Source organism: Camelus dromedarius, chromosome 24 (genome assembly GCF_036321535.1).
Source record: "Camelus dromedarius isolate mCamDro1 chromosome 24, mCamDro1.pat, whole genome shotgun sequence".
Taxonomy (NCBI): Eukaryota; Metazoa; Chordata; class Mammalia; order Artiodactyla; family Camelidae; genus Camelus; species Camelus dromedarius.
The window spans coordinates 3,515,582-3,587,386 of record NC_087459.1 but is presented as its reverse complement, the minus strand read 5'-3'; the positions used below and the strand labels follow the sequence as shown (position 1 = coordinate 3,587,386).

The following is a 71,805-nucleotide window of genomic DNA, read 5'->3' as shown; positions in this document are numbered from 1 at the left end:
CATCATTCCATCCCACGTATTCTGGTTTCCAGTTTGAAGTCTTTTGATAAAGGTAACAAACTTTGATGAAATAAGGTTTTATTACCGAGTGGAACCGTAGCTATCTAAAATATGGAAACAATATTCCTCTTTAAAAAATACGTCTGACCAACTTCATGGTCAAAAGGAAATTAAAAGTGTCCTGTCATTTTTCCCCCTCCCTTGTTTGCATAATCTGTACAGTGATCCACTGTGATTACCTCCCAAATAATGTTTAATTATCTTTACAGCCGTAAGGTCCACAGCTGTTAAAAACAAACACATTGTTGTATTGATGGGTCTGTTCTGTAACCTGATTGTGGTGGTGGTTACACGAATCTAGACGCATGTAATAAAATTTCATAGGATTACACACACACACACACACACAGTGCCTGTGAAGACCGTGAAAGTGAGTGAGGTTTGTAGTTCAGGAGCAGCATTGCACCAGTGTTAATTTCCTGATTTTGATAATGGGCTCTATTTATTTATGTAAGATGTTATGATTAGGGGAAGCTGGGTGAAAGGTGAATGAGGGCTCTCTGTACTATTTTTGCAACCTCTTGTACGTCTAAAATTATTTCAAGATGAAGGCGTTATTGAAAATGGGGGGAAGGGAAAGAGCTACTTTGGGCGTGGGAGTTTTGAAATAGAACAGGGCAGTGCAGGTTGGGGGTCATAGCTCAGCGGCAGAGCGCGTGCTCAGCACGAATGAAGTCCTCGGTTCAATCCCCAGTGCCTCCGCTAAGGGGAAAAAAATTAAAACGAACAAACAAACACAAAGAACAAACAGCAACCATTTGATGGCTTCCTTTTGCCTTCAGGATTAAGTTCAAAGCCCTTAGGAAGGCATTCAAGGCCTTTCCTGACTCGACTCTGACTACTTTCCCCAGATCCTTTAGAGTTTGGAACTCATAATCAAAGTGTGTGGTTGGGAGATGCCTTAGAAACCCCAGGGGATGAAAAGCCAGTTCAGTGCCTCCAAGACAACATGAGTGCTGGGCTGAGTCAGGGCCTGGGTCGCGCAGACCACCCGCCAGACCCAGGCTTCCTTGCAGTTCAAATGTTTTATAACCTCACTTTGTGGAAAGAAAATTCATGGACAGAGTCGCCTTTTTCCACACATAACTTACAAAATGAATAAAATGCCCCACCTGTATTTTAGAAAGGAAAACTAGAAAGTCATTTATAATAAAATTCACATGCACATCTCTAAGTAAACGCTTAGGCCCAGCTACTTTAGGAGACTTGAAGGACCAGGCAGATGCTGAAAATGCAAACTGATGGGATGTGTTGTGTAGCCGCTCAGCTGTCACGTCGGGGGATGTGAATTTTCCAGATGTGAGATGACTCTTGGTAAAATTCCAAATCAAACAAAGCATGATCTTCCCAGGATTTACATGGTAGCTAAAGTTTTGGAACATTCCGTGGATAACAAAATAGTATAAAAGTCACTTTTGTGACTATTCATAAAACAGAGAGGTAGGTTCTGAGCTTATGGGTTTTTGGTTTGTTTGCTTTACCACCTTTGTGAATGTTCAGTGGAAGATTCGAAAGTCACAGAGGGGACACGGGACGTTGCTTCATTTTGCAGCTCTGTCCCATGCGTTGCAGAAGAGTTAGCAGACCTGGCCACTGTGCACCCGATGCCAGTAGCTCCCCAATAACTGTGGAAACAAAAAGAACCCCTCAAATTTCCCAAATGTTTCCCAAACAGGGATAGTGTCCTGTTGAGAGCTCGTGTTCTAGGGCCGTACTGCCCGATACGGGAGCTGCCCACCTCGTGCGGTTAGTACCGGGCCTTAAAAATAGGTGGGGTCCCCAAACTGAGATGTGCTGATGGTATAAAACATTCCTAGGATTTCAAGACTCGATATGAAAAAAAGAACATAAAATATCTCATTAGTAACTAAAAAAAATAACTAATAACTAAAAAAAATACTGAGTAGATATTAAAATGATACACTTTTGGATGTGTTGGGTTAGATATAATAGAAACATTAATTTTGGATATATTGGCTTAGATAAAATAGAAACATTAATTTCACATCTTTCTTCTTACTTCTTAAAAACACGGCTGCTAGAAAACTGACACCTTCACGTGTGCTGAGTGTCCTGTGTCTATCGGGCAGTGCCCATCTGGGCATGGGCTGTGGGTGTGGAGAGTGGGTGTGCAGGAGGGTGTGGGGTGGGACGCGTGAGGCAGGAGGAAGAGGTTTTGTCCCATCCTGAGGCCCAAGGTTAATTGTACTTATAACCACAACTCTTTTTTTTTTTTTATTTAGGTGAAATCCACATAACATAAAATTAACCATTTAAAAATGAACAACAATTCAGTGGCCTTTAATGCGTTCACAATGTTGTGTAACCACTACCTCTATCTAGTTCCAAAACATTTTAACCACCCCAAAAGGGGACTTTTACCCATTCAGTAGTTTCTCCTTGTCCCCTACTGACCCTTCCCCTCCCCCAACTTCCAGCAGCACCATCTTTATGGATTTACGTGTTCTGAATATTTTATATAAATAAAATCGTACAATTTGTGACCTGTGTGTCAGGCTTATATCATTTCACATAAAGGTTTTGAGGTTCATCCACATGGCAGCATGTGTCAGAACTGCATTCATTTTTTTTGGTAGAATAATTGAAAAATTCATTGTGGGGGAGTCTATTCATCTGTGGACGGATATGTAGGCTGTTTTCATCTTTTGGTGATTGTGAAAAATGATGCTAAAACATGCAGGTACACATATTTGTTTGAGGACCAGTTTTCAGTGATTTGAGGCATAGACCTAGGAGTGGGATTCCTAGGCCACATGGTACTTTTTCTTAACCTTTTGCGGAACCACCAGACTGATTCCACCGCAGCTGCACCATTTTACATTCCTGCCAGCAGTGCATGAAGTCTCCGATTTCTCCACAGCCTCACCAACACCTGCTTTTCCTTTTTAAAAAAATTTTATTAGCCACCCTGGTGGGTGGCATCTCAATGTAGTTTTGGTTTGCAGTTGCCTGATGGCAGACAATATGGAGCATCTAACTAGAGCTTTTGGACAACAAAGTTTAACAAGTCTTTTCAGGAAACAGGCCTTTGTCTTCCACAAAGGGACACAGGACTCCCCAAGGTGCCTGGGAGGCACTGAATGTTTGTGTCCTTTCCCAAATTCTTATGTTGAAATCCTACCCAGAAATGTGATGGGGCATTTGGGAGGTGATTATGTCATAAGGGTGGAGCCCTCATGAGTGGGATTAGTGCCCTCATTACAGACCCCACAGAGAGATCTCTATTCCTGCTGTATGGAGACACAGGAGACAGCTGTCTGCAAACCAGGAAGCAGGCCCTCACCAGATAGCAGATCTGCTGATCCCTTGATCTTGGACTTCTAGTCTCCAGGGCTGTGAGAGACAAATGATTGTTGTTTAAACTCCCAGTTTACAGTATTTTTGTTGTAGGATCTGGGACAGACTAAAACAGTGCATATAGTTCCCATTCTGTCCCATGTCTCGTTTTCTCGCTTAGGTAGGGAGAGGTCTGCCATTGGCTGTGGTTCTCCCCACCCAGGACTGAGGCTCAGCTCTTCCCGGTCATGCTGCCGGCCCTGGCCCAGAGCCTGAAGTCTCCGAGGATTTGTTTTCTCTGCAGAGACAGGTTGGGAGACACATTTGCAAAAGGGAGAAGACAGGAAGGAGTGATGGGAGACTGGGGTCGCCAAGGTCCCAAGGCCCCCTCAGTTCCTCCAGAAAACTGACTCAGTGAAGGAAGCAAGACTGTGTTTCAGAGCTGCCTGGAGAACGATTTGCAGCTCTTGGAAGGCATCTGTAATGTCCCATTTCCATTGATGGGGATGGTGATGATGACAAAAGATCCTCGGTGTAATTAGCCACAGAGAGCCGACCTCCTTCCCGTGGAGAACGCCTCCCTCTCAGAAGACAGGCTGACCTGTGGTGGGGCCAGGGTGTCCACAGCTGCTTGGCAGGACCACACCGTAAACACACATTTTCAGAGCAAAAACAGGGAGCCGGGGCGGTAAGCAGGGTCTGTGCACAAAGAGGGGCCTGAAATCCAGGTGGGTGGGTGGGTATGGAGAGGTATTCACTGCACCCCAAGAACAGTGGGCCCCCACGAAGGGGCATCTGAGGAGGGTCGGATGTATGTGTGTTAAAAAGGACGCTGGCTGTAGTATGGAAAGCAGACGGCAGGGGGCGGGAGGAAGACAGCAGAGGTCATGTCTGAGAAGAAAACCAGCATGCCTGGGGACACCCCTGAACAAGTGCTGGTCCTGCCCTGGATGCCTCCACAGGCACAAAGCCAGTACAAGATGTGGCCGTGGCCCCCACGGACTTTACACCACGTCTGGCCAGGAGGCACACGCTTACTGTTCCAGTGCTGAGTGAGTAGAGGGCGAGTGAGTTTCTGCAGAAGCTCCTTATTGTGGTATGAATAAATAAACAGCCAAACAGCAAGGCAAACCCTGTCTGAGGATGCGCTTTAACCCCCAAGGCTGGTTAACTGAATGCAATACCCAGCCACAGGCTTTTGCCACCCAAATACCACATGTAGAGGGTTCCCCTGAAGGCAGCATGTGCTCAGTAAGGTCATGACCATTCACTCCTGTCAATTCCTCTTTCTGAGCTTTGGTTTCTTCATCTGGTAAAGAGGACCAGAAGATGATCTCCATTACAGCGATGAGGATTAACTGAGATAATGCAAGTGAAGTGCTCAGCACAGGGCACTCAGTGAATGTTAATGACCATCGTTGCTGCTATTACTTTTTTCTTGGCATGTCATTATTGTTCTTATTCAGCCACAAAGCTGACTCTCCCATAAGACTATGAATTCCCCGAGGGCAATGTCTATATCTTAGTCATCTTTGCATTTACCAAAACCTAAATACTCCCGGGGTTGGAGAGAGCTGTGCCCCTGTCCACAGTGCTGAATCTTCAAGGCCTGGGTATTCCTTGTGATGATTCCTCTCTGACCCATTCACTCTGTTCTCTACCGAGATGCCCTCTGAAGTTGTGCAATACAGTGGTCCAGGCGTCAGCCCTCATCTGATCTCTGGATATGTTAACTGAATATGGCAGGTAGTAAAGGGGTTCATTCCACCTGAACTCACTGTCAAAAGACACACCCAGTACCTGCATTCATTTTTGTAGAACACATATATTGTGTTCAGATTATCAAATATGTTAACAGAAATACATGAAAGGATATAGACCAAACATAATGGTCTTTATCACATCACAGTGGGATTAGTGACTGTGAGGAGATTGCTTTTATTTAAACTTATACTCTTTGGTAATTTTACCATCATTGTTGTTTTAACAATAACACCTACACTATTTTTGTCAAATTAACTTAAAAATAATGTTTAACCAGAAAACAAAGTTAGCCAGGAGAAACTGGAGAAAGAGGGTCTGGGACATCTTTTTGGAACTTCAGGGTCCAAAGGCAAAAAGATCCGCTTCATAAACAAGTATCATGCATTTATATCTGTGTCACAGTTCCAGAACATTCAGAAGACAATGGGTTTTGGAGTTTTGTCATAGATATGTATCAAAGCATCCCAAGAGGGAAAGAAAGTTAGAAACCAGCAAATCTAGCCCCTTCATTTTACAGATGAGGAAACAGACTCAGAGGGTGGAAGGGAAGAAGCCAACATCACCTACTGATCAGAGGCAGCTCTGGGATTAGAACTTGTGGAAACGTCCTGGCTCCCCTCCTGTGTATCAGCTTCCTCGGGCTGCCATACGAGGTACCACAAATTGAATGGCTTAAAACCATAGGAATTTATTCTCTTGTGGTTTTGGAGGACAGAAGTGTGAAATCAAGGTGTTGAGGTCATGCTCTTTCTGAAGGCTCTTGGGAAGGATCCTTCCTTGCCTTCTGGGGTTGCCCGGAAGTTCTTTATCCTTGCAGTGCTTGGAGTTCTTTATCTTGCAGATGCTTCACTCTAATTCCTGCTCCGTTGTCACGTGGCCTTTTCCCTGGGTGTGTCTGTGCCTCTTTTTATAAGGATATCTGTAATTTTATAAGGATTTTAGAAGGATATGCATACCTAATTCAGGATGACTTCATCTTCATTTACATCTTAATTACACCTGTAAAGATCTAGTTTCCAAATAAGGTCATGTTCACAGGTACCAGGAGTCAAGATTTGAACATATCTTTTGGTGAGGGCACAATTCAATCCGCAATACCCCGTTTATGACATACCGAGGTGCCTCGACGTTCAATTGTAACTGTTATTAGCAACAACTTCTCATTCCCACTGACCACCTGCCACATCACAGGCACTGTGCTAAGTACTTTCCAGACACTATTTCACGTGATTCTCTCTCTACACGGTAGACACTATTATCCCCATTTTATTGATGAGGAAACTGAGGCCCAGAGAGGTGAAGCAACCTGCCTGCTATCTCATGCAGTTAGTGTGGCAGATGGTAATTTCCAAAAGGGGTCACAGCAATTATCTCCAGTCCCATATGCCTTTCCAGAATCTTGTTGCTCTCCATCAAGACACAGACTCTACTTCTTCTCTATCTGGACGTGGGCAGGACCTCTTGACTGTCTTAAGGAAGAGGATGTGGGGGAAGTGACTCTAGGTCAGGAACAGTGACCTAACTTCCAGCAACCTCTCTTTGAGGAGGCTTGGCCCTGCACCCAGAACCATGCTGTCGGAAAGCCCAAGCGACCACACGGAGAGGCCCAGCCTCCAAGCAGCGTGAACCTCCACATGTGTGAGGGAGGGAGCCTTCAGACCATTCAGCCGCTGGCCTCTGAGTCTTCCAGCACCAGATAAGGGTGAGCGGAGACAAGCCACCACAGCTGACCTGCTCTGCCTGAGTTCCTGACTCACAGCCTCTGTAAGCGCTGTCAGTGGTTGTTTCAGGGTACTAAATTTGGGAGGTACTTTGTGTTGCTGTCACAGCAACCAACTGGACCAGCTCGTAAGTGAGGGAGTCAGGGTTTGACACTGGGAGCCCCAAGCTCTTCTCACTCTTCCTCTGTCCTTCCCCACTCCCCTCCATCTGGTGAAATGCTAGCCTGGCCCGTGTTACCAGCAGCTCGCAGCCTCCTCTCTCCCAGCCTGGGGACCTCTGACTAATCTCAAGAGCAGTCATTTTTATTTGGAAAACAAAAATTAGAATTCAGAGACAATTGTTCGCAGAATGTGTAAAAGCCTCTCTCAGTGACAGCTGTGGTTCTTTCCACAAAGGAGAGCCACCAGCCCGCTTAGCGCCCCTGCCACCCTTCCCCCGCCCCCACCACCCTTCCCCCGCCCCCACCATACAAGGAAACCAGAGTCAAACAAAAAGTAATGAGCACGTCTGTTCCTTCCTGCCTCCTGTGCTGTTTGCTCAGATCGCAAAGGCTTCTCTTTTTCTTCTTTTTTTAAAAAATAAAGTCGCCAAGGATCCAAGGGCCAGGTTTTGTCTTTTCTGTACCATCCTTGACTCCCTCCAAAACAGCTGGGCTCATGCCTTCCATTGGGTTTCACATTAAAAACAAGAAAAATGCACTTCACTTCGCCTGGGCGGGCCTAGAAGCCCATCTATGGCTTGAGAGTCATGTTTTGTTGCAGAAAAGCATGTGATAGCTCAGGGTTATAGCTCAGAGTTACAGCTCAGTTGTGACAGCAATCTGGATCTGGGTGAGAGACCAAGCAGCACTTGGAGAGTTGGAGAACTCAGGTTTCTTACTCCAGCAGGCCCATAGGAGTTAACACTCCAAGCTGTGGACCTTGTCTGTAGGTTTACACAGACTTTTATAGGCTACCGGTCTAGCCTTTGTAACATTTTGTAACACTATATGCAAATAAGGTATAACAAAGGTGACTAATCAGGAACAAGCTTTGTAGAAATGGACCAATCAGTAGTGAGAGAAATGGACCAATCAGTAGTGAGGGAAATGGACCAATCAGGAGTGAGGGAAATGGACCAGTCAGGAGTGAGAGAAGTAACCAATCAGGAGTGAGCTCCATGCAAATGAAGCACTACAAATGGACCAATCAGGAGTTAGCTCAGGGAACCAATAGAAGTTTAGGGGTAAGTTCCACTTTCCTAGAAGTAAGTCCTTCAGAGGCAAAAAGTCAGATAAAGCCGCTGGGCCAGGGAAGGGGATGGTGCTGGCAGGAGAGTAGTCGCCCTGCCTGGGGGTCCTGCCTGTCTTTTTTATGGGGCTTCCCACCTCAGTTTGACTGAATGTGAGTCTGTGTTCTTCCTTCCAGTCATGTGGATCAATCAGGACCCACCGCAAGGTGAAAAGAGGAAAAAAGAAAAAAAAAGAAAAAAGAAACCCCCAAACCCAATAATCTCAACCTAAGCTGTCTAAACATAATACTAATTAAGACAAGAAAATGTATTCCCTTCCGTAACCGGGAAGTTCAGGCGTGGTTTGGCTTTGGATGAGACTGGATGCAGGGACTCAGATAATAATAACACCCAGACCCAGAATCTCTGACTTTCCGTGGCTTTGCCTGTTCTGTGATGTCTTTATTTTCCAGCTTCTCTTGGGGTTCCCTGGCAACTTCAGGTCCTCTATGTCACCAAACCAAATGTAGAGGAAGGCAGAGTTTCTCTGTCCAGAGATGGGGCCTTGTTTTCTCTGGCTGGCCCTTCTTGGGTCATGAGCTCTGCCCTGAACTAATCACCATGGCCTGGGGAATGGACCCATTGGCTCCCTGTGGGTCAAAGGCTGTGAATTTGACTACACAGAAGATTGGCGAAAAGGGGGACATGGGGACTGTTATCACAGGGAAGAGGAGAGGATTTGGACAGCTGGAACATAAATGGCCGTGACAGGATGGAATTGGGGTGCACTGAGAAAGAAATGTTAGCTATCCACAGTCCTATCGACTCTAATGGGGCATTCCCAGAAGGTAATATAGAAATGATCAATCTACACATTTGGAAAGATATTGAGCTCACTGGTCATCTGGGAAATGCAAAGTAAAACATCCAACGAGATACAACTTTCCCACCTCCCCCATTCAGTGACAAAATAAACGAAAGCTATATCCATCCAGTGTTGGCAATGGTGTGGGGACCAGGTGCTCACACACTGATGACAAGGTTTAAACAGGGGCACCCTTTTAGGAAGACAATCTGGATCATGATATATATTGAGGATTTAAATCCTCACTTCTAGAAATCCCTAGAAATAGCTATGAATGCTCAAAGACAGATGTTCAAGCGATGATGGCCAAAGGATTGTTTGTAAAAATGAAGGAGTGGAAACACCCTAACAGTCCGTCAATAAGGAATTAATAAATAGATTACAGCATCTTCTACTGTGGAATACCATGCAGGGCTATGCCACTATTAAAGTGAGAGAAGTAGACTTGTGTGAATTGACATGAGATGCTCTCAAAAATGTACCAAATGTGAAAAACAAGATGCAAAACATGCACAAGGTATGACTCAGCTTATGGAAAAAAGAAAATATAACAGAGACAACAGAGTGCAATGGTTACCTGTATAGATTCTGGGGCCAGGCGGCCTGGGTTTGAATTCTGACTCCTCCTCTCTGAAGCTGTGTGACTTTTGGGGAAGTTACTTCACCTCTCTGGGCCTGAGATTCCCCACTCTGTAAAAGACAGATAATAACAGAATTTGCCTCATGTGGTTGTTGTGAACATTAAATATATTCATCTATGTAAATTGCTTGGAGCAGTCCCTGACATGTGGTAAGCGCCCAGTTAATGTTAGCTATTAGCCCTATTTACATAAATGCAAAGAAAAGACACTGTAAGGGTGTGCTTCAGACTGTTGATAGTGGAAGCTGATGAAGAAGGACTTTACAGTTTGCTCTACATAGATCTGGAATGTTAGAATCTTTTTTTTTTTTTTTTGAGTTTTTAAAAAATATTTTTTCCCCTTAGTGGAGGCACTGGGATTGAACCCAGGACCTTGTGAATGCCAAGCATGCACTCTACCACTAATCTCTACCCCTACCCCTGGAGTGTTAGAATCTTTCACAGCAAAAATATCTTCATGGATTACTAGGGTGATTGTTTTATTATCCCCCACCCTAAAAATCTCCCACCATGATGGAGATTAACATTCTTCCTTTGATGGAATGTTCTAATTCTGTGTGGGACAGGGCAGGGTTTAGCATGATCCAATCCCCACTCGTGTACAGCTGGAGAAGGGGAAGCTGCCAGAGGTTAAGCCACTCGTCCAGTCTCAGCCTTTGACGCACTGGCCAGCCTAGGGCCCACACCCAGAACCTTGTTTGCCTCCAACCCCACCCCACAGCCATCCCTGCCCTGGGGTTCAGTCCTCAGCACTCCATTTCTGTTATGATGCCTTTAGAGCACTATTCCTCCTTTAGGCTGTGCAGATGCCTTCCAATCCAGAAGTCCTGTTCCACCCTCTTTTTAAAAAAAAACAACTTTGTTGTGGTATAATTTCCATTCAGTAAACCACACATATTTCAGATGAGTTTTGCTGAGTTTTGAAAATGTATACACCAGTGAAACCACTGTCATAATCAAGATACCTAACATTTCCATCACTTCCCAAGAGGTGCAAATTCAGAACTCCCAATTTATCCCTTCCTAACCCCTTTACCTGCTGGTAGCCATAAGTCTGTTCTCTATGTCTGTGAGTCTGTTTCTGTTTTGTAAATAAGTTTGTCTGTGCCTTTTTAAAAATATTCCACATATAAGCGATATCATATGGTATTATTCTTTCTCTTTCTGGTTTACTTCCTTTAGAATGACAATGTACAGGTCCACCCATGTTGCTGCAAATGGAATTACTTTATTCTTTTTTATGGCTGAGTAGTATTCCAGTGTGTGTGTGTGTGTGTGTGTGTGTGTGTGTGTATGTGTGTGTGTGTGTTTATCTTCTTTATCCAGTCATCTGTCGATGGACACTTAGGTTGTTTCCATGTCTTGGCTATTGTAAATAGTGCTACTGTGATTACTGGGGTGCATGTGTCTTTTTGTATTATATTTTTATCCAGATATATGCCCATCCTCTTGCCAACACTTAGAAACAGATAATATTCTTACCAGATGTGGAAATTGAAGAACAGAGTGGTCAAGTAGGTGTGCCCAAGGTCACACAACTAATAAATGACAGAGCTGGGCTTCAAACCCATCTCTTTCTGACTTTAAAGCTTGTTTTCTTTTTTTAAAATTAGGTTAAATGAGTGTTTTAAATAAGTCAGGTGTGTAAGGGGTTACAGCTGGTGCCATCCATCCAAGAAAACCTTGTGGCAGGAGCCTCTTCAAAGTCTCACCATGGCCAGCATTCAAACCTCGCCATGGCTGGACAGGAACTGCTGGCCTGGGCTCACATCTGTGGTTTCATCTGGGTCAGACAGTCCCAGCCAAGAGGGCAGAGGCAAGATGAGAAGGAAGGCCTGGACTATGCTAAGCCCCTGGCCTCATCCCCGCAAGGAGGCTGGGGGGGCCCAGCGCTGGAGGTGTGAATGAGTCAGCACAGAGGGAAGCAGAAACCGTGGCTCAGCTCCGGGTCGTGATTTCCTTCTTTGCCGAAGAGAAGAGTCATGGCCTTGACGTCTTTAATTTTCAGACTTCTAAGTCATCCCAGCAGGTCACAGGAAGCTGATGAAGGACAGCTCTCTGCCGCTTGGGCTGTGCCCCCAGATGGCCTTCAACGCAAATTCGGTCTCTGCTGCTTATTAGTCATGGAACTATGGCAAATCACTCAGCCCGCATTTCTCCATCTGTAGACTGGAGATACTGATGACTATCTTGCTAGGTTCCTTCTGTATTTATTGAGCACCTACTGTGTGCCAGGAACAGGGGCTATGGTAATAAACAAAATAGACAAACGTCCTGCCCTGTGAAGCTTACATTTTAGTGAGAAAAAACAATGAACAAATATGTATATCTAATCATAATGTCAGCTGGTGATAAGCCTGAGGAAGAAAAATTAAACAAATGAGGCGAGAGGGTCAAGAGGGTTGATGGAGAGTTCCTATAAAGTGTCCAGCATGTGGTCTGCACATAGTAGGGCTTCAGTAAAGAAATACGAATTCCCCTCCTTGCAGTGTTAGGAAGGAAGGACCGCATGGTTTTCAGGACTAAAAAGGCTTCCCCTCGCTGGACGAGATGCCAGGTGACGATTTCCATACAAGGTTCCAGGACTAGGCCGAGGATTCCCAGCCCCAGGGCAGCAGCAGAGGGGCAATCATGCTCAGTGTGTCCGTGTGTGTGTGTGTGTGTTTAATATATATTCATATAATTGAAGTACAGTTGGTTTACAATGTTGTGTTAATCTCTGCTGTACAGCATAGAGATTCAGTTATACACTTAATATATTTTTAATTGAAATTCAAATAATATAAAATTAACCACTTAAAAATGAACAATTCAGTGACTTTTAGTATATTCACAATATTGTATCACCATCACCTCTATCTAGTCCCAAGACGTTTTTCAGCAACCCAAAGAATCCTGTACCCACTAAGCCCTCACTTCCCAACCCTCCTCCTTCCAAATTCCTGAAAACCACTGGTCTGCCTTCTGTCTCTATGGATTTACCACTTCCGGATATTTCCTATAAAAGGAAGCAGACAATGTGTGACCTTTTGTGTCTGGCTTCTTTCACTTATTGTAATGTTTTTGAGGTTCATCCGCACGGTGGCATGTGTCAGAACTTCATCCCTTTTTATGGTGAAATACCACGCCATCATAAAGATAGACCACATGCGTTTATCCTTTCATCAGGTGAAGTGTGAAGTCACATCCCTTGCCCCATCTCAGCCCTGGGAGCTGATTCCAGGAAGCCCTGCGAGGGAGTGAAATGAGTCAGGGAAGAGAGAAAAACCAGTAAAGGCTGTGTTAATGGGCAGGGTATCTTGTTGGGCAACAGGGGCTGTTTCACTCTCCCCAGAAAGCCTGTGTGGGGTGCAGGTCAGCGTGGCCCCAAAGGAGGGCGGAGAGTCTGAGATATTTATTCACTGATGTCTGTCCTTCCTGGTTGAGGGTAGCCTGCCCACATTTAACTCTGCCCACATTTCCAGGGTGAGTCTGTGTTTGGTTGAGCCGGAGAGCTCCCCCAGGCGGAGAAGAGGAGAGATGCAGATCCCGGAGCTGGGAAACGCTCAGTGTAGGTGAGCTCAGGTGAGCTAGAGAATGTAAGGAAGGAACATCCGACAGCCTCTGGGACCCTTCCAGGTGTGTGATGCTTGATTCATGCGAACACGTATATGCCTTACAAATATTACTTCACTAATTCCTCATGACAGCCCCATGAAGCAAGTATTTTTCTTATCCCCATTTTACAGATGGAGAAACTGAGGCACAGGAGAATGGCAAATAAGCTTGCACAAGATCGACTACCCACCAAGTCATAGCAGGGCAGGATTCAAACCCAGAAAATCCATGCTTGTTATGACCACTTACTACTCTTGCTCACTCTGTTTTATTTCCTTTCATGCCTTCCGTACATACTAAGCACCAACTTGACCTGGCTGCTCTCAGCTTGGGGATCACCTCCTCTGAGAAGCCTTCCATGACCATGCATCAAAAGTAGATCCCTCCTGCTGCAATCCATGGCAGAATTCTATTAGCATTCCTCATAGAACTTAACAGTTTGTAATTATTTTGTTTGTTGCTTTGCTTTTTTATCGTCGGTCTCCATCACTAGACCATCAGCTTCATGAGGGCAGGGGCCCATCTGTCTTGTTCACTATTGCATGCCCAGTTCCTAGCCCCGGGCTTGGCTCAGAGTAGGAGGTCAATAAATGCTAAGGATCTCTGGAGCACAGCTGAATAATTAAATACATGAACCCAACATACAAAACATACTGATGTCATATTTCTATAGTCCCGACATATACAAATTATACTGTTTTCCAAATATTAATTAATGAAGCCTTTGGAATTTCCCAGAGGGGTTGGCCAAGGGTACTTCCATGTGGATGATCCAAGACGCAAATAGAGCGAAATGATTTATTCCGGGTCACTGATGACTCAGTATCTGGGAATAGAAACATACTCCAAAACCTTTGCTCTAATTAGTCAAGGTAATTATTAGGCACAATAATTAGGCATGAGTGTCCTTAGCCAGGCTGTTTTGTAGCCTCTGGAATTTAAGACCAGTACTAATTTTGCTTTAATGACAAGATTTGTTGTGGCTTGCCACGCCTGAAGCATTTTTGCTTTTTCTGGGTGATCAAAATGTTTCTCCCCCAGTATAATCTTTTCAATAATAGATGCTTTGACTCACTCACTGTCATATTCTGGAATCATCCCTCAAATTATTTCCCTCTGATATAGTTTTTGTTTCTGTGGGGTTCTTTTTTCTTTTGGTTTTCGGGTATTTTTAGAGGTCAATTCTGGTCCCCTTAGGAACCCCTCTCCTGGCTAATTTATTTATTGAATCGGTATTTACTGCGCCCCCTACCGGGAACAGGGCTCTCTGACCACGCCAAGGACTTCAGGGAGGGAAACACAATTCCCGCCCTGAAAGAAAAACTCTGCGTGCTCCTGGCAGTGTGAGAAGGGTTTGCAACATCAGTTACTTCTTTATCTTCCTATAGACTCCTAGTCATAGGCAGCATTTCCTGAGGTCTTCCTCTCTGGGAAGATGGCATTGGCATTGCTCATTTACTCCTCAAAACAGACTTATGAGTAAAGTACTATTATTAGTGCTATTTTTATCACCCCCCCCCCATTTTACAGATGAGGAAACTGAGGCACAGAGCTTAAGTGACTTGCCCCAAATCATGGAGCTGGTGGGTCAACGATGGTAGCAGGATCTGAACCAGGGAGTTGATACTAGAACCTACAATCTTACCCACCAGACGAGACTCACAATACTAGAATTTTTGATTGTTCAGGAAAACTCCCAAGTTCTCTAATGTTGCACATCTTTCTACATATTCACTCAATCAACATTTGCCAGTTACTCTCTGTCAGCAAGGCCCCAGTGAGGCAATGAGCATCGGGATGGAGGTGAACCAGCGCAAACTGCCCTAGAGTCAGGGCAGTTTGGGTGAAGGACCAGGACTTTGCAGCCAGACGCTGGACTCCAATCCTGGCTTGGTCAGTAATGAAGCTTGACAGATTTAGCAAATAAAAATACAGGTCACCCAGTTAAATTTGAATTTCAGATAAACAGCGAATATTTAAAAATATATAACTATGTTCCATGCCAGGTTTTGTTGTATTTTACTTGGCAACCTTACAGGTAATTGCTGTGTGACAGTGGGGCATCACTCAACCTCTCTGATCTCAGATTCCTTGTGTTCAAACTGAGGATATTGATCCCCATTTCACAAGGTTGCTTTGAGGAGTAGCAGTGCATGTTTATATAAAGCACTTGGAATGCTTTGGCTTCTCGTAACTGGTCCATTTCCACAAGCAGCCGACTCTGAACTGTTCCACGCAGTAGCTGGGGTAGAGGAGAATTTTAGAATTATCTCATACCACAGTCTACTGAAAACCCTTTGAGGTTCCCATGACTCCTAGACTAAAACTCATAGGCATCTGGAGGTTTCTTAAGTCCCTCAGGCTGTAGATGGTGTCCAGGGCGGAGACATTTCTCAGGAGCCCACTTCAGTGACTAACCCCACCTAGACTGCTCTTCTTCCAACCCATCTTCTCTACCCAAAGCCAAGTTCCAGGTACAGTAAGCTCTCAACATGAAGGAGGAGGGAAAATGCATGGGGATTTGAGGCTTGAGATGTTGCAATAATTCAGTGGGATACCACCAGATACACTGTGAATCCAGACACCTCTCTCCAGCCTCCTCCATCCTCTCCATCACCACTGCCCTAGTTCAGGCACCACCACTTCCTGGCTGCCTAATTTCAAGAAACTTCTTGAGGGTCTCCCAGCTTCCACGTTCAAACTAACAAGAGCAAAATTTTTATTATGGAAAATTTCAAAAAATAGACAAAAGAAGAGACTAGAGTAATGAACAAAATTTTAATAATGCCCAGCTCATCAGTTTATGACCAAATCCAGTTTCACCCACTTGCCAGCCCCTGGAATTTTTAATTCCTCTTCCCCAGGTTTGTTCCTTTATTTTGAAAATTTCAGCCTCAGGGACAGGATAATCTGACTTTTCATCCATTTCCCTGCAAACATACTGTTAATTGTGGCATAAACTCCATCCCAAGACTTCTTCAGGGATTCATTTTTGAATCCAAAGTTTTGATACTCAAATTAGAGACCCTACCAGAAAAAAAAAAAAAAAAGGCTTTCTTTTGCAAATCTTGCAAATCAAAAGTCTTGGCTTTCAAGATGATAGTCTCTGCCATGAATTTCAAAAGCCTGTTTAGGAACTCATAAAAGCCAAGAATGTGGCTCTTTGGCACTTTCTTTTACTGAATTTGTTTGGGTCAAGCTTCTCCAAGGGGTATGTATCCAGAATAATTCAGGCTTAAGCCTCAATACTTGGTTTTGTGGAGAGAAAGATCGCAGGATTTCTTTTGAAAAGGGAACAAACGTAGCATTGCTGCATGTGCAAAAAATGTTACCCATGGTTATTCTTATTGTTGGTAAAATAATAATTTTAGTGAACTTAAATGATTTCTCAGAATGTTCACAGAGGTGACGTCCACTACCCTGTTTTCCCGTAACGTTTTAAGCTCTTCAAGTATATTTCCTCCTTTTTTGGGGGTGGGGGGGGGCTTTCTAAATTGGTGTCTTTATTGAAGAACATGTTAATTCTAGAAGGGAAAATTATTTAACACAACACAGTTTTCCGTGAGCTACCATTTCCAGCCAAATGTCTTCTCAGAGAAGTGCTGAGCTTTCTTGCCCCTGGGCAAAGAACAGGTCCTCAGGGCTGAAGCTCTTGTCTGAACAGACCCAGGCAGGTCTCTCAAGGACCCTGATGTGTTTTGAGGGAAGTACATTTACTCTTAATATAAACTTTCACAAGATCCTGGCTCCCAAGCTTGGGGGTGGTCCCTTTGTATTTAATATGTCGATATTCTTGGTGTTTCTGCAAGAGCAGCTTCTCAGAGCTGGGCAGCAGTGCGCCCTTGCAAAACAGTGTCCTGAATGTCACCTAAAGTCCTATGTCATTTGAAAGATACCCTTGCTCAGCCTTGCATCATCTGATTTCCTTGGTCATGAGCAGTGGTGTTAATGTTGAAGTTAGCCACCTGTTTAAAAAAAAAAAAAAAGGTAAGATTTTTCTTTTCAGGCAAATCCACTGAAATCTCCCAATATTTTTCAATACTCAAAGCCTTCCAGAATCAGGACTTGCCTGGACAGGATAATTCAGGTCCGGACATGCTGCAGACAAACTGAAGGGAAGGAAAGAGGGTTCACAGTGAGCAGCATTTACTGAGAATAGAATCACTGGTGTTTATACTCTACTCAGCCAACGCCTTCCCTGGTGACCCGACCAGGCCAACAGTGGATTCAGTTACCAAATGGACAGTTTTCCTGCAGACAAAATCAGAAACGACTGAATCCTTAAGGCCAGAGGCAAGAACCCTTGTAGTTTTTTTTTTTAAAGTGGCCCAAATGATCACCCTTGGGTATGCCTTGATTGCTTTTTTTTTTTTTTAACAAACTTTTAATTTTACAACTGTTTTAGGTTTACAGAAAAGTTGCAAATATAGTCCAGAGATTTTCCATATACCCCACACCTACTTTCTCCTCTGATTTTCCTGTGTTATAATCTCTTACATTATTACTATAGATTTGTCACAATTAATGAACCCATTATATTATTATCATTCACTAAAATCTATATTGTGTTCCGATTTCCTTAGTTGTTACCAAATGCATTTTTTCTGTCCCAGAATTCAGGACACCACATTGTGACATGGAGCCATCCTGTCTCCCTAGACTCTTCTTGGTTGTGACAGTTGCTCAGACTTTTTTGTATTTTTTTCAATTGAGATGTAATTCACATACTACAATATCCATTCTTTCAAAGTGCACAATTCAGTGGGTTTTCGTATATTCAAAAATTGTGCAATCATGACTACCAATTCCACAATGTTTTCTTCACCTCTGTAAGAAACCATATAGCCACGTGGCGCTGGTTCCCTGTTGCCCCAGGCTCCAGCTCCCAGCAACCATTGATCTACTGTCTGCCTCTCTAGATTTGCCTATTTCGGAAATTTCATATAAATGGAATCATACAACATGTGATCTTTGGTGTCTGGCTTCTTTTGCTAAGCACGATGTCTTCAAGGTTCCTCCATGTTGTAGCAGGTATATAGCGCTTTGCTCCTTTTTTATGACTGAATAATATTCCATTGAACAGATATAGCATATTTTGTTTATCTATGTATCAATGGTGGACATGCTCATTTTGACTGTTACGACTTTCCTTATAGTTTCAAGGAGGACCACTTAGGTGTTTTGTAGAATGTCCTTTGTGTATTTCTCTCTCTCTTTTTTAATAAGTATTCTTAATTTTTTATTAATTTTCTGATGATACATGGTAGTTTTTTTTAATTGAAGTATAGTTGATTTACAATGTTGTGTTAGTTTCTGGTGTACAGCATAGTGATTCAGTAATAATATATATATTCCTTTTCATTATAGGTTATTACAAGATATTGAATATAGTTCTCTGTGCTCTACAGTAGGATCTTGTTTATCTGATGTGTTTCTCATCATGAGGCTACCTGGTGGATTTTGTGGAGGAACACCATGGAGGTAAAATACCCTTCTTATCTCCTAAATGGAGGGTGCATGCTTCCAGGATGATTTCTCACTCTATTTTTTAAAAAATTTTTGGGGGTGGGGAATTAGGTTTACTTATTTATTTATCTAAATAGAGGTACTGGGGACTGAACCCAGGGCCTTGCACGTACTAGGCAGGAACTTTACCACTGAGCTATACCTTCCCACTCTCACTCTTGATGAGAATTTTGATCACCTGGCAGAGGTAGCGTCTGTCAGATTTCCACACTGTGAAATGCCCTAATTTTAACAGACTGTTGCATCAGTTTGCATTTCACTTTGGCTGTGTGGTTACAATTCTAATGTTCATTTTTGCTGCACAGATCTATTCAAAGGAAGGCTAGTTTTAATTTACTTGATTCGAATTCACGCATTAAACAAACACTTTTTTTTCAGGTAGAAGAGATTTACTTACATTAAAATATCACACTGAAGTGATCTGCAGAGATTTTTAAGCAAACATTTAATATCCAGTGTTGGTGGGGATGGAGAGTAAAAGGCATCTCTTAGCCTGCCTGGAGCAAGGGTGGAGATGGGGAGGAAATTAAGCATTTCACACCCAAAGCCTTAAAATGTGCCACCTGAATTCATCAATTCTATGTTTAAAAATTTATATGGAGAAAATAGATATGTATGCAAAGATTTGACCAAAATAAAACAAAAAACTCCAACCCAACTCAGTATAGTATGACTTGCAGGAACCAAAAATGGAAAACAACCTACATGCCCCTAATAGGACATTAGCTTTAAAACTGATGACACAGCCCCACAATCCAATGCCAACCAACCATTTAAAAGGATGTAAAGGTGTGAGAAGCTAACTAAAATGTATGGCAGGGCAAAAAAGAAGATGAAAACCGGTGTGTATATGAAAATTCCAAGTTTGTAAAACAAATGTATATATGTACATGCATAGAAAAAATAAAGGAAGGATAAATATGTTTCATCTATCCTTCTATAATTTTTTGATTGTTTCTTTCCATTTATTTGTATTTTTACATTTCCCTGCAATGAATGTTTTGATTTTGTGATAAGAAAAATTGGTTTTAATTTTAAAAGTTATTTTATTTATTTATTTATTTTTTAACGAAGTACAGTTGGTTTACAATGTTGTGTTAGTTTCTGGTGTACAGCACAGTGATTTAGTTATACATATATATATATATTCCTTTTCCTATTCTTTTTCATTGTAGGCTATTATAAGATACTGAATATAGTTCCCTGTGCTAGACAGTAGGACCTTGTTGTTCATCTATTTTATATACAGTAGTTAGTATCTGCAAATTCTGAACTCTCAATTTTTCCCTCCCCACCTTCCTCTCTGGTAACCATAAGTTTGTTTTCTATGTCTGTGGAACTATTTCTGTTTTGTAAATAAGTTCATTTGTATCATTTTTTGATTCCACATATAAGCGATATCATATGGTGCTTTTCTTTCTCTGACTTCACTCAGTATGACAATCTCCAGGTTTATCTATGTTGCTGCAAATGGCATTATTTTATTCTTTTTATGGCTGAGTAGTACTCTATTGTAAATATATACCCCAACTTCTTTATCCAGCCATCTGCTGTTGGAGATTTAGGTTGCTTCCATGTCTTGGCTATTGTAAACAGTGCTGCTGTGAACACTGGGGTGCGTGTATCTTTAAAAGTTATTTTTGATTTACTACATGAAATGACATGATTCCTATGTACATAGCCATCAAGGTGAACTTTAGAAAGAAACCTGACAAATAATTATGTCATCACATGAGGCCAGTCCCAGCTCTCCTGCTTATTTTCTGTATCAGCCAGGGTCCCTGCACCAGAGAAGTGGCCACTCAAATTGGGTGATTTGAGGAGAAGCAGTACAGGGGATCATGTTGAACTCTGGGTCCAGTGACAGCTGAGTTACCACTCCTGTGCTGGAAAAGGTGAGGAGAGGGAGTGGTCACCAGCAGTCAGACTGGGTAGCCCTAGGGAGATGGCCTGAGTCCGGGCAGAGCAACCTGCTGCAAGCACATGGGTAAGAAGCTGGGGGAGTAAGTACCCTGAATCTTCCCCTTCTCCCTTTGCTCTCTTCCCGGCCTTCCATTGGCTGGACTACCAGAGATGAGAGGGCATCGCTGTCCGTGGCCACGGGCCACACGGGTCAGCCTCCTGGGCTTGGGCACAGAGAGAAGATGCAGAGTGAACCTGGGGGAGGCAGGTGGCCCGTGGACAGTCAGCACAACGGCCACGTGGGCCTGGGTGAGTTGCTTAACCTCTACAGTCTAGTAAGAAGTATACTTGGTCTTCATCCCTGGTTCCTGGCACTGAGCTTCTAAAACCCTTGGAATCTCCTGAATGACAGGAGTGTTTTCTGTTATTCACAAGGAGCCCCTTTCCATCTCGTCTGACTTCATGCTTTGAGGTGCTTTACGGTGGGGGGCCCCTAGACAGATTCAGGATGGGGCTGGTCACCAGAAGGATCACGTGATTGGAGGTGGCGAGGGCTGGAGATTTCAGCTCTGTACAAACTCTTGAACAGCAAGAGCTGATGAGCTTTGGGGGTTGGAAAACACAGCCAGGTGCTGGGCGGATGGGCAAGGCCAGGGAGGGCCTGCCCCCTGCGCTCGCCTCCCGCCACGCCTTGCCCTGTGTAGCTCTTCCATTTGGCTGTTCCTGAGTTGTATCCTTCACAATCAACCAGTAACTGAAACTAAACCATTTTCCTCAGTTCTGTGAGCCCTTCTAGCAAATCACGGAACCTAAGGAGGGGGTCGTCAGAACCCCCGACTTAGAGCTGTTCAGTTAGCAGGACGGGACTGTTACGTCACAGCCCAGAGTGAAACACTGTGGCTTCTGCCTTGGGCTCCCCCTCTCTCTCAGCTGAGAGAAAACAGCTGCCAGGTCCTGAGCTGCCCCACGGAGACTTAATTAACATAACTATCACCTTTCCCAAAGGTATTTCCTTTCCCAAAGGGGATTACCGTGGGATCCCCTTAATAATCCCTCCCTCTCGTCCCTCCCTGCCCTCCCCCACATCCCCAGCAACCTTCGATCTGTTTTCTGTGACTATAGATTAGTTTGCATTTTAAATAATTTTATGCCAAGGAAATGAATCAAAAAGCACATACTCTTTCTTTGTCTGTCTTTCACTCAACACCATTATGTTGAGATTCATCCATTGTACCGTGTGCACCATCCTTCCTATCGCTGTGCGGTGGTCCACTGTATGGGTGTGCCACAGCCCGTGTATCTTTCATGTGTTGATCGATGTTCAAGTTGCTTCCAACTCTTGGCTGTTAAAAAATAGAGCCGATATGAACATTTGTGTATAAATGTGGATGTAGGCTTTCTTTTCTCTTTGATAAATATCTAGGAGAAGAATGGCTGGATCTTATCATAAGTGTATACTGAATTTTAAAAGAAACTCTTCAATTATTTTTCAAAGGGACTGCACCATTTTGCATTACAACCGTGGCACTAATTCACTAAATGCCAGAGGCTCCCATCATTGTGATAACCCAGCCCCCTTTCCAAATTCCCCCGGGGATGGGGCAGTACTGCCAGTACTGAGACTCCCTGGACCAGAGGCTACATTCTGAACTGAATTCATGGTACCCTGAGGACCAAGATGATAACAAGAGGGAGAGATAACTGCAAGCAGTACATCTTGGCTTGGCCTCGCCTTTTGTGGTTTTTCAGTATCTGAAAAGACCAAAATGCTCTTTATTTAAAGAACTAAGGTTTACAGGCAGCGGTGAAACCCAAGCGGTGGTTAGAGCCTCGGGTCAGATGACCCCATTTGCTTTCTATTCTTAATTTTATCTTTGGCCCTGGAGCCTCCCAGAGCCTCCCTGGGGTAAAAATAAGTGGTGTTTGGTAATCCTGAGCTGAAAGGTGGTACTTAAGTCAAAAGTACACCTGAACTCAGCTAATTTGCACTAATCACCTACAGCAGCCTCGGATCAGCCAGAGGGGAAAGCAGTAGCATGATGCAACCACAGACGTGCAACACAAGTGCCTCCCACCTCCAGCACTATTTTGATTTCTAAAGCCGTCATCCCCAGCCCCCTATCAAATTGAAGTGTGTGTGAGAATCCCCTGAGGGCTCGTCACAATACAGACTGCCTGGTCCCACCCCTAGCCATTCAGATTTCTTTTATCTGGAGAGGTGCCTGAGAGTTTTCATTCCTAGCAAGTTCCCAGGGGGGTGTTCCTGCTGCTGGTCCGGGGTCACACTCGGAGACCTGCTTCCCTCTTGGAACCCTTTATTTCTCAGTGGGAAGTCCACCCGTGGCTGTGATTTTCTACCAACGTGACTTTTCTCCCCAGGGGAAAAAATCTGGAGACATTTTTGGTTGTCATAACTGGTGTGGGGGGCACTGCTCCTGGCAGCTAGTGGGCAGAAACCAGGGATGCTACTCGACATCCTACAATGCACAGGATGGCTCTAATGAGTAGGAATTAATTAGAGCGGGGAGGGCAGTGCTCAGTGGTAGAGTGCACACTTAGCATGCACGAGGTCCTGAGTTCAATCCCCAGTATCTCCATTAAAAATCAATCAATCAATCAATAAACCTAATTACCTTCCCCCCAAAAAACCCCAAAACAAAAGCAAATTAAAAAAAGAAATCAATTACAAATAATTATTTGACCTAAAATGTAAATAGTGCCAAGGTTGAGAAACACTTAACTATAGGAGAAAGCTTAAATAAATTAGCATATTCCCACAAGGAATAAATATTATGCAGCCAGGAAGTAGAACGCTCCTTAGACCTTTTTATAACTTAGGGAATTGTTCATGATATGATGTAAAAAAAAAAAAAAAAAGGATAAAAGGAGTATATTCAATGTATCAGCTGTTTTATTTAATTTTCTACATACTTTATCACTACCTAGCATTATCTTGTTTGTTTATATGTTTACTTATACCTCAGCTGTCTTCATTTACGAGGATGTAAACTCCCGGTAGTCTTTAGAAGAGCGTTAACTAGTTGATGGGCATGTGAATTGGGTGAGTGTAAATAAAATCAGTGGTGTGCTGGTAAATGTTTAACAACTAAATCTCAGAAAAGAAAATCTCTGATTTGTAACATGTGCAAATTTCCACGGTGGCTGATTTCAAGCTACCTCGAGATGTCACTGGAGGAGGTGGGTACACAACTGGCTGGCCAAGCCCAGAGAAGCCAGCTCCAGGCCTTCACTGGAAAGAATGATTTCCTCTAAAAGGCTGGGAGGAAAAATGCTAAAACGGTAGAGCAGTGGGATGGTGCATACATGAGAAAGCATGAAGCTCTACCTTAACAAGAAACAAATTAGAAGGAGTGGCTCCTGGCTTACTCCACGTCCTCCAAGGAAGAGCAGAATAACCAGGCCATTAATATGATACCGCTCTCACTTTCTGGACTCAGTCCAACTTTCAAATTCCTAACTGAGAGCATCAGTTGAAGAAATGTCATGTCAGTTGTGGCAGGAGCCCATACAACTTAAAGACAAAAAGACAGACAGCCCAATCCAAAACGAGGCTGAAAACCTAAACAAGCAATTCTCCAGTGAAGACATACAAAAGGCCAACAGGCACATGAAAGAAGGCTCAATATCACTAATTATCTGAGAAATGCAAATCAAAGCTACAATAATGTACTGCCTCACAGCAGTCAGGGTGGCCGTCATTCAAAAGTCCACAAACCATAAATGCTGGCGAGGGTGTGGAGAAAAGGGAACCCTTCTGCACTGTTGGTGGGAATGTAGTTGGGTGCAGCCATTATGGAAAACAGTATGGAGAGCCCTCAAAAAACTAAAAATAGATTTACCCTTTGATCCAGCAATCCTACTCCTGGGCATATATCCAGAGGAAACTAATTTGAGAAGACACAGGTACCCCAATGTTCATACCAGCACTAGATACAATAGCCAAGACATAGAAACAACCTAAATGTCCATTGACAGATGACTGGATTAGGATGTGGTATATTTATACAACAGAATACTACTCAGCCATGAAAAAGAATATGAGCTTGTGTAAAAGGATGCAGGCAGGCTCAGAGACTCTGGGCTGAGTCCTAAGGCGGGGAAGTATAGCCTCCTTTATGAACTCCAGGGACGCTGGCCCAGTATACACTCTGGAGAGCGCAGAGACACAACACATGTGGTCCTGTTACATACGCAGGTGTGTGGCTGGGCATCCCCTCAGCTCCTCATTTCTCAGAGGACCAGTTCTGCCCCGTAACCCCAACTCTGAAGCTGAAATGGTTGTTCCACCTGGGGAAGACGACTGTAGGGTATTGACATTGCCACCAACATGTATAAGTCCTGGGATGCCTTCAAGTGCATAAGAGTGAGGGCGTTTTTGACCCTCAGCCAGGGCTGCTGCCTACCTGGCTACGAGAATGTACTTAGAACTGTTTTAAAAAATCATTTGAAACATTCAAGAGAATTGAAAACATAAGTTCACCCAAAAACTTGTACACAAGTATCCATAGTAGCATTATTCATAATAGCCCCAAAGTGGAAACAACTCAAACGCCTATCAGCAGATGAATGGATAAACAATCTGTGGTCCATCCAAACAATGGAATATTATTCAGCCATAAAAAGGATGAAGCACTGATACCTGCTACAGTGAGGATGAACCTTGAAAACCTTATGGTAAATGAATGAAACCAGACACAAAAGGCCACATGTTGTATGATCCTTTTTCTATGAAATGTCCAGAATAGGAAATCCATAGACAGAAGGTAGATTAGTGGTGGCCAGGGGCTGGGGGAGGGGGGAATGGGGAGTGAGTGCTAATGGGCATGGGGTGTCTTATAAGGGTCATGAAAATGTCCTGGAATTAGACAGTGGTGATGGTTGTACTACATAGTGAATATACTAAACCTACTGAACCATACACTTTAAAATGGTGAATTTTATGGTCTGTGAGTTATATCTCAACTAGTAAAAAACTAATTTTTGGAAGGTGCTCTTTGTCTTTGTTTGCACATAGGCTAGAAATGTATGGGCTGGCGATGGTCCCCAAAAGGAGGCTTCTAGGGTTGCACCTTGGTGAACTGGGGATGGGGCACTGGGCAGGCAGTTCCCAGAAAAGACAACAAAGTTCTATCCTGGATAGTGGTAGCGCCACTCTGAGTGGCAGATCCTGATGGCACCCTTTTCTATCTCCTTGGCTGCCACCTGGACTATGACATCATCTCTCTGCTAGCGCCTGTGACTCTTTAGTAAGGCCTTGCTCTGGAAAAGTGGGCTAAACCCAGTGAGTAGCATTATTACCATCCATCCGACCTTGACCAGTGACGGCCAGGACCCCAGCTTCCTCACTCCTGGAGGTCCCCAGCTGGACTGCACCCCAGTTGCCCATGGCAGTAACCTACTCATGAACACACCCCACATTGGCTCCTCCCTTTCTCTGCCTTCCTTCCCTGCCTTAGGGTCCCCCTGACCAAATCAACAACTTGCCCTCTCATCTTTCTGTCAGGTTCTGCTTCTGGGAGAACTCAACTAGGTAATGGTCTCTTCTTATATTTTTGAAAACATTTTCATAGTAGACACAGTATCTTTCGCATCAGAAAAATTAACTTTTTTTTCAAGTCTTGAGATATCTGAGAGCAACGACCTCACCTCTGGAAGAACATTCTGGCTGAAGGAGAGGTTGAAGGTATTTATCAAGTGTGCCATGCACTGTTCTAGATCCTGGAGATGTAGAGATGAACTGGACAGCAGGCAGACATGGCCTCTGTTGTCCCAGAACATTCTAGTGGGGATGAAAGAATGCATATGCCTTGTTCATCCCGAGATTGATAAGCACCTTGAGGAGAGATCTAAGTGAAGTGGTCAAAGTGATGGTGTGGGGTGGTAGGGATTGGGGAGCTCCGTTTTGTACTGGCTGGTCAGGGAAGGCTGCTTGAAGGAAGTGGCATTTGAACTGAGATCTGAATGACAAGAAGGAGTCTGAAAGCCAGGAGGTGCCTTCCTACTGAAGATGCAGTCTGTGGACCAGCGGCAGCAGCATCACCTGCGAGCCTGTTAGAAATACAGACCCTGTATTTGCATGGGATCACTAGGTGATTCATGTGAGAATCATGCGGTTAGTGGATTGCATACGAGGGCCTGCATTACTGTCGTTTCAGGACGCAGGCTGTGGTCAGACAGGGCGACTCTAGATTGTGTAGACATCTTGCCTTAAGTGAGAAGTTGGTTCTCTTATGACACCCACATTGGCAAGCAGACCTGAGCCTTTGTTTTTGTCTTGAGAGGTGGGTCACAGTCTTCGGGAAAATGAAGGAATCATTTAGCAGCCAGAAGCAAGAGACCTGAGAAACACAGTCTATTATGAGGCATTTTTCAAGGGAACATCACTGTTATGTTGAAGTGTGCCTCCAATCCAGGCCTGGGTACCACCCACAAAGTTGTGGCTAGTCAGGAAGGCCACAGGCAGCCTTTCTGAAAATGCATTTAATTGCCTCTGATTTACCCCTTGGATAGCAATCAGAATGAGAGAGATCACATTCTTAACATGACTATTGATAACTGGCAGCAATGTGCAGCTACAGATCCAGGCTGAGGACCAGTCATAGAAGGACCATGGTGTTATAATGGGAAAAAGTTGCATCAACAGTGGGTAAAGCAAAGCGAAAGCACAGACATCCTCAAATATCACATTTATTTACCACTTTGAAAGTTAGCAGGAGCTTTACATACTGTAATGAATAACGGATTGTGTTCAGCTGTTAGTACCCGATTACAGTTGCTTATATAAACTATAGGGTCTTTTTCTTTACTTAAAAAAACACAAAAGTTTGAAGTTAGCCCAGGGACATCCACAAATTCATCAGCAACTTCCTCCTTTCTGCTCCACCATCCTTGACATATAGCTTCCTTCCTTAAGGTTACCTCATGGTCAAAGATGGCTGCCACAGCCCTTGCAATCTCATTTGTGTTCCAGGTAGAAGGAAGGAGGAAGTAGCAAGAGGGCAAGCTGAGTCAGTTCCCTTTAAATAGCCTTCCTGGAAACCCCACCCAATGACTTCCTCTTGTTATTTCATCATCCTCTCCTAGTTGCAAAGGGTGCTGGGAAATGTAGTTCTTAAGATGGGCACATTGCCCCCTTGAATAAGTTAGGCTCTGTTAGCAAAGAATGACCATGGAATGGTAATTGTGAAGGGCACTAGCAGGCTCTGTTATGTATATTTCATTATATACTCAGTTTTGAGAGATCCTTAGGAAAATCCACCATTTCCCCCGTGAGGTCTGAGATTCTGTGTTACTTTTATGTAAAAGTTTTTCTGTCTCATAGGTAACAGACTAACAGCACGATTTTTTATTGTTTTTAAGGCAAGTAGAATTTACTTGCCCTCGGTTAGCTATATTTCATAACAAGGGGAGGAGAACATATAAAGCTTCCAATTTCTGTTAAAAATCTTTCTTTAAAATTTAACTTTGTTTCTTATCTGTTATAATTTAAAACAAGAGTTTACCTTCAGTTTACCATACCAAAATGAGGTAAGTGGGTTGTGACTGGATTCAATCTTGAGCTCACCATTTCTGCTCTTGAAAAGGTATTAAAAAGCGGGGATCAGAACACATTCCCCCCACCCCACTACTGGTGGTCACCTAGTTGTTCCTGTGCAAGATGACTGTGAAATGTGAGCTGTGGGCCTTCTGGGACACCCTCATCTCCAGGAAAGCCCTGCCACCTTTGGAGTCTAGGATGGTATGAATGATCAAAGAATCCCACCTTCAGTAGAGAGCTGAATGCTGCATGGGTGAAATCTAGTTGTGGTTTTAAAATCTGTTCCCTACATCTGTGAGACACTCCTCTCTTCAAAAGGTGGGGCTTAATTCCTCTCCTCTTGAATGTGCCCCAGACTTTGCGTCTTGCTCCTAAGGAATAGAATGTAGAAGAAGGATGCTCTATGACTTCTGAGTCTAGGTCATAAAAAGGATCACGTCCACCTGGTATTCTCAGCTGGCTCACTCTAGGCGAAGCCAGCTGCCATGTCTTGAGAACACTAAAGCAGCCTTCGGAGAGCCTGAGGCTCCTCACCTGAGGGTTCACTTCACCATCCTGGCTCACTGGAAGATCAGACTGTGGACTAAGAATATGTGATTCTCAACTAGATGTTTGGATTCATTCCCCTTCTAAGTCATCCCCTTCTTGCTGTCTTTGCTTCAGCAAGAAGGATGGGGATTCTGGGGACAGAGTGTTTGAGCTTCAATCCTGGTTCTCCTACCTACAAGCCATGTGGTTTTATACAAGTTATTTAACCTCTCTAAGCCTCAATCTCCTCATCTGTAAAAGGGGACCACTGATAGATATGAATCAGGGTTTCTCAACCTCAGCACTACTGACATTCGGGCCAAATAATTCTTTGTTGTGGGGCTGTCCTGTGCATTGTAGGCTGTTTAGCAGCATCCCTGGCCTCTACCCACTAGATGCCAGTAACAACATCTCCCTTCCTCCAGTTACGACAACCAAAATGTCTCTAGACATTACCAAATGTCCCCTGAGGGGCAGTATCACCCCCAGCTGAGAACCACTGACCTACACCACTCAGTTCTGTGCATGGTGCTTAGTCAATACTCAAGAAATGACTGTCATTTTGGGAGCTGGGTATAGGTCAGTGGTAGAGTGCATGCCAAGATCCTGAGTCAATCTCCAGTAACTCCATTAAAAAAAAAAAAAAAAGATTGCCATGATTATTTTTCTCTCTTCAGACTGCAACAATATTAGATTTCAGCAATGTTTTTACTAGGTGTTTTTTCTTCTTTTTTTAAAGATGCTATTTGCATTTTTGTGACAAAATTAAAATTTTAATGTATGCAAAATGGTTAATTTCACATTACGTGAAATTTTAGCTCACTTTAAAAAGGTATATGAGCATAAGCTACAAAAGAAAGAACATAAATTGCACTATATCAAAATTTAAAACTTTTGTGCCACCAAGGACACTATCGATTAAGTGAAAAGACAATTTCTAGGACGGGCAAAAATATTTGCAAATCATCTATCTGGATAAGGGATTGGTATCTGGAATATATAAAGAAATCTGACAACCCAATAATAAAAATCAACCCAATTGAAAAATGAGCAAAGGACTTGAACAGATGTTTCTCCAAAGAAGATAAACAAATGACCAATAAGCACATGCAAAGATGTGGGTTGTCAAAGATGAAGCAGCGTGTAACTTTTGAAGCCAGGTCAGGAGGCGGCAAAATGGGCAAGCTGTGTTCTTTCCTCTGCTAAAACCTGCATGTGCCGAACAGGACTTCTCATAGTCCCTGCAACAGAAGCGAAATGCAGGAGTCAATGCACTTAATGTGTCAACACTGGTCCTAAACTTGAATGGATAATATATCAAAACACACAAAGTCATTGCTCTTATTCAGACATGCTTGCTGATTTGTATGCTGCTAAATGTGCAATAAAGGATGTTTTATTTTATCTTGTTATTAGTGTTGCCTTTTTGTGCTTAGGATGTTATTTGACTTATTCATGTCTTTTGACGTGTGTCCTTGTGTCTAACTTTGACCTTTCCGGCAGTAATTAACCCATGAGACCACTTTTGCTTCCTACTGTGATGAATGCGGGCATTCTATATTGTGAGAAGCTATTGGTATCCTTTAGTCTCTTGACATTTCTGATCAGTAGTCAAATACGTGAGGAAACACACGGGCTGCCTTTTCAGTTTTAATTCGATCACAATCTTGGAGTGTGGAAAACCTCTGTAAGCCTGACGCAAAACTCAGAAACTATAAAAGATTTGCCTATTTAAAAAAAAATTGCAAGGCAAGAAAAACAGAAAAAGCATAAACAAAATTAAAAAAAAAACACTGACAAGCTGGGGAACTGGGCTAATCAAAGTACAACTACAAAGGAATACTCTTTTTTCACTTATTTGATCAGCAAAGTACAAAGTTTTTTTATAATACTATCGACAGGACTATGTACCACTGGAAGCAGTACCAAGTCCTGCCTTTCCGAAGGGCATTTTTGAAACTTCTTATAAAGTATTTAATTCATATACCTTTGACCCCAAAATACCATTTCTGAAGATATATATTTACACACATATATGTTACATACACGGGAGAATGTTCCCTGCAGCACATATATGCAAAGATGTTCATTACAGCATTGTTTCTTATAGCCAGAGACTGGTCACAAACTAAATTTCCAACTCTAGAAAACCTGTTAAAAACTTTATAATCAGTCCATACACTGAAATGCTTCACATTATTTTAAAAGAATTTATGTCCTGACATGGAAAGATGTCCAAATTATGTTAAGAAAAAAAAGTCTGTGTCATAGTATACACCAAATGAATCACCTTTTTTTACCTTAAGGGGGGGATATATATGCATATAGCTACATGTATACCTTGTATGACATACACAGGGACAGTTTTTAGAGGTTGTTATTTCTTGGGAATAGGACTGAGGAGGATCTATAATGAGGGAAGTAGAATAACTTTCACTTTATATTCATATAATTGGACTTCCTAAAATTGAAATGTAGGGTACCTATAATAGTAATAGTATAGTAATAATTATAACTAATAATAATACTAGTAATAATATAATAGTAATAGTAGAACTAGGGAAAATAGAAAAATATAGTGCTTTCACCCAATGTTTCTATTTTGTGAAATTTATACAAAGGAAGTTAATTGCATGAATGTGCAAATATAAATGCACAAGGATGCTGAATAAATGTATTATATTAAAACACTGAAAATCTAAATGCCCTTTAGCAGAGAACTTAAATGCATTATGATCTGCCCATACCATGGGATGCCATATGACTATTAATAAGAGGGAATGAGACTACTATATTATTGACATGGAGAAGAGGTCCAGGATAGATGACAAAATGGAAAACAAAAGATCGATTTCATAACAAGCTGTGCAATAGAACTTTTATGTTAAAAAGTGTTTTCATAGATAATGAAAAGCCGGGAAGGATGTTAAAATTGAAAGTATACATTAACCCACATTTTCTTGAGTCATCAAGCTCTAGTTACTTTAAATGGATGTGAAGTTTCCAGAGCTTAGCTGAGAGATGTCATATTCACTGTGGCTCATACAGCCTCCTAGACTGGAGGCTGGAGGCTCACCCAGGAGCACTTTCCCAGACCCCTTAAGTACTAGCCTTTATTGAGTGATTTTGTGTGCCATTCAGTTCTTTTCTCACTTATTATCATTTAATCCTGAGAGTGAACCCTAGGACTTCTGACATCATCTCCATTTATCCTGCTCAGAGAGACTTAGTAATTTGCCCGAGGACATACAGCTAGAAAGTACCTGTCCAATTATTTAGAAAGCCAAACTAGATGGCATGAGCTCATCATCCTCAGAAAGGAAATGTTCAAGTCAAACCAGATCATTCCTAGTTCCTTCAGCCATTTCCACTTCTGTGCCTTTGAATCTATGGGTCCCTTCACTCTGAGGGGCCTCTCCCTTCCGGGAGCCTTGCCTGTGCTTCAGGGCCTAGGGAAAATGCTTCCTCCTCCAGGAAGCCCTCCCTGATTCTCACCACTGGGAAACAGCCTTTGGCACACGCTGGATTTCACAGTGGCCACTTGTGAGCCTCACTCCACAGCTTTTGCAGGTCGGCTGTGAGCACTTACCAGGTGTGGATGTGTTATACTGTTGCTTAGGTTTTTTAAAAGACAATTTAGAATGGAAAAAAAAAAAAAAAAGAATCATCTAACAGTAGCCTGGTCTCCAGTCATTTCTTGTGTGTGTGTGTGATTTAAAACCTTGATAGGTCCCAGAAAAATCTCACTTATCACAGAAAACGTCAAGACTCAAATTATTGTGCTGTAAAAATAAGTGAAGAATTTTTCCTATTGAAAAAAAATTTTGTTTATATTATAGAATCAATAAATTGTTTTTGTAGTGCCTGTATCTGTGTGCCTTTAATACTGAGTAGACAAAGTGCCCTGCCTGCTGCCGGCTCCCACTCCGGTTGGCCTAATGAACTTGGGGTTCTTCTATTACCCCTACTTTTCCATGGCATGTCCTTTCTGCCATGGCCTCCATCCCCCTTTCTTCCTACTTTTTTTTTTTAAGATTCTACCAGGAACAAGACTGCCCAAATCCCTGTCCTCCAAGAACGTACTTCTTGGTGAGAGGAGACATAAATCATTTCAGATAGTGATACAAGCTTGAAAAAATAAAACCAATCAATACAGAGTGTGGAGGGTGGTACTTTAACAGGGCTGGTCTGAGAAGGGGGTCTCTGCTTCTGGGCCATTTGAGCAGAGCCCTGAAGAATGGTGACAAGGAAGAGAAGATTCCAGAGAGAGGGAACTGCAAGGGCAAAGGCCCTGAAGCAGAAAAGAACTTGGTGTCTCAAAGAAGGCCAGTGTGGCTGGGCAGAACAAGCAAGCAGGGTGGCCTTCAGATGAACACAGAACAGGCAGGGCCAGATCTTGCAGGAATTAGTAGCCCGCAGTGAGGAGGTCAGATTTAATTCCAAAGGTGATGGCTTTGGAGCCAAGTTGCTCTGCAGAAGCTCGCTCTGGCAGGGCGGACTTCTCCAAGCCCCACAGTGAGTGGCTCAAGCCCCCGCCGCCAGCGTGTGAGTCTACACAGGCAGTTCTGCCTCTGTGCGGTCATCACCCCTTTACGTGGCTGCTTCCTCCCCAGACCTTGAACCCCGGCGTATGCCCCCGGCCGGGTGACCGCAGCCCGCAGCTCGGCGCCCGGCTCACAGCAGGCGCGCAGCCCGGATTCGCCGAGGGTGACAAGGCGATTGCACACGGCGGGTTAACGAGAAGTTGGCGCAGAACTCTCTCCCTGGAAGCCGGGCCTCCCACTTGGAGCGGCCACGCGGATTCCGGCCGGAGGAGGCGGGGGCTGGCGCGTGACGAAGGCGGCCGCACGTGGCCCAGGAGTGTGCTTTTTGGGACAGGTGCGGGGGCCGTCAAGTTCGCGAAAGTGTAGACAAGGCCCGGCCTCGGCACCCGCTCTCCTGCCTGGGTTTATTCTCGGCTTCGCGGTCCGCCTGGGTGGCCGCTGCAGTTTGTCAAGAAGCGGTGTCTCCCAAGGACGCCTGAACGCCTGCAGGGGACGGGCGGGAGCGCCCCCGCCACGCGTGACGCGTACGGAGCCGCGTGCGCACTGGCCGCCGAGCAGGCTGGAGGAGGGGCCCGCTGGCCTAGCAACTTGGAAGTTTTTCTTTGGACTCTAAGGCTCAACTTGCCCATCTAAGAAATGGGTCTCTGAAATAAACAGATGGGAGAAGCATTTTGCAAACTTGGACTCAAGCTGGGTGTTTAATTCACTTTCCCCACTTCTCTCCTACCTTTGGAAGCCCACGGGGCTGGAGTAGCAGGCTGCCACCCACCACACCCCTCCGTCCCGGTTGCTGAACTCGATTTTGCGTCCCCTGGGGCTGTAAGCGCCGGAAAAGCCCCCGCGGGGTGCGGTCTCTAGACCGGGTCACGTGACTCCCGCCCATCGCCCCGCAGCTCGGGGCCGCAAGCAAGTGCGCAGGCGCATTTCTTTGTCTTTTTTTTTTTTCCCTCGGCTGGCCCGGGCGCAACGACTGTCAGCTCCTCCCCCTCCTTCCCCGTCTTCATCCTTCCTGACATTCACTCCCTTTCCCCCGCCCATTGGTTACGTCAGGTGGACAGGCCGACGAACCAATCACAGCGCTGTGTCCAGAGGCCCGCAAGCGGAACCTGCCGGGTCGGGCCAATGGGGGCCCTCGAAGCGGGCGCTCCCCAACCGGGCAGGGAAGCCGGGGCCGAGTGGGCGGTGCTTCCCCAGTCAGCATGTGGGCGGGGGAGGGCGGGGACCAGCAGCCGCAGAGGCGTCGACGGCGGCGGCGGCGGCGACGTTCCTCAGTCGTTGGGGTGGGCTCGTCGGCGCAGGCCGGGCTTCGCGGAGAGCTCGGCAGTCTGTGGTGGCGGCCTTAGGGAGGCCGCGGCGGCATGGCGGGGCGGTAGACGAGTTCAGGCCGGCGAGGCGAGGGGCGGCGGCGTTCATTCGGTCCGCGGCGACCTTCGGCGGGGCTCGGGGGTGGGGAGGCCCGGGGCGGGGGTCGTTCCGGGCAGCTCGGGGCCGCGGGACGGGGCTCGCAGGCCGTCGGGGTGCAGGAGGTCTGGGCCACCGCGAGGAGCCGTCGCCGGCCGCTGGGCCCCGCCTCTAGGCCGCTCGACGACGACGCTCCCGCGGGTGCCCCGCCTGAGGAGGACGCGGCGGCGGCGGCGGCGAGGCCGCGGAAGGCCGCGGAGGATGGAGGAGCGGAAGGAGGAGGGCGAGGCCGAGATCCAGGAGCACGGGCCCGAGCACTGGTTCTCCAAGTGGGAGCGGCAGTGCCTGGCCGAGGCTGAACAGGACGAGCAGCTGCCCCCGGAGCTGCAGGAGGAGGCGGCGGCCGCCGCGCAGCCCGAGCACAAGCAGCAGAAGCTGTGGCACCTCTTCCAGAACTCGGCCACCGCCGTGGCCCAGCTCTACAAAGGTGAGGGCCGCCGCCGCCGCCATTTTGCGCTGCCGCCCCCGCTGCCGCCTGGGGCCCAGCCGTCGGCTGAGAGCCCCGGGGGCTGCTGGCTGGGGGCGGCTGGCGGGGCCCGGCCGCCGCGCCGTAGCCCCGCCGCCCCCTCCCCACAAGATGGCGCCGCGGGAGGCAGGCCCTCGGGAGGCGCCCGGGGGCCCGCGCGGGGGGCGCTCTCGTTTGGGGCCGCTTGGGGGGCCCGCCCGCTCCTGCAGCCGGGCGGCGGGGCGCCCCGGGCCCGGGAGGGTAGGGGAGGGGCCCCCGGTCACAAAATGGCGAAGGGAGGCGGCCGGCTGGCCCTATTGTGCCGAAGCCGGCCTCGGGGCGGGGACTGCGAGAAGGCGCCTCCCTCCGCCGCGGCTCGGCCCCCGGCTGCTCTCTCGACCCCCGCGAGTCACCGGGCCACCCCGCCGCGACCCCCTTCCTGCCGTCCTCCTACCCAGTGCGGGATCCCGAAACCCTTGAACAAAATGGCGAAACCTAATATGGCCGTTCCGGAGTGATTGACGCCCAAGTAACATTTCTTTTTCTTTCTCTCCCTGTTTTTGTGTGTTTCTTTTTTCTCCCCCCCCCCCGCCCCCTTTTGTCGTTTTTCAGACCGAGTGTGTCAGCAGCCAGGACTTTCTCTCTGGGTCCCCTTCCAAAACGCAGCCACCGCCGTCACCAATCTCTACAAAGGTAAAGATAACCTTGCTGCATTGCCGACTAAGGGGAAGGGCAGCCTGCGTCAGGGTGTAAGCCCGGCGTTCCGAGTGCATCGGCCACCTTTGCTTGGACCCAGGTCGCCGTAGTGTTTCCTTTTCCTGAATCCAGCCGCTAACTGAATACCTCGCAACTTGAGAATTCCGGGTGTTATAAAACTAGATAACTGATGTTTAGCTGGAGGTGTTTGATCCCTTCATCTGTCGGCGACATTTGACAATGTCTGGGGCTCTTTTGAGTGAGAGGAGGCTGCTGAATATTCTGAGGTGCCCTAGACAGCCTCCCCACACCCATGTCTCAAACGTCAGTAGTGCCGAGGTTCAGAGGCCCAGATCAGGGAGACGATGAAATGTGCTTCTCTGGCACCCAGGGAAAAGAATAGTTTGTATCTCTAGTCGGAGAGGTAGGAGGTGCTTCTGGAAAAGCGCCTCATAGAAAAGATTTTCTGGAATTAGGCATTTTCGAGCGTCATAGTGGCTTAGCATTTAAGTGCGTCGCAAACTAGCTAATTGGAATAGTCTGCGCATATTAACATGCTGCTACTTCGCAACTCCGTCGGACACAAGCCTTCAAAGCTACCTTACGCATCTGTACATTGTTGGTAGGAAATCTGATCAATTTGAGTTGATTTGTGTTTGATGGTAGTGCCTCTGCAGTTAATTCCCCTGCCCCACGTGAAGATCCGTAAATAAATGTTCTTGCCCATCAAACTCTCAGTAACAATGGGTATAGGTTTTGTGCTTTACTCATTTTGAAGATTTGGAAATTTGGTTTTGATTTCTGGCAAGGTTTTTTGTGGAAAAAGGATTTGAATTTGAGTGTTAATCTTAATAAAAATGTAATTAAACGCTTCTAAACCTCGAGAACCGGCTGATAACTGCAGTCGAGCTTTGTGCATTTTAAAATTAGCAAAATAGGTTAAAACAGGCTGTGCAGGGACTTGATTCCCAGATTCTTACTGGGTAAGAATGAGCAAATTAAGATAGCATTCAATAGAAAAAAATGTTCCTTATTTTGGATTTCTTGGGTAGACTGCAGTTTTTTGGAATGGTAATTTGAGGATGTAACTGAAACTGGTGAGTAGAACGTTAATTTTAGGGAATGAGGAACCGATAGCGTAGGTTTACTGAGAAAAGGGAAACATGATTCAATGGTGCCCTAGTGGTCAACTTTGATTTTTATGTATCTGAGTTCCTTAAATTTTGACTTTAACGTCCATTACTGATAGAGAATTTTGAACACTTTTTGGAATGGCTTTTGGTTTCACCCAGACAGGGAGTTTTAAAATAATACTGAAACATTTTTTTAAGAAACTCAGCTTTCTTAAGTTTAATTTACACAGGTAAAATCACCCTTTTAAGATGTATAGGTTGAGTTTGACAAGCATGCATTGTTGGTAAATGTAATATATATTCCTTGCCAACCCACTCCCACCCCTGATAGCTATATATATGGTTTTCGAGTTTCCGTAATGTTTCCTTATGGTGTGTAGCCTTTTGTGCCTGACTTTTCCACTTCCCGTAATGTTTCTGAGATTGATCCTTTGAGTTCACATTGCAGGTATTAAATAGTTTTCTTTTTTGTATGGAGTTTTTGGTTTGTTTTTTGCTGAGTAGCATTCTGTTGTGGAGGTATCACTGTTTATCAGCTCACTATTTTTGCAGTTATTTTGTTTTAAGGGGAAGGTAACACATTTTTAGTCTTTTCTGTGTCTCTTCAGGCTTTTCGATGAGGCCATACAAAACTGAATGGCCTCTGATTTTTAGTTTTTGGTGCTTTTGTGTGCTCTTGGAAAGTATCTCTTTTAGGGCTACAGCTGGCAGCTCTCTTTAGTGCTAATTCTTCATATGAAAAGATGTGCTCAGAAGGTGAGCTCTGAAGTATTCCCTAATTTGATTACTTAGTTTGAAATTGCTTTTTATAATGTACTAGTTTTCTTTGTTCAGAAAACTTAAAGACATTAAATTTCTTTTAAAATAAATATCACATGAAGTTCTTGCATTATTGGAAATGCTGGATTATTAATCTAGCCTTAGTTTTATTTTGTATCCTATTTCTGTAAAATGAAGTACATCCCTTTTTACCTTAGGAATGGTTAATTGTGGTTTGTGGAATTTGGTAGGATAGCAACATCATTCTATTCTTCACTGATTCAGGGAAAGTGGATAAGCTTTCCAGATCCTCACATTCTTCTTTAAGGGTGTGGTCTTTAGAGAACAAGAATGCAGCTGTAAGAATAATTGGGTACCTTAAATAGAACCAATAAATTTATCACAGTGCATACAGCAGTGAGTAGTGGTAAATTGAGTGTTCACAGTTCTGATTAAATATTCAAATGTAATTTACATGGGGGGAGATTTTGAAGGATCCCTGTTAAGTGGGTAATGCTCTTGTATTTTGTATGATTAAGCACTTATCTGGCAAGCTAAAAATGGCTCATTTCGCAGCCTAGTAGAAGTTGGCTTTTTTTTTTTCACCAGATTCTTGATAACACCTAAAATGAACACATGAGAAGGTCAGAATTGAGATAAAAGTCTAGTAGAGGGCCCCTTTTGATTGCCTGTGGGGTTTTGAAAACTTGAAAATTCAGTTGGTTTGGTTGAATATGGCTGGAAGTATTTGGAGGAGAGTGGATTGTGTTCTCAGTGTGGACAGAATTTGGCAAATTGGAATGTATGGTTTCTTCTATTCCACATAATAAGTTGGATCACAATTTAGCATCCTTGTTTGGAAGGGAAGAAAAATTCTGATTGATTTTGTTTTCACTTTGGGTAAATCTAAAAGGAATGTTTGTTAAATATCCAGTGATGCTGTGTTGCTGGTTTAGTACATTTTTTGATATCTGCAACTAAAGGGAGTGAAAAGTTACTGAGGTGGTTTTAACCTAGCCCAAGTTGGTGCTTACTTGAGAAATGCTTGCTCAAGCCTGTGTTTGCTTCTTAAATCCACCTCCCATTTCCTTGGGTGACCTGTTTCAGTTTCTCTCCTGACGACTCATTAGGAATATATTCTTACCGAATTCTGAATTCCTTTTACTGTTCGGGGTACTTGCTCAGTTGAGAGGTTGCACTGGTGGCTGTCCTAGGACAGGGCTGTCCTGTGGAGCCTCGTGGTCAGCCAGAGGTGCTACTGCTGCTCTCGCTCTTCAGCATCCACCTGTGAGCCAGCACCTGGTCACACCCAGCGGAGCCATTTCTCACCACTTCTCTGGTATTTCTCTCAACCTTGGAATATTTTTCTTCTTTGATTTTTGTTTTATGTTGAGCTCCATTTCTTTGCCTCCACATTTTAAAACTGTCTGAAACTTTATTTGCGTACCAGTTTACCACGTTATGTTTAGAGTTCCTCTTGATACTGTTTCTATTAAAGATGTTCCTGGGTTTCTCCTTGAACGGCATTTTTGCCCCAAGTGTGACTGTTGCTCCTGTTGCTCTAGCAGTACTTGCAGATGGCAGGCTACATCTTTATCATGGAGTCTTCTTGAGATTGCTCTAGTTCACATTTTAGACCGTTCAGCTGTATGGTTCTGGAGACAGATAATGGAACAAAAGTATTTCACCATTGTGCACCTTCATTTCCTCCACTGTAAGTGGGAAAAAGTACCTACAACTTAGAGTACAAGCTCTTCGTGTGGCGTGTGGTGAGTCCTCAAGCATAGACTGTTGCAGGTCAGGTTCTATTTTTCAAATGATGTTTCTGGCTATGAGTAGTGCTTTAAAATGAAATTCTCATTTAGATTTTGTCTTTATTTTCTTGTATTGGAATAATCTTTCTGGTGTGTACTTTGTCTTTCCCTAAAAGGGCTAAATGTAAATAGGATTAACAGGTGAGAAAAACAGTATAATACCTTTAAAAGTCCTTATCTTTGAGCCATCTTGATGTCAAATCTTCTTTATAATACGTTGTCTCACTTCAGTGGGGCCTTCTTGGACTTACTTGTATGTAAACCGAAAGTGAGCTGAGCATACGGAGAGCTTGTGGACGAGTGACTGGTGTATAAACAAATTGTCCAAGAAAGCATATTCTATCTGGAGGCAGATAGTGAAATTTCAGCTTGCTTTTGGCTTTCTGGAGTTGGTTTGTGACTCTTCTTGCTGGAAAAAAACTACTGAGCTTTGAGACTGTTCAAAACACCCTAGTATGGATTACAGTTAGAAACCCTGAGTCTTTATTCTTAGGCTTATACTAGGAAACAGCATCGTTAATAGCATTTGTAGATTCTTAGTGAAGTTTTATGGAAGACAGTTATTTTGTTATGTATAACTTCTCTGTAAAAGAATGTTTTGGCTGCAAATACCAGAAAATATACATCATGCTGACTTCAGTGATGTGGACATGGATTGGCTGCTCTCTAACTTGAAGCCTAAAGGTGGGACTGACTGAGTCTAGTGGCTCAGGGCTCCCTGCTCTGCAGCTCTGCACTGTGTGTGTGGTGTGTGTGCGCCTGCGTCTGCATATGTGAGCTTTAGTCATGAAAGGCTAATTTCAGTATGTTGGCACCTCACATCCTAGGGTCACTCACCCGAGCTTGGAAGAGCCCAGAAGCTTCTTTCCCAGGAACTACCAGTAAATGACTTTTCCTGTCTCTTGGCCAGAGGTGGTCACATGGTTACTCAGAACTAGTATCGAAGCCACAGTTTGGGTATATACACATTTCATTTGGGAGTAAACCGCAAGTTTCACCTTTTGAACAACTTGCGGGGGAAGCTTTCCTGAAAGCTATCTAAACAAAAACTTGGAGTACCTTTAGGAAAGGGAGGACAAGGTCTGGATGTAGGCAACCGTGGCCACTGATTCTTCCCTGATTCCTATCCTTTGTGTGTGCTAGGTGAAGGTTAAGTCACGTATAAGTTAGATAGAAGTTAGTGTTTATTTTTGGATACGACTTCGATAGGAAATACATAGAAATTATTTCCTCAAAACAATTGAAAAATAGTTTTATTTTGGCCATTACTCAGATACTTGTTTCTAATGAAACACTGAAAATATTTTTTTTTCTACAGCAGGCTAGTTGGTCAGTGCAGATTTAATTCTGAGTTCAAATGTTTTATAGTCACTAGTATTCCTTAGAAGTGTGCTTTGATTTAACTGTGATTTTCTGGTTTGTAGATCCTCTTAAGGAGAATGGGAGATGGCTTCTCTTTTGTTGAGGAAGAAATGTGTTGTAGAAGGAACTTTGCCACTTACTAACTTTGGACAAGGCCCTTTGAGCCTCAGTTCCAATTCCTTGTTTGTGAAATTGGGGTATCTGTTTTGGCTAGCTCACTTAAGGTATGTGAGTATCAAAAAACTAAATAGTGAAACCTCGTTGTGTCTGCATTTCCTGTAAGAAAATTCTGCTTTTGGTCTTCATCTCAGAAGTCGGTGTGATTCTTTGCCCACTGCCCCTTGCCAACGGTGGGAAAATGAGACTTCTAGAAATCCCTTGAATTCAATTTTAGCTACTTGTATAAAAACATTTTTAAAACAATGTACAACATAGGATGTCTACTGTGATTTGTGTGAATCAGTTTGTTTCTTGAATAAGGAAATGAATGTGTTGTGATTAAAGGTTAGATTGACATTTTGATGCCCTTGGGCTTTGCCTGACCTTCAAGCTTATGGCCCTTTTCCACAGTGGCTTTGGCATCAGTGAAAGTATTGGACAGAAGACTGTCCCCACAGCTTCTGTGCTCTGTACTTCTAGAATTTGGGTGTCTAGTTGTTGGTTCAGGTGTATTCGGAGCAGTTTTTGGTTGAGAGCTTTCAGGAGGCCATCCTTGTGTACGTGTGTGTATTATCCTACTGGACACTAAATTAACCTGTGTATATATTAAAGTCTAGTTATTCCTAAGACTCTCCAGGAAGCGTTTAGTTCTCACTTAGTTCAAGATATAATAGGAGGGTTTTGTTTTCAGCCAGGTAACTCTTTAAAGTTCTTAAACATAAGGACTATTATTTTATTATTTATTTTTCTATGTAAATTTTATTTTTTACTTTTAAAACATTTTAATTTTTATGATAGTATCATATAATGTTGAACACAAGTCAAAAAGCACCTGTTAGCAAAGAGGGGCACTTTAAGAACAGTAACTACAACGATATAGATCTGACAGTTGTGAGTATTCATGTATCAAATAATGAAATATCCTTAAAACAAAAGCAAAAAATACAAAAAGAGACACATAGAAACACAAATATAATAAGGACTATTTTAAATGCTTTAGTGTTGATACAAGATTCTCTATTTAAGGAAATAATTGAGATTGGATTAATCTGAGTGGTAAAATAATTGGATTTGGCTTTCAGGATATGTTGTCAGTGGTATAAAACCAAACTATGCCCAGACAGTGCAGAAGTGTGTACCTGAAGTTTTCAATGTTACATCTGCTTTTCTCCTCCTTTACTCTTGGTCTGTAAAAGTATGTTCACAAAATGCCTGATTTTTAGTGTGCTTTTGGTTGGTTCCGATGTTGAGACTTGTGCAGAATTTTTGAGGTAAAATGATTGGTTAGTTGCATACATTTTAAAAAGAGATTCACAGCTTATTACATAACTGCCTTCTAAACTACAAATACTGAGTGTTCCAACTTTGTTCAGCTCTGATTAAAGCATCAGCCCTTGCAGATCTGGCATTTGGGATTTCCTTGTGCCCTCAGTCAAAACACGTTAAAACTTTGCAAAGCTCTTTCTTCCCGGGATTGTCAGGTTGGGGTGTGTGTGGTGGTGTTTTTTTAAAACACCTCATGTGGCCCCTTCACTTTGGCTCTTGAGTTTTGCATCAAGTTCAATTTTTCTTACTTACTGTCTCATTTGCCTGGTGTACATTTACATGCCTGTTTCATCTTAGTTTGCACTACCCCTGCCTACCTCAGACTTGTTTCTTTTACCCCTTTCATGCTTTCAACTTTTAATACTTCCAGTTCCAGGCCTACCCCCATTTGGTTCTCAAAAAATAAAATTTCCTGAGTCATTCTGTTTGGAAACAGAAACTTCTCTAGTTAAGAAGAGCATGATTGTAACAACTCTCTTACGTAGAGCAGGTTTCTAGAAACCTGGTTGCTTGTAGGTTCGTAACTAGTTTATCCTCCCTTCTCTGGTCCCATGGGATGGGCTTAGTTGACTTGATTTCTCTTTAAATGCTTCCAGATCTATCAGAATCACTTACAGTCTAGATACAGCTTTACAAGGTCATTTTAGAGATTATCCACCCCTTATCTAAGGCTGGCTTCATCTAAGTCTTTAAGAGATGGGAAAGTGCTGTTTATCCTCTTAAAGGCTATTTATCTTTAAAATGAGGTTCATGATTGCTTTGTTTATGATGAAATGAGAAGTCAGAAGACATTGATTCACATTGTAACTTGGCCCTTCCAGTAGTGAGACATTGGCGTTCATCATTTACAAGTTGCTTTTTGTATATCTTTAAAATCAGAATAATCTTTCTCATAGTTGTAATGGAGTTTAATATTTTTTAGAGCACTCCCATGGCAACTTCTTCCATTCTTTTTAATTTTTCAGCAGAAAGGACTGATCATCTGCTAAGGGATAGGCCTTGTTATATACAGTTCTGCTTGTGCTGCCTTCTTGCCATCTTTTTTAATGATGCAGGTTCATGCAGCTTGGGAGCTTCTGTGACACCTGGATTATTGTCTTTTCTTTCTGGGGCACAGCTCTTCATTATGTTCTTCCCTTCAGAGTCTACTTTAGATGTAGCAGACAAAGAATTAAAAAATCAAAAATCAAGGAAAAATTATAGAGGAATGATTCTTGTTAAAAAAAAGAATTAGTACTTTTATAAAGGTCCAGGGATAAAGGAACCATCTTCTTTAATGCCATTGAAGATACACTGGTGATCTTCTGCTAGCATAGCAGCTCAACTAAAAATAAATTGCAGTGACTTAAATTTCCAATTTTTTTTTTTTAAATTATGTAGAGTTTAAAGGGCAGGCATCATTCTGTTGAAAACTCGGTTCAGTATGTCAAGGGGACAGCTACAGGGAAACTGAGAGACCAGTCTGAAAGATTTTAAGACAGGGTCTTTTGGGAGTGGTTATGAATACAGAAAACTGTTGGGAGCTGGAAGCAGAATGAAAACATACCTAGGGAAATGATGCTGTTTGGTTTTGTTAAGTAATCAGTCAGAATTAATTTCCCTTATTATTTTTAAAATGTTTGCTGTTACTTTGAAAGTGTTCCCAGTTCTTGGTGCTGAACTTGTCAGTAGGAGTACATCTCCAAAATGACATGGTCCATGGAAGGTGAACACGCCTGAGTGATTTGCACTGTTCAGTCAACCAATAAACAGTGTGTTGCTCTTACTTAGAATTCATGAGAATTCACTGTTTTCTGAAAGATAGCGGTATACCTTAGTGGTTCAGAACCACAAACTCTGGAACAAAAATTCCAGCTCTTGAATTCTGTGGTAGAATTACTCAGTGCCTGTTTCCTCACTTGCAGTGAGGGGACAGTAGTACGGCTCTCAAGGTACTCATGTACCTTTTCTCTCAGGCGAAGCTGGGTATAGTATAGCACCAGTAAACACTTCATAATTTACCCACTCCTAGCATTATTAAACAAGCTAACTTGATTAAGTCTAGTGAACTTTTTAAGGAAATAGCATTAATAAAGTGGTAATTTGGCTAACAGTAAGTAGTCCCTTTTATCTACTGAAATTTTTCTTTCCTTAAAAGGAACAAGGTGGAAGCTCTAGAACTATGTGATGTGTTAACTGAATTTAGACCATTATGATTAGATGCCATGTATAACATTTCAAACATGAATGAAATACAAATACAGTTCAGTTTAATAGATTACTGATAGACTTAGCCCATACTTCATGATACTCATTTTGGTTAACCTGTAAAATGGTTTTCTTTCGGAGAGAATGCAGCTTGGCTCTACTGATCATCATGTATCTTTTTTCTTATTCTCTTCTAACAGAAAGCGTGGATACTCATCAGCGGAGTTTTGATATTGGAATTCAGATTGGCTATCAGCGACGCAATAAGGATGTGTTGGCTTGGGTTAAAAAGCGCAGAAGAACTATTCGTAGAGAAGATTTGATCAGCTTCCTGTGTGGAAAAGTTCCTCCACCACGAAACTCTAGAGCTCCCCCAAGACTGACTGTAGTGTCCCCTAACCGAGCTACTTCAACGGAAACTAGCTCATCTGTAGAGACTGATTTGCAACCCTTCCGGGAAGCCATAGCTCTGCATGGTAAAGCCGTTTAAACATATTTCTTTGGAAAAATGGTTAAGAGTGTGCCTGTGGACCCATTTTCACATTTAGGTTTAGGTCCAGATATACTGTCTTGTTTTTTTGTCTATTTATAGTCATTACTTGCTCTAGAAATGTTTAAATAGAATGTAAGCTAAGAACTTAAATGGGCAATTTTTGAATGTTAGCCAGCCCATCCTAAAAAAAACGTTTTTAGAAAGTTAGTTTGAGCTGATTGGTGTTAAAATAACAGAATCTTTTGCAACATTGATTAGAATTTATTGCTTTGCACTTATATTGTACGTGTTTTCTTACTCTTCTGAGTCAAAGAGGAAGTTCTTGTGTCTTAAGAATTCTATTGCATTTATAATTGCTTGGAGAGCCTTGTCAGTGACAGGCACGTAAGGCAGGTAGCTTGGGCTAGTTCTCATGGGAACTCCCTTTGACACCTTAGGTTATTGAGTGTGCCTGTAGAGGGTGAGAGTTGATGACCCAAGAGGGAATGGAAAGATGTAAGAAAAATTGACTTCATAGGTCCTTGCTTTGATAGTCAGGATTGTCAGAGGACAGGCCCATCACCATCTCCCCAGGCTAGACCTGCCATAAAAAGGCATTCTTGGCTTAGAGGTTTAAGTATTACTGGAGAAGCCTGGGGTAAGTAGTTAAGTCTTTTGTTGTTTGTTTTCTAATACAGACTTCCAGATAGAATTGAAGAGGTCCTTCTGTAGGACATTCAATACTGCTTTAAAAATAAAACAACAAAATTAAGTCTTGGTTGAAGCCAGGATGGAACATGGATTGTGCAAGTGGCTAAGCAGATAGAAGTAATTAGTGAGTTAGGTTATGAGTCCTGTTAAGAGTTAACATTTCTGGGCCATAGGGTAGGTCATCTAAAACAAAGTAACCCAGTAATAAAAACTGGGATATATGCAAAGGGCTTCTTTGTCATCAAAGCTTTGATGCTTACAGAGATTCTTGTTCTCTTTGGCAAACTTTGATTCTTTACCTAAAACCCCAACCAGAACGTGGAGTTGGAGAAAGTGTTGTTTTTTTCCCTCCTGATTGTGAGTTTTTTTATGGTAATTTAAAAACACAGAAACCTTTTATTGCAAGAGAGTCCATGATGTATGGATACAGTTCTTAAAGACTGCTTGCTGTTTCTAAGGTAGTAGAACGGTTAATGCCATCAGAACTTTTGAAACTTAGGCGAAACAGACTGATCTGTTCTATTGAATTACAGAGTTTCACATCTTACCGTTCAATTTGGAAAAATTACTAAAAATGTACATAGTTTGTCAGATTAATTTTAGTGCATGGTAGTATTTGATGTAGCTGTCTTTCCTTAAGCATATTTTGATTTTCTTTATCATCAAGTGGATTTATTCATTCCATTTTCTCTTGTTAAAGGATCTTTTTTTCTGTATCATACTATGCTATAGAAGATAGTTTTGAGAAACATAAATGCCACACTTACTATAAAACCTTTTTTTTTATTGTTATGAAATCTTAATGCAGTTGTACACACTGTAAAAAGGGCATGCCAGCGGCCCACTCCCTCAACTACCATATTCTTCAATTCCCATTGCATTTTCTTAAATTGAGTTTGTTCAACTTGTGATTTATTATTTTACCGAACTTTGGGAGTTTTAGTGAGGATGTGGTTTTAGAGAGATACTGTTTATAATTTTGATTTATGTTTAAATTGTTTAAAAAAGTTTAATTATAAAGCTATATAGAGAAATAACATCTCCCTTCAGTAAACTTACAAAGCAGTGCCAATCTAGAATATGTTGGAGACGCAGTGTGTTCTTATTCCTAGGGTTCATACACTGGATTCATGTAGTTAAAACATGAAGTTGCAGGGAAGTAATAGGGCCCCTTGAAAGGAGTATACAGAAACAGAAATTACACTGAGTTTTGTGCTTATTGGTTTTAGAGGACATCAAGTGTATTGAGAATGCTAGTCTGATTTGAGTATTTTAATTGGAACCGTTTCTAATGGAGCATTATTAGCTAAATTGTAAAGCAGATTAATGACTAACTGTAACCAGGTGTCCTCATGATCTGATTTATTGAATAGTTCACAAATTAAAGTAAAAACTGTTCAGATCTTTTGAAATGTATTTGGAAACATTTTAATTAGGGTATTACTTGTCAGAATTCAATTTTGCATATAATTTGCATAGTCAAATCTACAAAATGTGAGGTCAAGTTTTTGGGGTTCTACATTGGAGGGAGAGTAAATTCATGAAGTTTTGGGGTGCCAAGGGAGAGAGAGGAAAAGAATTGGTATGCTGAGGCAGACTTCTTAAGTTTATAATCAAAGCAAACATGAGCATAGGTCACGTTGATTTATTCTTTTCTACAGACCTTCTCATGTCCCGTCTCTTTTTAAAAAAGAGGACAATTAGGATTACCCCCATAATTTTTCCCTTTTTTTTCATAATCAGCTCCTAAATTTTCACTTGCACCAAGTATACCCATGTATACCTAAAATATGTTCTTTATTTGAAGAAAAATGGCAAAGACATAATTGTAGAATATTTCATGTAGACAGTGATGGTGTGATCATGAATAAGATCCTTTGATCAATACCCTTGTGAGCCTTAGACTTAAGTATGTAATTTCAATCAAAAGTTCATAAATTAATGGTTATCAAAGTTTTCAATCAAAATGGTCAACTAATGGTTATTGAGGTTTAAGGAATATGATCCAGTGCTTTATTTTGGCACTTGCTTGCAACATATGTTGCTTATTTTCTGTGTACCTAGTCATATACATAGTAAACTTACAGAGAAATCAAAGAAATGTATATGCATATGCTAAATTGACTTCTATCCTTTCATTGTTAATCTTTGTCTTGAAATAAGAACATTATCAAAAATTGACTGAGAGCTGGATTAATAGTTGGCACCTTGTTTTTATGTAAATAGATTTCAGATAGACCAAAACTCATCTGGACCATTTTGTGGTTCCCTGCCTGCCTTTCTGATTATCTTTCTTAGTCATCTTTTCTCTTCTAGAGATTTTCCTTTTCTTGTCTTCTCTTTTTAGGCTGCTTCGGCCTCTGACCTTTCACCGACTTAGGATACATCGCCCAGGATTTAGCCCTAGCCACCTCCTCTTGCGGTCCCCTTAAGGACCATCTCAGTCTTAATTTGCAAAATCTGTCCTAGTTTAGACCCCCCTCCTGACTGCTAAACACGTATACCCTGTTGTCCTTGGGCGGACATCTCCGCCAGGATGTTCTACAGGCATTTGTCTCACATAAGGTTTCCTTGCAGACTCGTCCTTCCAGCCCCAGCAACAGCAAAAATACATCCTCATTTCACCACTCAACAGGTGTGTACGTGGCAGATTCTGTGGAGTCTTTAGGAATATATAATTGATTAGGGTGCTTCCTTTTCTGTTGAGGCCAGTGCGTACTTAGGTAATTTCATGTCACCAATGTGGTATGTCTAAGATGTTCTAGGGGCAGAAAAAGATGTTTTATAATGCAGCCTGGCCGTGGGTTCAACGAAGTCTCTTCTGGAGGAAGTGAGCCCTGAGCCCTTGAAATAATCTCCTTGCTCTTGCTTCCCAGTCCTGAGTTGAGCCATTCACCAGTCCACCTTTCCTAGGACCACCAGAGTGATCTTTTTGATCTTGTCACTTCACTGAAAAATAACCTTTGTTTCCCTATGGCCTAGAGGGTGAGGTCAGAGCTCAGCATGACATTGCCAGGCCCTTATGATTTGATCTTGACCTTGGGTCAGATGTCTTAGCCATCCTGTGTAATCTGTTGAACACCTCCATGCTCTTTTCTGAGCTGCTTCTTTTGCCTGTTCATCATCCCTTAAGACTGATGGAACATCTCTTCTGTGACAAAGCTTTCCTTCAGTTCTGCCCATTCCCTCCAGCTTTCCCTGAGCTGTGTGTCTGCTCTCCCTATTGGCTTTGTTTCCATAGCTATCTCTTCGGATAGACTGGGACTACTGTGGGGAGCAGGGGCCTTGTCTTACAGCTTCAGGCTTTAACAGAACGTGGTGTAGATGTGTTCTGCCCCTTAAGACAGTTCAGAGGTCTGTTAAGTCAACACGGAGGGTAGGGAGCAGAGAATCTTGACAAAGAGCTGAGGCTTACAGATCCCCAGTTGACTACAGTGTGCAGAGAATGGAGATAAGCAGGTGCTTCTTAGGAGTGCTGCGAACTCAGCTCTTCAAATTTGAACAGAGACTTGGAGTGGGGCCTGAGGGTGATGGATGCAGCATTAGAGCAGTTCTTGCAGTGTTTACTTCATATCAGGATGCTGCTGAGGGAGGGTCTCATTTAATCCTCACACTTAACCTGGATTATTGCCAAGAAAGGCTTATTTGGCTAAAATAGACCAGATCAGTAAATGGTAGAATATGTATTCCAGATCTGTCTGGCTCCCAAATGCAGTATCTCCATATTTGTATGTTTAAGGTTTCTCTCCCTCCCCCCTTAGTAGGGCTGAGGGGTGCCATGAAGAAGGTCTTTGGACTTACCTGAGTTTGGTATTTCTTCCTGGGGTTTTCCCCCATAAGTGAATCTGGATAAGTAGTATTGAAGCTGAATAGCTTGAGACCTGTATTTCTGGTTCATCGTAGCAGGAAGAGTATTCAGACTGTAGAGACTGCATTCCCAGTATGACCTTGGACAAGATGGTTAACCTCTCCAGGGCAGTCTCCTCTATGAAAAGATACATTTTGTTTATAAGGTGATAAAGTGCGAAGCTAAGCCAGGTACATACCCTTCCATGACACAGTGTAAGTGTTCTTTGCCTTGAGAGGAGGAGGGCTTGTGGTTAGTTAAGTCCTGTGAGTCCTCTTCTTTGCCTCTGGATGGTGTTACTACACAAATAGACCTGGAGCTTGGGTGGCCTTTGGGGATGCTCTTTCTCCCTCTTCAGTAAGGATGGCTTTTTAAATTGCAGGTATCATTCCAGAGGAAGGGATAATTTAAAACTTAGTGTCAACTACTTGATAAGATCTTCTGTATAGACTGTTTCATGTTTGTATAGACTGATGAAGTTGGTAATGTTCTGTCTACTGGATGGAGGGATTCTGAGCTGATTTGCCCAGGCTACTGCTATGTCTAGAAAACCTTAGATTGAAATCTGGTCTTGACATTCTTAAGTTATATTTGTCATTATGGGTACTAGGTAAAAAGGGTCCAGAGTTAGAATGGGGCATGTACGTGCTCATGGAGGGGAAAGACAGAGACCTGGATGGGAGAGGAAGCTGGATGCCAAGTCAGACTTCACTCATTTACTAACTTGATTCAGAACCTCGCTTTCATTCACATCATCTCATAGGTGGTCTTTGTAGGTTTCTGGCTCTGGTTCAGACTGTTCCATAAGAATCAGAGACACGTGGTTTTAGTTCTAAAAATCATTGTGATAGCATTCTTGGCTGTAGTACAGGGAACTAACCCCATTGGGCCTGGGTTGACCCTCTGTGAAGTTTGTCAGTTCAAACTCAAAGGCCTCTAGCACAGAGGGTGTCACTCGTGGGAACCATTGCTGTCAGTGGCATTTGACTTTAAGATATCACCTTACTCAAGTTCAAGTTCCTTTCATGTTTAAACAACCTAAGTTTAAAGAGTGACAGTGGGCTACTACATTTGTAAGTATTGAAGGGGACTTAGGCAAAGTCAGGCAGTCTAGCCTTTAATATGATACTGGAGAATTTCCCAAAAAAGGAAAGGAAATTTTTCGTTCTTTTTTGAGAAAGTGCTTTGTGAGTTAAGAAAAGATAGTTCCTTAGCGAGGGTTGAAGTCTGAAGCCTTTTGTTTGAAAACCCTCGTGTGTGTGTGTGTGTGTGTGTGTGTGTGTGGTGGTACAAGTTCTGATTTCTGCAGTTCAAATCTTTCTGTGGAAGGTATGGTCATTTAAAAATAGAAGTGTGTATTGTCATTCTGTAACCATTCCTATTGCCCAGCATTTACTGAACACAGTAGACATCAAGCATTCTATTTATTAGAGGCTTGTGATAGGGGCAAGTGATACAGAGGTGTGAATCACATACTCTCAAAGAGTTTCTAGCCTAATAAAATTGTATTAGTTTGCAGTGTATAATCCCAGGCAGTCAGACTGAGGCACAGTGCCATCGCCATAGAAGTTAATAGACTCCATTATCTGGCCTCTCCTTTTTTTGTCTAGCAAAAGTCTTTTCTGTGAGGTATGTGGTGATCCTTAATCTCTCAAATCATTAAGTTGCTTGACAAGATTCTTGAATCTGGAGAGACTGGGTGTTGGGCCTTATAAGAAAAATGCAGTCATTTGAAATCATACTCAGGGGCATAAGGTCAGAGAGGAATTTTTACCTAGAAATAAATGAAAGGCAGATTCCTGATTTGTTGTACTCAATGCATAAAATGGTTAACCTTCTTCCCCCAGAGTTTCGGAAATCTGTGATTTTAGGCAGCATGGACCAATAGGATTTTCTTTCTCCTTTGAGCGCAGGTTTTATAGGTTTTGTTAATCTGTCAAAACATTCTTTGGCCCTTTTATACTAGAGAAGTTACCAAATTTTGCTGAGAACAGATATTCCTGGTAAAATTCCCCAGACAGTTGAGATCTGTACATTTAAGACAAAATTTGAGTATTTATGGTTAGTTCTCTGTCTTTCCGCCTTTCCTGTCACTCTTCATTCCTTCCATTGATAAAGCTAGTAAGTGTGTAGAAACAAACATTGACAGCTAACACAGATACTTAGATTTATTCCTTTTAAATTGATGGTATAGTATGAAAGAAACTTCTTGGTAATTTTGTGTTGCAGAGAGCTAATTAGAGACCTTTGGGGGATTTATATCCATCCGCTTTTAAGAATCCCTTTTTCTCTTGCCCACACTCATAGCACAATGTGTGGAACACAGTAGATTCTTAATAAAAAAAATGCTTGTTGAATGTTGCAGTCTGCATCTTCCTGAAATAACAGAACTGTCGATAGTTAACAGTAAAATGTTTTAAAAACTTATTTGGAAATTAAGATGTAAGAGATTAATGCACCAAAGCAATTTCATCTCTTAATTGCTTAAAATTGATTATTTCAAAGAATCTGCTTTCATTGAAATTCTTCTTTCTGAAGGCTGGAATTTCTAAATTATGCCCTTTGTTCACACCAGCCTCTGAGAACAACAATGATTAAAGGCAATTAAGGCAGTTATAAACTTTTGATGGAAAGTTGGCATTTTCTATATATTGAGATACTAGCTGCTGAAGTTTCTGGAGGTAGGACCTAGCTAAAGCTTCCAACCCTAATGTACAAAACTGTTTTGAAATTTGCAGTAAAAATTTTTTGGACAGTTTCTTCATTGAGTGAAAAAAGGAATCCATGTAGCCATGCCTCAAAGCCACTTTACTCAACATAATACTTCCTTAGTAATCCATTGGTAGTTGTGAAGCAGTTTTAACATTTAATAAGTTTTTTTTTTTTTACTAGTTTTCTAATTTATAAATACTAACTTCTTGGAAAATTTGAAAATTTCCGAAAAGTAAAAAATTCACTATCTTGTCATCCCACTACACAGAGAGAACTGCAGTTAAATGTTTGGTGCATTTTCTTCCAGTCTTTTTTTTCAATGTATAAATATTAAAATTATTTCATAGTTGAGATCATACTGCAAATATGGTATTGTATCTTGCTTTTTCCATTTTAACGTCGTGAGCATTTTTTCCCATGGCATTAAAACTGTTTTTGAAAAAAATTGAAAGCATTTTGGGCTGTCAGCATAACTGAAAATGTTTTCTTGGTGTGACACATGTATCTTTGTAATTGGTTTGATTTAGTGTGCTTTACTTCAATAAAAATTCAGTATTACAATTTACAGATTGGGGTGGGGAGTGGTATCTACTTCAAATTACCCAAATCTTCCTAGTGGAATTCACTTTTCCATGATTGAACTCCCCTGGTGTATTTAAGACACGACATTTATACATGAGTGCTTGTTACTTAAAACCTCAGAACACAACTTTGTGTAAAGGGAGTGTTGTCCATTTGAATAGTGTAATTTATTTCAAATGCAAGAATGCTAGTTTCCTAGGGTTCCAAGTCAGGATGTTAATCACTTTGCCCAAATTGTGGGGATTTCACATCCCCCATTTCTGCTGGAGCCGAGAGAACTGGTGGTGCACAGGTCTGCAGAGGGTCCTGAACCTGTGCTGAGTGGATCCACAGTAAGCAGGCTGCCTTCTCTCCTCCAGGGCTAGTCTCTGCTCTGGCAGGTGCTGAAGAGGCTGGAGGGCAAGTAGAGAGGGTAGAGGCAGCCTCCAGGCTGAAGGCTGTGGGAAGGAGGAAGGGAGGTTGGCTGGGCTCTTTGTTTGCTCTTTCTTTGCCTCTGTGTGACCTAACTATGTGCTGGTAAACGAATTACATGTCATGAATTCTGAAAACAGGATTTTCTTATGACCTTAAGCATGGTATGAAAATAATAGTTATGTGCTACTTTTAACAATTTGCCATGTAACCTAGATTCCTATAACCTGGACTGTAACTTTGTTTTGGCTCCTTGTGGGAGCTTTCTTTTCAAAATATGATTTAAATCATCCTAATCTTTTCCCCCAACTCCTGCACTAATCATTTAAAATGAATGCAGAAACTTTTAAACTGATAAGTTTATCTTGTGTTAAGCAATTGAGACTTCTCTGTCTAATCATACTACTTGTTCTACTGCTTTTGTCAATTGATATTCCCATAGCCCTTTTGAAAAAGTGTGTTTTTGGTAGAAATTACGTTGTATGCCCTCGGGCCATACAGCTTAGTTTTTAGTTCTGAAGCATGTGTAGATTCTCTGTACTTGTATAGGCCTGATTGTTCATGTGGCTTAGCTAAGGTTTCCTAAAGCATCTTCTAGTAGCTGTCATTGGTTTATAAAATAAAATTTGGGTTTAAAATACATATTTTTTGGTTGTTAATCTTAATTTTTTTTTTGACACTTGTGAAAAGTCTTTTGGGGGAAGATTAGTTAAACTTGGAAAATAATTTTCACTGCTGAGAGTAGGTAATAAATAGGTAATGTTGCACATTGTGATTTTGCTTTAGCTGTCAAACAAAGCCTGGAGTCATACACCCACGGGAAAGATTGTGGGTTTTCTGGAAGTTACTGGGGAATTTTCAAATTGACCAAATTGATGTTTAATCTCTCTTCTTTTTTATGGAGAATAGCAGTTGAAAAAATAGAAACATGTGCTTGAGGTGCCTCCTTACTTCTGATGGAGTGTTTTATGAGCCTTGAGTATTAAACATACAGCTCTGTGGCTCCTGCATTAACAGAAGAGGCATTGGGATGGAGTTATTTTTTGGTTTCTAATGATAAAGGGGATCCTGAGTTTAATTACTGAAGTGTGAAGTAGCCAGTGTACTGCCGAGGGCCCATATTTTGCAGCATAATTACCTTAAAACCTCCTATGAAACAAGCAGGAAAAGATTTCAGGGACGTGAACACCTTTCAGTAATGTGTAAAAAGGCTGTGAAGTTAGGAAAAAAAGAAGGTACAGCTCCCAGTCTTGGTGGAGAACTTGGTGGAAAACGACGACAAACCCAGCAATTTGGGAATAATTGATTTTTAACTTCATGGCAAAGACAGAAGTGAAGAGAGTCCCCTGGGTATGTTTCGTGGCATTGGAGAGGTGACTGAACATCAACTGCTTTGGAATTTGGTGAATTTCAGAGTGAGGGGTAGGACTTGGAAGCGTTCTGTTACGTGCCAGGCACTGTGTTAAGTTCACGAGATAGTGATGAAAAGACACTGTCTATAGGAAGAGGTGAATGGCTGTGCTGTGTGAAATCAGCCCAGGACAGTTCTTCCCTTCTTTCTTTCTTTTAATAAACTTCTGTGGGCTGGGGAGAAGCAATGCCGGCTCCTTTTTAAGATGTTAAGTTTGAGAGGTCCAACAGGCAGTTAGAGATAAGCATGGGTCCTGGAGCTCAGGAGAAATGTCTGCTCTGTGGTCTGGGTGTGGAAAGTGATGCCTGTGGGTAAGCTACGGGGTCCAGGCTTTCACTTGGGTGGAAAAGAAGCCTGCAAAGGCCCCTGAGGAAGGAGCTGGCAGGCTGGAGAACAGGAAGGAGCGGAGAGTGTCAAGCGGGAGGGAAGAGGAACCAGCAAGAGACTGAAAAGGAGAGGTAGGAGATCCAGGAAAGAAGTCCCCTGAGGGGAGGAGGTGCTGGCGGAACTAGGAGGCTCAGGCAGTGGGGAGCAGGGGTTGCGGGGTGCGTGCCGGGCCATTTGAAGGAACTGCAGATCATTTGATATTGGAAGTGCACGATTCAAATGTCATAGGATGGAAGTGAAGAGGGCGGAAGGGAGGGAGAGTGACTGATGAGAGGCGGGCTGGGATAGGATAAAACGAGTAGGAATTTAGATTCTGCATGAGTCTTGAGTCCCAGCTCTTGCTTACTAGCTCTGTGAACCTTGGGTGGCTGACTTAACCTTTTAACCTTGGCTTTTCATCTGCAAAATGGAGATAATACTGATGTCATAGGGTTATTTTGAGGATGAAATTAAAAAGTACTTAATACAGTGCCTGACACAAGAAGTACTCCAATATATTAGTGCTTTTATTATTCATTTTTTTAGGCCCTAGCTTTATAAAGGCTTAGAGCTGAAGTGGGATGTGACCAGATACCCTCTGGCCACCAGTGGGAAGGGAGGATGTGTCTTCTCCAGGGAGAGCAGTTTGGGGACTGGTTGGTTCCTAGAGTGGGGTGTTTGGAGCAGTTTAGAGAGAGAGGTTGCAGAGCATGATCAGTGTAGTGTATATGGGAGGTGGTTGAGGCCATGGGTTTGGAAGTGATCAGAGTATTTGTAGAGTGAGAACGTCAAAGGGAATTTTAATAGATTTGGTGTGGGAGGAAGCAGAGAATCCTTTTTGAACTTCATGTTCAAATTTTAATTACAGAGTAAATTAAAATGGGCCCCCACGAAACCAACCTCTAAGCTTCAAGAATCTAAGATGCAAGTCCTATTCTTTGGAAACATTCATTATACTAGGTCATATCAGTTTAGTCAATCGATAACAAGATCCCCGCTTGATGTTAGGCTAGCATAAGGGGGAAGGCATAAGGAAAATCCCCGGCAGTTAATGTCAGGTTATTAAATGCAGTGCTGTGGTTTGTTTCCTGGCCTCTCCTCATGCCTTTCACAGGTGACCCTGAGCAGTTAGAAGTGGAACATAGATTTGCCTCCTTTAACTGTTCAGGGATCTAAGGGATGAGTGTCCAGTTATGAGTGCTGGGTATATTCTGGATTTAGCAACTCAACCTGGAAAGCAAGGCAGCAGGACTTTTATACCACCCTTGCTCTCCCTCCTGAAGGATTAGAGATGATACTGAGTTAGGCTGCCCAAAGGGCTAATCTACCAAATACGGTCCAGACCGTGGGGTGGTCATACAGCCTGATTTGTCCAGGGCAAAATCACTTTGTATCTGATGTACCAGGATCATTTTTAATAATGACTCCTTTTCAGGCTCAATAGTGTACTGTTTTGGATGTTAAAGTACAAAGTCACCTTATCTGTAGGGATGTTAGAATAAGCCCACTCAGGCCTGGAAACGACTGCTTGCTCCCCTACGTGTGCACGCACACAGCAGAGGGATCTGTTGGAATGGTGACTTTGGATAACAAGTGTTCCCCTGTTTAGGGCAAGCACCTCCTGACCTCAGCTCTAAGTTTCATATAGGACACACCCAATAGCGTAGATGGCAGGATTTCACGGTGGATTTGTAGAACTAGCACAGTGCCTGCCACATAATAAGCTTTTAATAACGAGTAGTTACCCACAGTGTAAACATTGGTCATGTTACCAACGAAGCATCGTGTACGTCAAAGCCACAGGATTCATTTTTCCAGGGAAAAAAACCTGGCTGCTCCCTGGGACCCCCTTGCAAGGAAAATAGGCAGACATCCTTTGACGCTATGGCGACGTTGAAAGTAAAGTGGGTTGCTTTCAAGAGGGTTAAATAATCGAGCAACTCTAAAACCTTTTTTCTTCTTCCTAGGTCTTAGTGGTGCAATGGCTAGTATAAGCGTGCGTTCGAGTGCCCCAGGCTCTCCTACACATGTAAGCAGTGGATCGAATGCTAGTCGAAGGAGAAATGGACTCCATGATGTCGATTTGAACACTTTCATATCAGAAGAAATGGCACTCCACTTGGACAATGGTGGAACTAGAAAGCGTACCTCAGCCCAGTGTGGCGATGTCATTACAGACTCACCAACCCATAAACGCAACAGAATGATCTAAACTGCAGACATTTTCACACCCACCATGCTGCTTGAAAGCCACTTGATCCTCAACATATACTATTATTGCAAAGGAAACGTGAGGCCATCTTCCCTTGTTCACTGCTTAAGACAAGTGAATTCTATAGTGGTTGCCATAAAAGGAAGTTCTAGGTATTTACAGTAGATGCCTCTCGTACTATGGCTTTCTTAAAACTATAATCCTAGCAGAGGACATCAGATACCGTGTAGTCGTTAGCAAGATCATCATAGGCAAACATATATCCGTTTCAAGGCTAAAAGTGACCTTAACTGTATTTATTCTCAAAGGGAAAGGAAATATCAGATGTTTATTTGGTTATAGAATTTTTTTTTTTTGCAGGGGTGGGGGGTTCATTTCCTGCTGTGTTGAGTATTTTGCTTCAACAGTATTGCCAGGTTCCTAAAATTGTCTAAAACACACGATTTGGCTTCCTCGTCAAATCTCCAGGCTTCCATTTTTGCAGCCGCACTGTACCATGCACCTGGTTTCTCTACAGTAGCAGTGTGCAACTTCTAATTATTGGACTGTGCCCTTATTTTAGTTTTGAAAGCAGTTTCTAATTCTGGTGATTGTGTGATGTAATGAGGTGCTATGATGGTCATGCAATTAATACTTATTACTGAATCAATACACAGAACTTTATTGGATTCACTTTGTGTGTGTTAGTGCTCTAAAAATAGCAATATTATTAAATTGCCCCCAGATTAACCCTGTAGGCTTAAAAATTTTTATTTTTAAGACAAGTACTACTTCCCATGCAGGGAACTATCCTTACGGTAAATATAAACATGTAGACTGCGTTCAAGGTGACCTAAGGGAGAGAGGTCATGAACTTTGAGAACGGGCTTCCTTTTTGCTTCAGTAATAGTGAGAGGGAGATGGATGGTGGGAGGGTAGGTATTCTAGTCTTTCATATCCTGTTCTACACTTTTCATGAATGTCCTACCTTGTGCAGTTTCCGCTGGAATGGGTGGAAGGTAAAGGTCCTTTATCTGCTAATAATGTGATCACAACTTAAATAGCAAAACCCAACTCTCCAATCCCTCTCCTGTAAAGTGCAGTTTGGAATCTCATTCTGGAAAAGACGGAATCGCATGGAGGTTCTCTAGATGTTAGGTAGACCTAAATAAAAGTTCTCAATAGATTCCTCTTTTGAGTAAATATAAGACCTCTTGTAGCTACAATGTTTTAGAGCATGTTTCATCTTCATTTTTAATATCTTGAACTGAATGGTAGTCTTTTTTAGATGAAGAACTGATGTCAGCCTGCCAGGTACTGTAATTTATTCTATCATATTATATATATATCAAGTAGGACAGTGAAAATGTTTCCTTGCAAACTTGTAGTCCAGTATGAGCTACTTCCTGTTTTTATCCTTAAGACCATTGCAAATCAGTGTAAGGGTTTTTCCAGTAATTACTCACAGCACTTTGTTTGCAGTTTCTTCAGCCATTTAATAATCATTCTGTGAAGAAACTTTGCTAAGTTAACCATAATATTCATTGACCGGGTGGGGTGTGAATGGAATGTTAGAAATGTGCGAACTGAAGTTCTGTATTCACTATAGATACAGCCCTTATTTAAAAGAAGTCAACTCCATACTAAACCTAGGCACGAAAGTGAGGCATTTCTAAGTTTTTGCAAAAGTGGATCATTTCTCCTTTGGTTTGAATATGATAGCAGGAAGAATGATAGCAATCTGTCATTGTACTGAGATGGGTAAGCCTGTGTATTACGAATACTTTGAAGCTTCCCTCTGGAATATACCAAGAGTTATTTTTGTTTGTCTATCGTTGTAAATTTAGATTCTGGGATTTTGGTGGTGTGAAGCATTGCTCAGAAGTGGCCAGAGCTCCTCTTCCTAAAGGATCTTGAGACTGAGGAACACATACTTAGCCTCCCCTTTATGCCTTGGTTCTAGTTCCTCTTTCCAAGTTAAATAACGCTTTTTTTTTTTTTTTTTTTTTTTGGTGGTTGTTTTAGTTGGTGCTCTGAAGCTTAATCTCGATACCCTTTACTCTGGATTGTCAAATTTTGATAAAACATGTGCCATTTTCTTTGGTAAGAGAAAGCAGGTCTTCACGTCCGCCAGGACACAATTTATATATCTTACTGGCTCCATTAAACTTTTTAAAAACCTTAGCATTTGTTACTTTTTTCCACTGCATTTAATTCAAAATGCTCTTTGTCACCCAGTCGTAACTACTTCCCCCACCTCCATCTCATGGCTCTCACGTGCCACCTGAGCGCGGAATAACCCAAGACCTAGGAGTGGGAGGGGAGGCGGCTCCTCTTAGGAAGACTTAGTTCTGACTGCTGGATCCTTGCAGCCTTTCTTTGTGCCATTTTAGATGCAAAACAAGTCATGGAAGATTGCGTATTTGTGTGGTACTTTTTAAAATAACGGTTTTTTTCCCCCCAGTCTCTTGAGAACAGTGTAGGCTGGATTTTAAAACTGACCAGTTTACTTTGGGGGAACAGAACCTCTTTTCATCTTAAGCTAGATTCTCTGATTCTTTAGACATCATAGCTCATGAGTTCTGTTCCTGTCACCCTAACTTGGCATGAGTGGGTTGAGTTACCCTTATACTGCAGTGTTCTGAGCATGGCTGAAGCATTAAAAACTTAAGTATATAATGTTTAGTATTTTATAGAGCAAAATTTATGGAAAGCATTTGGCTGAATCTAAAGACCTGCAGTCAAATTCTTCAATGTGGTTTACCCAACTGGAGTAGTGGTACACACCTTAAATCATTCAATGAATAAATAATTTAAAAAAAAACAAAAAACTATGGGGCTTGTCTGCAGTTTTGTTTTGGTCATCACATTTGAATAACTGATACAATCAAATGAAGTTCAGGCTTAAAAGAAGTAGCCTAAAGGTTTTTCCTAAGTACTATTGGAACTCATTAAACTTGAGTCACTGTGGCTTTGGGTGGTAAGGTTGCTGCGCAGCAGTGAAAGCTGGGCTGACTTCCGGTGCAGTGAGGGGGTGGCCCAGGTCTGACCAAGAGGGTGAGCCAACTTCAGAGAGCAGTGGAGGTGCAAGATGCCAAGAGATGATTGGGAAATGGGGCCTTCAGCTGGGGACACGGCAGCACAGTTAGTTTCAGAAAATTACCAGGAGTGAATCATTGAATTTTTGGCACGATTATTACCTGAATTTTTTGAGAGGTTTAGTGACTATGTTAGCATTTTATCTCGTGTAACTTGCTACAGCTTGCCACTTCGTCCAGTAGGTTAATGATTAGGAGTCTAGGTATGGGGTTGGGAATCCTTCAGACATACATTCTGGACTCTTGGACTAGAGTGACTTGAAAGGTTGTCAGAAGAATCCCTTGTTTATCTTAAAAGAAACGTAAGATTAATATATTTAACTAAACTTAGGAGGTTATTCCAATCAGGTGTTTTAATAGTATCTGCTCCCTCCTCCAAAAGCTGTTTTGACTCTGATGAGTTCAGATGGCCTGACCTCATAAGTCTAGTTTCCAAACTCCCCACTGGAACGTTTGAGGTGTTGATGTTTTAATGGGACAGTTACTTTGGCTGTCACTCTGTGTGTTGTGCTGATGCATTTGACCGGGTTTTGCTTCCTGTGTTGGACCTGCATGTTCTCTGTGGAGTTCAGCACATGCTCACCTGTGACACGAGAGAGTTTTGAGAGTCCAAAACAAATGTGGCCCTCAGCAAAGCTGGGAAGTTACATTGATGCTATTCCAAACTTTTTTTTTATCTATCTGTCTGTCTATCTATCTATCTATATTTTTTTATTCCAAACTTCTGATGGCCCCTCATTTTACTTGTATTGAGTTAATATTTAAAAAAAACCAAAACCTTGAAGACCGCAAAAATCCAGCCACACAGTAGCTTACAGTATATGCCGATCTTTCTACTTACAGTTTCCATCAGCATGGTTATGAGTGCCTTTTCCCCTACATCTTAGTCACTGTTGGAGATCTGTACTTCTTGCAGACAGGAATGATCTTAAGATTTTCATTTGCCTTTTGACCCCTTGTATGAAGGAAGAATCTTTGCTTGAAATCATGTGGATCTGAATGCTGACTTCACTTACTAGGTGTGGGAATCTGGCTAAGTTTGCCTCTCTGGGCTCAGTTGCATCATATGTGAAATAGCAAAAAGTTATGCGGAGCTTAATGACTTGGATCCCACGGATACGTTTACATCTACGTTTATAATCTGCCTCCCATCAGTGAAGCCCTTGAGACAAATATCAAGGTATGTCCCTGGAATGTGGCTGACTGTTTTTGTTTGTTTGGTTTTGTTTTTTGTTTTTGTTGTTGTTTTTATTTTTTGTTTTTGTTGAATGTACCACTGAAAAAATTAACATATGCGTTTTTGTAAAGAAATTAAAATGTCAGACATTAGCATTAAGGGCCTTTCAACTTGCCCTCCTCCTTCACCAGTCCCCAAAGGTAAAAACTGAATAGTTTTGGAGAGTAACCTTCCAAACAGTTTTCTGTATAAGTCCTACATGTATGTAGCCATTAAAATATGCTGGTTGATTGGCTGTGCAGGAGTTCGTGTTGAATAATACATTTTAGTGATGTAAGAGACTGGAATGTGGAAGATCCAGTCTGGAAAATGGACTGATTTCACCATGTCCTGGGACAGTTTGAAACCAGAGATAGGTACCAAGCACAAGGTGAAGCTTGTGGTCTGTGAAATGATTTGTTTTTAGGGCAAAAGCTTGTCTACATGTTTGTGAGATCCTGTTTTCCAAAATGAAGGTGAATGTCTACCAAGGATGCCACAGATCAGCAAGTACAGATGACTCCCCCCGCCACCTTTATGAGTCCTTGGCCCTCAGGTTGGGGAGCCAGGCCTTCAGAACCCAAGGTGGGGGGCGCTTTTGGGCTGGTGTGTTTGCTGTGTGTCCAGTGCCACAACCCAGTAGGGCTGTGGCAGTCCTTTGTTGCAGATCTGGTGGGTGTATGCTCTGAGCTGCCTAAGTGTTTCGGGCTCTGGTCATTCACGGAGTTGCCTTTTGAGAACTCCGGGAGTCCTAGGCTTTATCCAGCTGCAGCGATGAGGAGGGAACAATTGTGCAGCAGACTGAAAGAAGCGTTTGGGGGCACTGGGGCAGCCTGCCACCAATGGTTTCTCTGGGCTGCTTTCTGCACCTGGGGGCCCAGGGGACTCATAATCCAGTTGTTCTTCGCGAATCCACCAAGGTATGTGCCACTGTACCTTTACGATTTGAGGAAAGATTCTCAGACCACTGGTATCTATTCCTTAGGGGTGATGGTGGTGCTGGGCTGAAATTCCTTGAGGGGAGTGGGGAACACTTACCAAACCATGGTGGAGATTGATTGCTTTCCCCCCCCATCTCTTCTCCTACAATGAATCTCATGGCCACAAAAGCAGAGTTGATTTCAGGGTGTATCTAGAAATTTGAAACCACCACGAAGTTCTGATTTTCTGTTTGAGGCTTCTTAGGTTAACATAAATGTCTGTAGAACTGTGTTTGCTTACACAATTATATTTGGTACGTTAAGGCTTGTCTTCCGCCCATCTCAAGCGTTTCGGACTGTGATCCACCGTAAGAAATACCTTTCCCATCAAGACCTAGTGTGGACACACACACATATACACATCCCCATCCACAACTTAAGCAAGTTGTAGAGAATTCTTAATCTCTCTGTGTGTGATGCACTCCACTTCATGGTTTCTGGCTAGTTTTCGAAACAGTATACTGTATGTGAACTACTACATTGATTTCACAGCCAGTTTGGAAACTGGGCTCCGTCGACATCAGTATCCGGCACCAAGCGTGGGAACTTGGACATTTTTTGAATGAGTATATAAAAGGTGACTTCGGGAAGTTTTCTAGGTTTTTCACAAGAAGTCCCTATTTTTCCTTGTGGGCCTTCACAGTCTGTCAAGAACCAGGGTATGGTGGTTAGAGCAGGATGTGGTCAGTGAGGTGAGCCTTGCCTCAGGTCCCTGGGGAGGTGAAGATGCCTAGGACAACAGCTGGCCCGTGGTAAACACGCACGCTAGCCGTTAAATACGGTCACCACTGTCGTCTGGCTGGCTGGATAAAATCCCTTTCTCTGAGTGTGAGACGGATTTCTCGTGGGTTCTATACTCGCCTCCAGCCAGTTTCCCCATTTCTTTTCTTCCCTTCAATTCTGTGGTTCTTAAGCTGCCTGCACATTAGAATCAGCCATGGTCAGACTGTACCCCAGACAAACTGGATGGGACTCTTTGGAGTGGGACACTGGTGCAAGCACTTTTGAAGCTCCTCTGGTGAGAACCACTGTCCAAGGACTTCTGGTGCCTTCTGTGGAGAATGCAGAGGGGAATTGCATTGCTTTGGCCCTTTGCAGATTGCTTACTGGGCAGGTGACCAATGGCATTGGGCTTCTCAGAGACAGCTGTCAGAGGATTCTGCCCCTCCCCTCTGCTGCCTGCCTAGCCACCTTCAGTCCTTCAGGCTTTGAGGAAGTCTGGACATGACCAGTGCATTCCTCTGGGGCAGGCTGTCTCACTGGGCTGGGCAGGAGGAAGTTTGCACCTACAAATCCCCGGGGTGCAGTGAATCATGGCCAAGAGTGACTCAGGAGATGGCTCTCCTGCACCTGGTTGGTCTGTGTCACCTTGGGAGAGGCTTAAAAATACAGATTCCTGGACTCCCCACCTACGTACACTGAATTCAAAGGTCTAGGGTGGGGACAGGGTTTCTGTTTTTAAAGGAAGGGAAATTAAAGAATAAAATGAGTGAATCCTAAGTCCTACTACCTGATTACCTCTTTACATTTTTAAAATTACATTGATAATTGCACTTGGGAAAACAGTACACAAAGGTTCAAGGCGAAAAGTCTCCCTGAGCTGTCTCCTCCGGATGTCTTTGTGTGTATAGGTGGGCCTGGAGTTGTGCGGCCTCCTGCAGCTGTGAGGGAAGCTGGGCCAAGTACGGGGCTGATGGACACAGCAGAAGACAAGGCCCTGGAGCACGGCAGCCGCTGCATTAACTCAGCTTGGAATCCTGTTACAAGGAGCAGCTCCCCATTCCAGAAAATCAGGATGGGGTGCATGCCACCCACACCCTGCCAGGCCCCAAGTCTCCCCACCTCATCAAGATACTGAGTACACTTTAAAAAGAGTTGCTGTACGTGGACTTAAAATATATGTATTCCTGAAAAACTCTAAAAAATCACATGCATTCTAAACTGCACTTCTGTTTTTAGTTAAAATAGATTGGACCTCTTACCTACCAGCCTGTGCAGATCTGTGCCTTGTGTGAGTAATGAATATTGTAATGAGAAAGGGTAGAGGTAACTGAGTGCTAGAGCTGCAGGTACGTCTGCTCCCTTTCCCCCATGATGAGAGTGAAACCTGGGTGTCTGGCTTAGTGGCCACTGCCCTGTGCCGGTCAGGCGCACAGCCGGCTCCTGTGGGGCCCTCAGGGCTGGGCTGGCCTCTCTGCTCGGAGGTCGTGGATCCTTGTGGTTACAGTCACCCGCCCTCCTGGGCCAGCTTTAACCACTGTGCCTCGGTTTCCCCTTCTGTGAAGAGGGGTGTTTGTGAGGATAAAATGGGGTGATGCCTTCCACGGAAGGGGAACCAGGCTCACGGTGAGCGCCGACTTCTTAATCCTGCCGATGGGTTTGCAAAGGAGCAATCTCTTCATATCATGATGGGGAGCTGAAGCCGCAGTCCTGAGGCTGGTAAGTGGTGACGCGGGGTGGCAGTGTCCCCAGGCCCGCGGAGGGGGGCGCTGAGGTCGGCAGGGAGCGTCACGGGAACGGCTGCGGTGATGGCACAGACCCATCCCAAAGGGAAGGAACGGTCTCTTCCCAGCGGCTCATGGCCTCAACCTTAACCCACGCACAGCCCAAGCGCAGCCCGTGGGCTTCGCAGAGCTGCCTGGGACCTGACACCCGGGAGACGAAGCTGTCCAAGGAAATCCAATTTTAAGTCGGTTTGTTTGCTTCCTCTGGCGGCTGCTGGCGGCCCCCGTGCAATGGGCTTCCCTCCAGCTGCAGAAGCCTTTCTGACAGATGTCGGGCAGGGTAGCAGGAGCCTTTCTGACAGATGTCATGTCTGGGCAGGGTAGCGGGCCAGCGGGGTCGCCCGGGTCACTTCCGGGAATTGCTGATTGACACCGCCGCACGGGCTCCCCGCCCACTAGGTGTGCGGAGGCTGGAAGGCGGAGGGAGTTATTTCCAGACCTTGGTCACCGACCTGGCCCTTCCTGAGGCTGGGGAGGACCCGGGGCCTGCGGCTGGTCGGCTGTCACCCCAGCTGGTGTCCTCAGCGGGTGCTTTCCCTTCCTGGGCATGACCTAGCAGAGTCCGAGGGCCACCCCACTGGAACCTTCCCCAGAGGCCTCTCCTTGTGAACATTTGTTTTAAATTACAAATACTGGAGTTCTTTTGATTTCTGTCTCCCCTGGGATGACCTCTTGCCCACTTTTGAGCAGGCTGTCCCTTTATTCTTTGGCTCCTCTTCTGTGTCATCTCATGGTCCCTCCCCTCCCCCATCATTCTCTCTGCCCCTTTTTCTCATCTTGTAGTGGTTTTATTTACTGGCTTACCACTGCTTTGAATCTGCCCTTCCTGGAGACCATGTGTGTTCATTCTTACCTGCCACACAGTACCTGTCACAGAGTAGACATCCGGTAAATGCCTGTTGAAGGAATGAGAGGATCCCCTTTAGATGAGAAGAGAGAGGCACTGAAAGGTTAACGGGATGGCCAAACCAGGGTGTGAACCCAATCTGTCTGCTTTGGCCCTATCCGGATGGCACTTGTGACCATTCCTTGTTGAGCTGGAGCTTGGGTTCAAATTCAAAGGGACTGGGACCCTGCGCAGGTTATCCAAGCCCAGTTTCCTCATGTAAGGTAGAGATGACACTGGTTAACTGCCTCCTGGGGTTGTGAGCGTATAGTTCAGCTGGCTCTTACTGTGTGTGCAACAACCTCTTGTTTTGGGGGCCTCGCCAGGGGCTGAAAGATGCCTGCCGGTGTGACATGCTTGACCTGGTCAACTCGATGAACTTGGATTGGGTTTGAGAACCTCCCTCAGTCGCACACCATTCAGCGATGCAAGCAGATGCTGAAATCTTGTTCCCCCACCCACGGAGCCATGTACCCCACAGAGGCCTGACCCCCACCGGCGGACCTGGGGTTGGCCTCGAGCATCCCCCTAAGCCTGGGAGCCCTGTGTTCTCCTGCAGCAGCAACTCACTTCCTGTTTGGACCTGGAATTTGGAAGACAGAAACAACGCAGAGCAGAGCAGAGTCAGCTCGAAGTAAACGGCTGGTCCTGCCCCCCGGAGCCTTAAAGGGACAGTCCTCCTAGGGCAGGGCTTGTCCTGGGGATGCTTGGTGGTGAGTGGGATGCTGAAGAATGGGCCCAGAGATCCTGGAGTCAGGATTTGAGCCCAGGGACTCTGCCATCCGATCCCGCAGTCCCCGCAGTCCTCTTTCCCCGCAAGGATCCCCTTCCACCCCGTCTTACTCTCCACCCCCAGTGCTCAATCCAGTTGCTGGGCCACTTTGGAAGGACATGTGCTGCCAGGACCTCACTCCCTGATCTTGTTGAACTCGCTGCTTGGTCTGGGTCTTCATTGTCAAATGGTAACAGTACCCTAGGCTGACTGTGAGAACACCATGAATCCTGTTTGTTGGGGGTGGTATGGATGCTCATGGGGTCAGCTCCCTGAGTGAGGCTGGCATCTCTAGGACGAAGGTGAATTGCAGAGCTGACAACCATTACAGGAAGCTTAAGTTCAACACATGCTGTTGGCCCAACTGAGCACCCTCTGTGTATGGGGCTGGCTTTGGCCTCTGTGAGTCAGGGTGCCTGGGAGAATGGATGGATACCTTTCCAGGCTCCTTCAGGAACAGCTGACCAGCCTTCTGGGCCTCACTATGCCCACCTCTAAAATGGGCCCTTTCACCAGTCCTAGATTTGAGGTCCTGGCTTAGGATACTCAGGAATCTATGAATGGTAACTTGCAGTTACTTATTCTCAGGATTTAGTCCCTGCTCCTCATCTCCCAACTCCCTCCCATTTCCGGATTGTACCAGACTGGGTTCTGGTGGTGCCTCAGGTCTGCCCTCCCAGGGCTTTGCCTCAGAAGTCCTTCCTAGGTCCCAGTTGTGGCTGTAATCCTTCTCTCAGTCTTTGGCAGGAGACAAACCCATGGCTGTGGGCAGAGCAAGCCTGCGGGAGGGTGGGGCCAAAACAAACAGGAAGTCCGCCAGTCCTGCAGGAATTTGTGTTATGCCCACAGGGAGATGAAAGGCCAGTTGTGCTGATAACCCCTTTTCTCCACCCTCTCTCGGTTGCTCCGCATGCATATCCCACCACAAGCTTACAGCAACCTCAGAGGTATGTGTATGTGCCTATTTTGCCGATGGAGAAGCTGCTGCTCAGAGAGGTTGAGTGACTTGTCTGAGGATGCCCAGCTGGGACTCAAACTTGGAATTTTATCTCTCTAAAGTTTAGATAGTCTCCTGTGTGACTTTCCTTACTCGATCAAGGCACAATCTTTGTTTATGTGGAACTTGTGACTCAGTGAGGAGTGTGACATTCGGGATCATTTTATGTGTTTAACTTTGCTATTCATTCATTCCAATTGAATGGTGATGTTTTGTGGTCACAGCATAAAAGGAGAGAATAGCTTCTTTTCCACTCAATCATGCCTTTCCTTTAGTATAAAAATGGAATTCTTTATTAGAATAGCTGGCACACTATTTAAAGAAATAGAACAACACAGAGGACTAAAAAAAGTAATGCCAGTGTACGGTCTTTGGACACGGGGCCGGTGTACAGTCTTTGGACACGGCTGGATTTGAATATCCTGGCTCCATCACTGGTGAGTTGTGTGCCCTTGAGCAAACCCATGTAACGGCTCTGTGACTCAGTTTCCTCATCTAAAATGTGGATATAGTTTTTACTTCAAGTTGTTATCAAGCTTAAATGAATTTAATGACTTAGTATTTATAAAGTCTTAGCATAGCATTTCCCATTTAGTAAGCACTATCTTAAGTATTTATTTAATATGATAAATGGATAAATATAATATGGAAAGGTCCTCAGCGACAATAAAGCTAATAGCCCCCTTGGTCCTTCAACCCCCTGGGGCAATGCTTGTCTTGGGCATTCCTGGTGGTGAGTGGGGTGCTGATGAATTGGCCCAGCGACCATGGAGTTGGGATTAGAGCCCAGGGGGTCTGCCACAAGACCCCACAGTCCTCCTCTTTTTCCCTAAGAATCCCCCCACCCCCTCCTACTTTTATCACAGAGGCAAACTCTGACATCGCTTTTGTGGTTATCTTTCTGGATCAGGAGTCAGCAAACTATGGCCTGAGGCCAGATTCAGCCCACTGCCTGGTTTTGTGAATAAAGTTTCATTTACACTCGTCTGTTTACATATGGTCTAGGACTGCATTAGCTACAGTGGCAGAGGTGAATAATTGTGACCTCGTGGTTCACAGAGCCCACAATATTTCCTCTCTGGTCCTTTACAGAAAGCTGGCCTCTGCTCTAGACTATTTCCTATAATTAAAACAATAATAAATTGAGTTGTACTGTAGGGACTTGTTTAGCTGTTTGCTTTTCCTCACTTCACGTTAAATCAAGAATCTCTTTCCTTCTCTGTACGTGAGGACCAGCCTACTGCTAGTATCTCAGAGCTTGGCCGTCCCATAATTTATTAGCCTATCTTGGTGATGTCATTTCATTTATTTCCCTGCAGTCGATTGTACAAAGTGTTGCAGTGAACATCTTTTGTGCTTATGTATGAGATTTCTAGATACCAAGAAGTAGAAATTCTGGGTCAAAGCGTACATATATTTAAGTTTGATAGAGACTATCAAATCATCTTCCCGAAAGGCCAGTTTATACTACCTCCAGCAAGGTCTGCGAGCACCCATCTCCCCACACCCTCTCCACACGTGAGTGTTGATTTGTTCCAGATGAACTTAGAATAAAAGTCCAAAGGGATTTTTGGAAATGGGTCAGAAGTATTTAAGCACAGCTGAAAGAATTCATAGCTGAGATTAGCTAACGAAGTTTTGAAGTAAAAGATAGAATTTAAAACTTATAGAATGGTAATAATCAAAAGTTAGGTGTTGGCACAAACAGTGAAACAGGATAGATACTCCAGAAAATACCTGGTATTCCATCAGAAGATGGCACAAAATGACAGGGAAGAGATGGGTTAGTCAACAAGTGGTGTCAGGGAAAATTGAGTATTTGGGGGAAAAAATGTTAGAGCATCAACTCATGCTCCCAGATACATTGAGAGATTAGTTAAATGTAAAGCATAAACAGTTAAAAAGTGGAAGAAAATATATGTGAATATTTAACCGTATAAGCACAAAGAAATGGACAATTTTTTTAAAACAAAAGATTATGAGCATAAATTTAACCTTTTGTTCATCACCAATAGAAACAAAATTGAAAGGAAAATAGGACAATGACAAGTGGGGGGAGGAGGATATGAACAGAGAATTCAGAAACAGAAATACAAATGGCCAATCAATATTTGATTAAAAAGTTCAACCTGACTTGGTGAAATTCCGATTTTAAAAAGAGGTGCTGTGTTTTGAATACAGTTTGGAAAAGGTAAGTGGATACGACTCAGCGCTGGGGTGTCCGGGATGCTGTGCCTTCACGTGTGCTACGCCTGAAAGGGCAAATTTACAATATTCCAAAAAACAAGTTGGCTGTATATATCAGGATCTTTAAAAACAGGTCCTAGCTTTTGATCCTATTCCATTTCCAAACATTAATCCCAAGAAGGGAATAATCAGAGTTGTGGAAACTGCTTCTTTTTGTTTGTTTGTACTCTTTTTCTTCAATGTGTATATATATATTTTTATTGAAGTCTAGTCAGTTTACAATGTTGTGTCAATTTCTGGTGTACAGCACACTGCTTCAGTCATATGTGAACGTACATATCTTTGTTTTCGTATTCTTTTTCACCGTAGGTTTCAACAAGATATTGAATATAGTTCTGGAAACTGCTTCTTATGCGACCATATAAAGTGTAATATTTGGGATAGATGACACAGAGAAATAACATAAAAACCTAATAATAGGGGACTGATTGGACGCATCTTATTAGTTTCATTAGGTAGGAAATTATGAAGCCTTTATAAAGCATGCCCTTGAAGACTTTCAAGAAATGGGGAAATGCTTATAACAGGAAATACACGCAGCATGATCTTAATTTGGCTAGAACAGTGCCAGGCAGCTAGTTTTCAATAAATGTGCTACTATCATTCTTGATAATGCCAAGCCTCAAATAAATGTTCCTTCATCCATTGCTCACCTGATGCCTATCTGAGTGTTGGGGCTCCCTGCCTGGCCCGCTCCGTGTTAGCCAATGGGGAAGGTGGTGGGCGTGGTGGCCCGGGCTCCTCCTTAGGTCTGGGCGGGTCCCTGGACCTTCCACCGTCTCTGTTCCTGGCTGAGCACTGCCATCTAGAGGCTCTTGGCCCACAGGGCAGCTGTCCCTTGCAACCTCTCCCCTGACACTGGGCTCCAGCCCCAGGGCTGGAGAGGGCCCTGTCATCCTGCACCCGCCCCCTGGGAGGCTGCTTGTTTTCTGGAATCTCCTGAGAACAATGCTAGAAAGACCCTTCAAGATGCATTATGTCAAGACAGGGATCAAGGAAGCCTTTGGGGCCGTGTTTCTTAAAATGTGGTCCTTGAACCTGCGTAGGTGTCAGCTACTGGGAGACTTAATAATAAAGATCCAGGGCCCATCCCAACCTTGCTGGGGGTGAGGGGTGCTGAATATCACTGAGAAGTCATCACTCGCCCAAGATGATCTATCTAGGCTTTTTCCTATGCTATCTTCTGGGCGTTTTATACTTTACATTTAGGTGTGATCCATTTTGAGTAAATTTCTGTGAAGGGTGTAAGATGCTGCAGTCATAGCCACAGTGAGCACTGGAGAGGGAGAATGCGGACCTGCTCGCCAACCCTCTGGGGCATGAGGGGGCTGGCTCCTCTGGAGGAGGAAATCTCATTTTTGTTAGTCGCAGGGATAGCTGCACTTTAAAAATATCTATTTGAGAAAATAAAAGTGTAAAAAAGTAAAATTCTAAATGCACCATTTTGTAGCATTTCTTCTGAGCAACATAGAAGAGTTAATAACTCATATCTTACCATTGCCAGATGCATGTGAAACAATGTCACAAAATAGGATTTTGCAAATCCTAGCTCATCACTTATTAATGCTGTGACCTTGGTCAAGTTAATAACTTCCAAGTTTTCTCATCTGTGAAAGAGGATTGACGATGGAATCTTAACTGTGGCAAAGACTGCTCCTTTTCCCCCAAGATTCTTTCTCTCTGGATTTTAGCTGGGGCTGCGCCAAATGAAGGCTACATTTCCCAGCTTCCTTTGCAGCTATGTGTAGCCACGTGACCAAGTTCTGGCCAATAGGGTGTAGATAAAAGTGGTGTAGGGAAACTGCTGGGAGGGGGTGTTCCCTTTCCCTCTTTCTCTCTTTTCCTCTT

The 71,805-nt window shown here is 43.4% G+C and overlaps 1 protein-coding gene across 2 annotated transcripts; it reads left to right on the top strand.

Moving 5' to 3' along the window:
* The first annotated feature begins 34,707 nt into the window (after positions 1 to 34,707).
* HAPSTR1 (HUWE1 associated protein modifying stress responses) lies at positions 34,708 to 64,536 on the top strand. Of its 2 annotated transcripts, none has more exons than XM_064478197.1 (4): positions 34,708 to 35,100; positions 35,731 to 35,811; positions 44,755 to 45,030; positions 64,183 to 64,536. In XM_064478197.1, the coding sequence occupies exons 1-4, from the start codon at positions 34,875 to 34,877 to the stop codon at positions 64,407 to 64,409; spliced, it is 810 nt and encodes a 269-aa protein (XP_064334267.1). In that variant the 5' UTR covers positions 34,708 to 34,874; the 3' UTR covers positions 64,410 to 64,536. The 2 variants fall into 2 exon arrangements, with proteins under 2 accessions (XP_064334267.1, XP_031289075.2); XM_031433215.2 differs by lacking the exon at positions 64,183 to 64,536 and adding an exon at positions 57,034 to 59,441 and having other exon boundaries at positions 34,718 to 35,100.
* Positions 64,537 to 71,805: the final 7,269 nt, after the last annotated feature.

What these genes read in the sequence shown, in the direction of transcription:
- HAPSTR1 (XM_031433215.2), top strand. Translation starts at nt 34,875, where the DNA reads ATGGAGGAGCGGAAGGAGGAGGGCGAGGCCGAGATCCAGGAGCACGGG. An exon ending in CGTGGCCCAGCTCTACAAAG is followed by an intron (nt 35,101 to 35,730) that starts GTGAGGGCCGCC and finishes GTCGTTTTTCAG; the next exon opens with ACCGAGTGTGTCAGCAGCCA. An exon ending in GGAAGCCATAGCTCTGCATG is followed by an intron (nt 45,031 to 57,033) that starts GTAAAGCCGTTT and finishes TCTTCTTCCTAG; the next exon opens with GTCTTAGTGGTGCAATGGCT.